Source organism: Arachis stenosperma, chromosome 8, assembly GCF_014773155.1.
Source record: "Arachis stenosperma cultivar V10309 chromosome 8, arast.V10309.gnm1.PFL2, whole genome shotgun sequence".
NCBI classification, from domain to species: Eukaryota; Viridiplantae; Streptophyta; class Magnoliopsida; order Fabales; family Fabaceae; genus Arachis; species Arachis stenosperma.
Window position 1 is genome coordinate 10,070,347 of NC_080384.1, and position 57,029 is coordinate 10,127,375.

Sequence of the window (57,029 nt, forward strand, 5' to 3'; positions counted from 1 at the left end):
TTTCTAAAACTATAATCACCTACATATAATTTTTTGATAGTTGACATATAGCTATCTTAACTTCACATGAAAATAACTGCACATGAAAATAACTGCACGTAAATTTTTAATTTTTTAAATTTATCAAATTAAAAAAAGTACTTAAAAACTTAAGGTCAGTTTAATTTATATTTTTATTTTCAGTGTTTTTTATTTTTTGAATTTTATAAAAAAAATAAAAATATGATGTGAAAATAAAAAATAAAATTTTATTATTTTTATTTTTTTTACAAAATTAAAAAATAAAAAATATTAAAAATAAAAAAATGAACCAAATTCACCCAATTATTTTAAAAAAGTATAAACACTTCTCTAAAAAACTATACGAACCCGTGGTGCCCACGCATTACCTGAAATCACCCGATATATTCCATGGTTTCTTAAATAATTTTAAAATGTTAACATTAAATACTACCTGCATCAAGTCATCCTAATGACCTCACTAAATTTATTATTTTAGTTTACAACTAAAAAGAAAGCGACGTTCCAGTGAAGCCCTTCCCCGGAATATCATCCGCCTGAACAACATTTTTAATTGATTGGAATCCACTCTAACATATTGAGACAGACTATAATGTTTGGGAGATGAAAGCCAAACAAATCTAAATTTATCCTATTTAGTATATATTAATTATTGTTAAATTAATAAATAATAAATAAAATAAATTTAAACTATTTTTTATCTTTATAGTATTATTGTCTTTATTTCTAGACTTTTCTTATATTCATCATTTAAATTCTTTTGTATTTATTATTAATTTATATTTATTATTTTAGGGTTAAGTATGATTTTGGTCTCCTAATGTAGAGGTTGAAAATTTTTTTAGCCTTGACTTTTTTTTTTGCTACAAAATGGTCTCGAAGATTTCAATTTGTTTTAAAATCGTCATTTTTATCAAATTTTTAATTTTTATTCTAAAAATACCCTTAATTAAAAAAATAAAAACAAAAACAAAAACAAAAACAACGTTGAATAAGGAAAAATGGGAAAGGGGGAAGGGATTCGCGGGGGAGGGGGTAAGGGGAAAGGATCTCGCCACTGCTCCTATGGACTCGGCGGAGGTGCTCGATGGTGGTGGGTTCTGGTTCGAGGCAAGAACAGAGAAAGGCTTCGGTGGTGAGCCGAGGGAGGAGAAGAGCTCGCGCTATGACGGTGGCGCTAGGGTAGTGCGAAGAGAGAAGAAGAAAAGGGTTGCGGCGCTTTGGTGGCAGATCGGCCCTTTGATGGCTGTGATGGCGGTTTCGGGTGGCTTGCCGGCATCTGCTTCTGCTTCCATTCTTCTTTTGCTTCGACTTCCATTCTACTTTTGCTTCTATTATGTTATTGATTTTTATTATTGTTGTTTCTGGTTGCTTCTGCTTCTAGTTGATTATATTGTTTCATTGTTGTTGTTGTTCTACTCCTACTTTTGTTTTTGTTTGATTCCATTGTTGATACATTGGTGATTCATTGTTATTGTTGTTGTTGTTGCCCTGCTCTTGTTTCTACTTGATTACATTGTTGATTCATTGTTTATGTTACTTCTGGTTCTGTTTCTGCTTGTGCTTGTGCTTCTGCTGGTGTTTCTGCTGGTTGGTGCTTGTGCTTGATTTTGGAGGAGAAGAATAAGAAGGGGCAGTTTAGTCTGAATGACGGTTTTGAAACAAGTTGAAATCTACGAGACCATTTTGTAGCAAAAAAAAAGGCCAAAGACAAAATAAATTTTCGACATCTACATTAGAAATCAAAATCATACTTAACCTATTATTTTATTTATCACTTTGAACACATCTTAACTATGATGTCTATACATCTATTCACTATTAAGCTGCATGGATATAAATAATATTTCACATTTACATAATGAGAAATTCTTCGCATACAAGCGATTAATGCTTGTAAGCCTTACAAGTCCAATTAAAACTAACGCTCAAAACGCGCTTCGAACCGTTCTTCTTCCTCTTCGTCTTCTCCTTCTTCTTTTCTTTCTTTTCTTGCTTTCTATTTCTCTTTTTTCTTTTTGCTGCACGTTCTTCTTCCTCTTACTCTTCTTCTACTCCTTTTCTTTCGTTTCTGCACGTTCTTCTTCCTCGTCTTCCTCTTCTTCTTCTTCATTTACGTGCTCTTATCTCTGTTTTCTCTTTTTTTTTTTCGATTTTTCATGGTAAAATCTTTTTTGAAGAAGAAGAAGCAGCAGAAGATGAGGAGGAGAAAGAGAAAGAGTTCTGAATTATGCATAAGATGTACTTCAACAAATTTTGGGTGTATTTTCTTAAATCCTTTGGGTGTAGTTTTGTAATCTTTTGGGTGTCTTTCTGTAATCCTTTGGGTGTATTCCTATAATCGTTTGGGTGAATTCCTGTAACCGTTTGGGTATATTTCTGTAATCCTTTAGGTGTATTTCTGTAATCATTTGGGTGTATTTCTATAATCATTTGGGTGTATTTCTGAAGTTCCATTATCTTCAAAAGGATTACAGAAATACATCCAAAGGATTACGAAAATACACCCAAAGGATTTAAGAAATACACCTAAAATTCGTTGCATAATTCAGAACTCTTTCTCTTTCTCCTCCTCATCTTCTGCTGCTTCTTCTTCTTCAAAACGATTTCAAAACTTGATTTTAGAAACCATGAAAATCGAAAAAAACGAGGAAGAGGAAGAGGAAGAGGAAGAGGAAGAGGAAGAGGAAAAACTTGATTTCAAAAACTATAAAAATCGAAAAAAAAAAACGAAGAAGAGAAAGAGGAAGAGGAATAGGAAGAGGAAGAAGAAGAGGAACCGTTCATAATATAGTGTAGCGCTTTGAAAACAGGAAACGGATGAATAACGCATTAAAAGGCCCGTTAGCAACTTGTAAGACTTGTAAGTCAAAAAGATTTGTATGTGTAGCAGGCCTCTTACATAATATCCACCACAGTTACCTCATCATATTTGATGGCAAAACAAAAGTTGCTTTCTGTGGTGCACCCCACTAATAGGTTCAATCATGCACCCATTTGCATTAAGGGAGGTGCATCCTACGGCTGAAACGCCACCACCCAAGTGCAGGTGCACCTAAGACAAAGTAATAATACCGAAAGAAGCTAAGGTTAACCCAAACCCCAAAACCCAATTAACTCCAAACATGAACTTTCCCATAATCCTCCTCCTTCTTTTCTTCTTCTCCTTGAAGCCTCCTCAAAAACACGTTATTGTGTCATCAACCACACAAGACACATGCTTGGATGCTGTTTGCAATCTAAGGGAGCCAGTAATTCGATTCCCTTTCCAAATAGAACCAAACTCATCATCATCATCATGTGGGTACCCAGGTTTCACAGTAACATGCAACAACCGTGGCCAAACACTCCTCAACCTACCTCATTCAGGAGGAGAGTTCAGCATCAAAGGGATAGACTACGACACTCAACAAGTGTGGGTAAACGACCCTGACAATTGCCTTCCAAAACGCATACTCTCTCTCAACCTCTCTTCATCCCCATTCGAAGCCGTTTACAACCAAGAATTCACGTTCTTCAACTGTTCCATGAACTTGGAGTATCTCAAGCATAGGTACAACCCCATAGCTTGTCTCAGTGATCCAAAGCACATGCTTTTTGCAACGTCTTCGTCAACCGTTGTTGTTTACTTGTCGTCGATTTGTAACGTGGTTAAGAGGGTGAAAGTGCCGGTTGGGGTGCCGTTTTACGAACATGTTGTGTCGTCTAACCTCAGCGATGATTTGAGGTTGTCGTGGGAATGGCCAGAGTGTGGGAGGTGTGAGTCACACGGTGGAAGATGTGGCTTTGAGAGCAACACCACTTCGCATGTTGTGTGTTTCAACGATTTCCCTTCAAAAGGTACCACACTGCCACACACACTCCATTAACTATTATGTTTGGTTTGAGTTTTTTTTTTCTCCTTTCCAATTTTAGAATTTTACAAAAAAATTAAATCAATAACATTGTTACGTAAAAAAATATGGATTTTGTTAGACAATAACTTTTGTGATGTGAACAATAAATTTTAGAATTATCTCAATAAAGTAAAAAAATACTTTATTCCCAAATTATTTTCTAAACCTCAATATTAGAATAGCCATATGCATATCTAATATATTGAACATTCAGCAATTTTAAACTATGCATGAGTAAATCGAATCAAAAGAAATAACCATCCAATTAAAAATAATGAATATAATCATTTGCATACCTATTCAATTGAACATTCGACATATATATTGTTCACATTGTTTAATATTCTCATTGTCTATCTATACTTCTCCAAAAAATATATACTAAATTAGACATTCGTATAATATATGTATTAATATATAAATATATATTAAAAATAAATTATATAATATATATTTACATATAAATCATAATCACTAATTTAATGGTTGATTTTCTAATGTTAATATAGTATTTTTGTGAAATCAAATAGGCCCTTAGAATCTAACTCATTTCATGCAAGCTTCAACATTTTAATGCATTTATTGCCTATGCTTAATTACAAGGAAAAGTCTAGGGGGCCAGCAGTTTTGTTGAATTTTGGCCAGCATGTAACCAGCAGAGAAAGGTGAGTCATTGGATGAAATCTCACACCAATCTCACACCATCAAATTATCATTGATGGCTAATTGATGGCTAACAATCACAAAAATTGCTGGCCCCTAGCATTGCTCTAATTACAATTTGATTTTCCTAGGTAAATTTTGAACTCATTTCCTCTTCTAGGAGATCTATAATTTAATTCGAGAAAATATTAGTATTTGTGTTTAAATAATTCATGGTTGGAAAAAAACTTGTGGTGGTGGGTGATTGGGTTAGTGGTCACGTCAAAGGGGTTAGAATAGAAGTATAATTTCTTTTTTCTTTGTAATGCCCATGTTATGAAAATATTATTATTGTGGTCATTATCAACATTAAACAATGGAGACGTGGACATGTAAACAAAAACAGATTAAATAATGCAAATAGAACGGTTCCACTCAGCTTATAAAATGTAAAAGGATAATAATATCTACAAAATGAAACATAAAGTATAATTAAACATGAATATTTACAAAATTTGCCACGGATTTTTCTCTCTTATCTATATATTTATTTTTTTGACAGGGTTTTCTCGTTGTGCACGATATGCAATAGCTATAGGCTTAGGAGTACCAGCATTATTGTGCTTCATTGGGATACTGAGTTGCCTGTGCAGCAAGCTCAAAATCTTAGCACACCGTTGGGTCTGGGACCGTCAAACTGTACCAGATTTCGAGCCCCTTATTAGCCCACAACCAACATTCATTTTGGGCCTAGATGGGCCAACTATTGAGTCGTACCCGAAAATGGTTGTGGGGGAGAGCCCAAATATTCTTCCGAAGCCCAATGACAACACATGCCCAATATGCTTGTCGGAGTACAAGCCCAAAGAGACAGTGAAAAGAATACCTGAATGTCTTCATTGCTTTCACGCTCAATGTATTGATGAGTGGCTTCCATTGAATGCTTCTTGCCCAATTTGCCGAACTTCTCCCAACAAGTTACCTGCAGCAGCTTAATCCATCATTAGACTCTCATACTTAATAGTTAATACTAGTTTACCAGTAATTAATACTTCTACCACTTCAATTCTTTGTCTCTCTCTACTCCCTAGTTTTTTTTCTTCAAATTTGTAGCATGTGTAATACTTTCTTTTTTGCTTTAAATAAAATGTTGAAACTAACCAACCCCTGAACTACCTAAACTATTCTAGTGTTTGTAATCAGCTGGAGATTGGAGAGCAAATTAGTATGAACAGATTTTAGAACAGTTTGAAAATTTTTTACATGTACACAAAAGATTAGTCACTAATCAGTTACGATGTATCTACATTGATTTAAATATTTTATATTGAGTTACATATTTTTTCAAGTAAATAATTAATTATCGAAATAATTAAACCTAATATAATAGAACACACATTTGCAGATCTTACTGCATGCAGGGGCCACGTGCAACGCGAGCCCAATATTACCATTTACTAATTATTTATTTTTAATATTTATAATTGATTATCTTTCATTTACATTTTCTGAAACAAAGCAGAATGCAAGAGATCGATCGCATTAATGACTGTGTAGAAGATCACTGATCCGCACTCATAAATCATAATTGAAGCATTCCCAATTCCGCACTAACACGATGGCCGTGTAAGTTAATCCACCACTTCTTCCCAACTTACCAACTAAACTTGGCTTAATTAAGTTTGTTTATTCACTAATGACAGGGTTGCATCTGCACCTGGGAAGGTGTTAATCACCGGTGGTTACCTGATTTTGGAGAGACCCAACGCAGGTCTCGTGCTTAGTACGAATGCTCGCTTTTACACCATCGTTAAGCCTCTTCACAACGAAATCCAACCTGATAGCTGGGCTTGGGTGCGTTTTAATTCCTTAATTTTAATTAAATTACTTAATTAAGTTAATTAATTAACTAATTAATTGGTTCTTTCTTCGTTCAGGCTTGGGCAGACGTCAGATTAACGTCTCCGCAGCTCGGCAGAGAAGGACACTACAAGCTCGCGCTCAAGAATCTCACTGTCCAAAGTGTTTCTTCCTCAAGGCACGTTTTTTATTATTATTATTTTTTTTGTTTCGCATTATTATATTTGTTTGATTAGTGGCTTCAGTGGAATAAGTAGTTTGGTGCTTAATTTGTTTTGTTTTTTCCAGTGAAGGGGGAAATCCTTTTGTGGAATATGCAGTGCAGTATTCTGTGGCTGCTGCTTATGCAACATTGGATAACAATAAAAAGGAAGTGTTGCACAAGCTTCTCTTACAAGGTAGTAACCAGTGCTGATTTTGTTAACTCTTTCAGTCAACTACTTCAGATTTCAATTTTTGTAACTGAATTGGTCTTGTAGGACTTGACATCACCATTTTGGGTTGTAATGATTTCTATTCATATAGAAATGAGGTAATTCACCCCTATCCAATTTTGTTTGTACGTAATTTCTACCATTAGATGTGTTTAACACTTGATTTAAGGATTGAATGATGTGTGCTAGCTTAGTGTACAAAGCAGAATGATCATGAGTGAAGTTTTGATGTTGCAAAACTTGTGCAGATTGAGAGACGTGGACTCCCTTTGACACCGGAGTCATTGGCGAGTATTCCTCCTTTTGCATCCATAACGTTCAATACTGATGATGGTAATGGAGATTGCAAGCCTGAAGTAGCTAAGACTGGTTTGGGCTCATCTGCTGCTATGACAACTGCTGTAGTTGGTGCTTTACTTCATTACCTTGGTGTCATAAAGCTTTCCTCTTCTAAAGATCAACAGGATAGGAAGGATTACACAGATATTGATTTGTTGCATAAAATAGCTCAAACTGCTCATTGTATTGCCCAAGGAAAAGTTGGCAGTGGGTTTGATGTCAGTTCAGCTGTGTATGGCAGTCAACGTTATGTGCGGTTTTCACCGGAAGTGATTTCCTCCGTACAGGTATTCAGCTCTTACCCTTTTAATGTGTCTTGTGTTTTAGGCAAAAAATGCTTTAATTATGTTGATTTCTGTTGCACACTTTTGTATATATATATATATATATATATATATGTGCATTTCAACTGGTCATGCTGGTATTGTGAATATTTATCGACTAAATATGTAACTGGTATGAATGACTCTCCTGATTTGTTTGGCCTAAATATACTCAATTAAAAGAACATTAGTTTTCCTTGATGTACAACAAAACTTGAGCTCTCTAATTCTTGCTACTAGCCCCGTCATTTTAGTTTGCCATTCCAGTTGCTAAACATGTTAGGATCTTCTATTGGTTATCTCTTACAGTGACTAGACATTGTTTTGCTGACATTGCAGGTTGCAGCACAAGCATTGCCTGTACCAGAACTTATCAGTGACATTCTGAATGGAAACTGGGACCATGAGAGGACTGAGTTCTCTTTACCACCTTTGATGACTCTGGTAAGCAATTTAAATCCCTTATACCCCCACATTTTCCTTTTACTTCAGGTTGAATGACTTTCTTATCAGAAGAATATGAAGTCTATTGGTTAATATTCTGACTATATATCGTTTTTTAGTTACTAGGAGAACCAGGAACTGGTGGTTCATCTACGCCATCAATGGTTGGTGCTGTAAAAAAATGGCAAAAGTCTGACCCTCAGAAATCCCTGGACACATGGAGAAGACTGTCAGAGGCGAATTCGCAGTTAGAAATTCAACTGAACTTTTTGAGTAAATTAGCAAAGGAACAATGGGATGCATATAAATCTGTGATTGATAGCTGCAGCAAGCTCAGATCAGAAAAGGTATTTCTTTCAAATCATTTGTGGTTGTTTAATTAATGGAAGTGACATCAAAATTAGAATTTTTACTCCTGTGGATGTAGAGTAAACTGATTGATAATGCTCACTGTTAAATAACTAGAACATTTTGGCCTTATAGTATGCCTTGCATTAGATTAAATTTCTACATTCCTGTTTATTAGTTATTTTAATGAGATAGGACATCTTTACTATTAGACTTATACAATTAAGTTGACTTTTGATGGGTTTGAAAGAGATTATATTTCCAACTTTATTGTTTGCCTGGTTTTCAGTTTCAAGTGGTGTGACTGAATTTCTAATGCACATATGTGATATCATGTTCTTGAGACTACACTTCAGGCTCTCATGTTCTTGCTTTTCTTCTTGTGTTGATGTTGAAAATGCAATTCTCACAGTGGATAGAGCAAGCTTCTGAACCCAACAAGGAAGCAGTTATTAAAGCATTGCTAGGTGCAAAAGAAGTTATGCTTGGGATTAGATATCGTATGCGCCTAATGGGTGAGGCTGCAGGTGTTCCTGTAAGTTCCTTTCATTGATTTGGCACTTATTATTAGGCTTCTTCTGTTTGAATGATGTTGATTATAAATTATATCTGCTGGTAGAATATCACTACTCTTTCCTTGCAATTCATGCAGATTGAACCAGAATCACAAACAAAACTTTTAGATGCTACACTGAACTTGGAAGGAGTGTTGTTGGCTGGAGTTCCAGGAGCAGGAGGATTTGATGCTGTCTTTGCTGTTACTTTGGGAGATTCAAGCAGCAATGTGACAAAAACATGGAGCTCACTCAATGTACTTGCCCTTCTGGTTAAAGAAGATCCTTGTGGCGTTTCTTTAGAAAGTGCTGACCCTAGAACAAATGAAATCACTTCAGCTGTATCTTCAATTCATATTGAATAATTTCATTTCCATCAATTAAATATTGTAAGTCACCATAAAATTATATCGTGTAATGTGTCTTATAGACTAGGCTTAGTTTCTTTTCAATTTCAGGCTGGGGGAAAAAATTTAGTGGACGATTTAAAATAATAAGGCTGTGTGTATTATTTTTCTTTTGGTTTCAGTGTGCGCCACCAATTTGTCTGTATTACTGAGTAGGAAATATTTTAAGCTTAAAATTTTCTACAGCCAGACGAAAATAAAAAGGATTATGAAGTCTCCAATTCATTGCTTATTAGAATGTTTCTATGTTTCTATATTGCTGGTTGAGAGCATATGTTAAATAACACTTTGTTCCTCGCTTTATTTGCAGATGAAATGGTTATTGCATCTCCCAAGATACAGATTCCCGTTGGTACCCAGAGGCCAGAGGCCAGAGGATTTGTTTCATTTGATAAATTTACCTAAACCGTAAATTGAGTTATCATTTTTGACAAGTGTTATGTGATGTAGTTGGCATTATTAAATTTTATGTAAAACGTAACTTGGCACATTAGTGTTTGTTATATTTTAAGGGAGCCATGAAAAGCTTAAAAAGTATAGTATTTATTTACCATAAGTACTATGACAAAGGCTTTTCATTCCTGACAATTCAGAAGATATTATATTTGATAAATAACGATTCACCATTGTGTAATAGAACTATACAATTAAGTACGCAAACAATGCTCATTAATATACACACCCTAAACGTCTTGTAGGAGCTCAGCAAAGGTAAGAAGAAGAGTAACGGGAGCAGCTTTGCAAAGATGAAGCAGCCATCTAAAGTTCTATCTCGGAACTCATCAAAGAGAATAAAGTGACTGTAAAAAAAATCCCTCACCATCAACTCATTCTGATAATTTAGTTGTCGTGAGCGTGGTACTTCTTTCATACTTGAGCTAGCATCTGATTCACACTGATTTTGGTGTTTTCTGCAAGGAACTGGACTCATGTTGGAAATGGCTGAGACCAAAACTGAGAATTGTGCTATCCACCCAGATTAGGATATTCATTGTCTATCCTAAAACTGACACACTCTGCCAGAGCTTTTGCATTCAGCTCTCTAGCATATCTCCAGACATAGTTCAGACCTACAAGAAGCTCAGTGATTGCTTCTTCTGTCTTCTCTTGATCCGCAAAGTAAAGGGTTTGTACGAGAAGCACGTTTGTCCGGGAAACAAAGCTCTGCTGTTCGAAACTTCTCTCGGACTGCCATCTTATCATATTATGAGCAAGTGGTGCCAGCCACTCCAATATGCTTGTCATTGCTTCATTCCATTCTTCAGCAAGACTTGTGTCATAGACCAATGATGATGCCGACATAGACTTGGTATACGGCTTTAACTTCGCTCTAAGTGCAGTTCTAACACGACCAGGGAGCATGCTGTATAGGTCATCTCTTGCATCAGGACCAATCAGGTTGGAAGAAGCTGCTAGCTTCTCAATCACAATGATAACATTTGCATAGTGCAACGCCAACGCAGCAGCACCAAGAGTTTCGGGTGGAGGCTTTAGTAGCTTGCATAAGGATTTGAAGACTGATTGACCATGATGAAATAGTCTTCCATGGAGAATATTTGAATGAGCCTCTTTGGGATTATTGGTTCCATAAAGAACACTCTTTGTGCTTGAGTGGCATTCGGAAACTGAACTGTCTGAAGCCATGCATCCTTTGAAAGGTCCTACTTGAGTCAGTCGACTTGGTCGTGAGTGACTTTCCTTCCCAGTTAAAGCCGCCGAGTGTCCATAAAACTTCCAAATCTTGCTCTTTTTAGTTTTTCCAGAAACTGGGGCTGATTGATTCAGATTCCTTCCAAGAGGACCTGAGTAAAAATTAACACTTGGATGCTTTGCTGAAATTGGCCCTGATTTTGTTGACGAGTCACCAAGAGGACCGGAACGGAAAATGCTCGTTTTGTTTGTTCCACCAATTGGACCTGATCTACCAATAGGACCTGATCTAGCAGTAAGAGCATGGAGATTAAGGGGCCCTGAAGAAAATCTTGGAATGCTGTTCTGCGATGGGTTGCCTGTAGATTGCAACAATGTAGAAACTGATTGACTTCTATAAATAAAATCTGAATTCAAGACACCTGAATTGTTGGTTCCATCAGCTTCTACCGCCTCTTGAATTCCAAACACCTGGTTGATCCGATGGAATATCGTGAACAAGGATCTTGCTAAAAGATTTATGGTGTAGTCATATGTCCTGTTCCATAAAGAAACCTCCCGTAACTCCTTTAACTCCTGCCTCTTCCACCCAACCTTCTTTTGAAACTCAATTAAAGTTATGGCATCTGACTCACCGCTCGCCTTCATTCTTGTAAGAGTTTGCTCAAGATCAGCAAGCACTTCCATTTCTTGATACAAACTTGCATTAGCTGATATGAACTTCTCCATCCTTTTGATCTTTTTTTCCATCTTCTTGAAAGAGAATTCCCACCCATATGGATCGAAACTCATAACGATGAAGTCATAAAAGGCATTCTCAAAACCTTTAAGTCTCGGATCACTGCATTTCTTACCAAGTCTAGACACAGATTCAGCCACATGTGCCATGTTCTCGAGTATCTCTGCACAGATCAAACGTTCAATGAAATGATCATCCTCAGAAACTAGCTTTCTTATGCCAACCGAATTTGTGATCTCCTCTCTCAACTTAGCAATCTGTTTATCACTCAAAGTCTGCCATAGATTAACCAGCTTGGACATCAAGCTTGCCACTTCAAATGCTAATACTTCAACCACAACCTTCTCAGCATTAGCATCATGCTTCCGAGGAACCTTCCAGAGAGTGCGAAACCATGATTCTGCAACCATTGTTTACGAAAGAATGGTAAAACAATGCACTCTTATGAAAAATCCTTCGTCATAGCTCTGTATTACATGGAAAATAAAATACAAAATGAAGATTGTTAAAATAGGCATTAAATATGCAATACATTTATCAGATAAATTTCAACGAGTATCAAATAATTTCATATTCTCAGTGCAAAAATCTCAAGAAAAAGAATACTAAAGAAGCACTTGCCTGCTACTCCAAGTGTTTTAGTGGGAAATAGTTTCACATTATTATTTGTATTATTGAAAGACTTGCATGTTTCAGGTACAAAACTAGATGATTTATTAAATCAAAAGCATGTGTTTCCTAGTCTTTACCATTCTAGTTCTATCTTTGCTTCCCCTTTTTTTATGTGGTTCATATTTATTCCCCATGTTATGCAAATAATGGATAGATGAAAAGAACAAAATATTTTAAGTTTGAAATGCATATATCACAGGGATTGATGAAGTGACAATTTATCAATTAGAATTTTTGTTTTAGGAATTAAACAGGATACAATGCACCAAAAGTTTTTTACTATGTGACATCAAATCTATCTTGGTTGATGAAAACTTCCGACTGAAAATACAACTAAAGAAAGCTTAACTTTATAAATTAAAAAAATAAGGGAAAAAAAAGAAAAAGAGACAAAAGTTTCATGTTTAACTGAATTTGTCAAAGAATATAATTCTAACAGATGTATTAATTCCTTGAATCAAATCTTCAAAATCAAACAAGCATAAGCTGGGTCCAGTGCCTCTGAAAAAACTACATATGAAAAGTAAAAAAATAATGTTTATATTCCCCCTCCTTCTTACTCTCTTTGGGGCTTATCCTAGCTCCTCTAATTTTCTGATGGATTGAAATGCTTAGTTGAGAAGCTAGACAAAAAGAGAATATGAATTTTCTTTTATGGTACACATTGCTGAAGAATATATACTGAGGAGAAAGAAAGCTACATGACATAAAAACCTAAATCTGGATCCTATTCTCTACTTACTCATTCAATAAATCAAGAATCAATATCAAATTTCAAAGTTGAAAGAGACTCCAATTTTTTCCCTTTCCTTCTCTTGGGGTCAGTTTAAAACTTTAAAAATAGTTTCATATCCATTCACACAACTAAAAGGAAAACGACATTTTAAACCAAATCAATCCTTAGCAAAACCCAGATTCCAAAATTATTTATTTCCTTGAAAAACACACAAATTTATAATCTTTTTGGCAAAATGACCACACTTTATATCACTTCACCAGCTTGTTTGCCTATTATATGGAGAAAAAAAATGCTTTTGCAATCAAAACTCAAATCCTAGCAGCATAAAGTGATTGTATTTAGAAAAATGGCACACAAAAAATACAATCAATAAAATCAAAGGAGGAGCATGATGAAGTGAATAGAGTTGCATACAGGGAGGCCCAAGGAAACTCACCAATCACAGAAGGCAGAACTATCCCAAGAATCTTTGAGCTGGGAACAACACAATGGAGCAAGAAGATGAGAGAGAGAGAGAGAGAGAGAGAGAGAGAGAGAGAGAGAGAGGTTAGATGGGAAGCTGCAGTGTAAGGAAATAAGGTGCACATGGAATGGAAACAAAGCATGAATTGGACAGACACATATGCAGAGAAAGCGAGTGAAAAACTAAGGACATCCTAAATAAATGTAACATAATTTTTAATTTTTTAACAAATTTTCATACCTCATTCTAAATAATATTAATATAAATATTTAATTTATATGTACCTTCTTGTGTAAAACAATTTAGACAGATTTTAATTATGAATTATTATAGCAGTATAAATATTTAACTCAAACATCTATTATAATTGTAAAACAATTAAATTAAATAATAGTGTATAAATATGATTAAATAAGGGTGTAATTATATAACGATTAGTAAACTCTTAATATAACAATAAATGTATCAACTCTTGTTTTTAAGTTGTTAACTTATTATTACTATATGTGGAAAACTTGGAAACCAATCCTGATTTGGATCCCCTAAGGATTTTAGTTAGTGAATACTAGAAGTCTAGAACTAGAAGATGGTCAATTGTTGTTGAAATTTGTCCTTTTAAGAACTAGGGAGTAAGAGTTGTTAGAATTGTAACTATTTTATGTTAATTATTTCTGAAGTTTTCAGTTCAATAGTGAATGAAATATCGGGCTACTAAAAAAAAAATGAGTGTGTTTTCTTTTTTCTTTTTTTCTGTTTCGGGTTATATGGTTGGTCTTTAATTTTTCATATTTTAACACATCTTTCTATGTGAAGGCTATGCAGCTTTAAATAAGAAAAATACAAACTGTATTATAGGATTTATAGGTACGTCAACCTAACCATTTACGTTGTATTTTCTAAAATCACTTTAATTATGCTGTTGCATTGATTCATCATTATATACATATTTATTTATGAAATTGTATAATTAAAAAGGAAGATGTTTAGCGTATGCATTTCAAGTTGTATAATTTAAAGCCATTTAATTCACATAAGGCTTTTGAAAGTTATTGTATTAAAAAAAATGACAAAAAGATGACATAGTTTCTTTTTTTTTTTCTTTTATGGAAACTGACATGTATTTTTTTCCCCTAAAATAATACACTAATGTAACGAAAAAATAAAAATTTAATTATTAAGTTAGTTTTTATAATTTTATTAAATTTTTAATTAAATTTATATATATATATATATTTTTAATTAAGTTCTTATACTATTTTTAGTTTTATAATTAAGTTATTTTCATGTTAAAAATATTAAAATTAATAGAATATTTCTTTTAAAATATATGCATTTAAAAATCTAATTAGATTTTTTATTATGAATATTTTAAATTTGTGAATAAATATTCAATTAACTCTAATATTTTTATATTAAAAAAATTTAATTATAAAATTAAAAATAATATAAAAATTTAATTTAAAAAAATATAAAAACCTAATTATAAATTTAATAAAGCTACATAAAGAAACAAAATAATTAAATAAAAAAAACAGTACTCTAATATAGTTCCGAAACATATCACCTGTCTATAACTTTCTATAGTAGCACATCATTTTCTTTTTCAGACCAACTTAGTGTTCTGGTAATCTTTCAAACGCCAAATTCAGAGTTTACTCTAAAAAAAAGGTTTTCAACAAATATATTGCTAACGAGAATTCTTATTTTCTTATACTCATTTGTTTTCCTTATTTATTATTATTTTTTAATAGGTTGGCCCTTCCACTAAAACAATTTACATCGGTTAATAAGTTGAATTTGATTATGAAGACGGTTCATAAGGCAAAATTATTCATCCCATTATTACATAATAAAGAAATTAAATACTTCTACTAAAATATTTTTTTAAGTTTTATCATTGACCTGCCTCGTTGAGTGAATTTGTATTTCTTGAGTTGGAAGTATTTTTCATGGAATTAAGAAGAAATCCTTGATATATATACATATAAAAGAAAACAGATACTTGGAAGTGAGCTGGTACCGCCTTTGTAAGAAACTTAGTTTTTAAGATTTTCATCCAACTATGATTTCAGAGAACACAATTTCCCTTCCTATTTGTCATTTTTTCCCCTTTCTTTTCTTTTTAGTGATATAATTTTCCTCCCCATTTTCATGGCTTTACCTATATGGCTTTATGATTTTTTATCCTTCGGAAAACATAAATAAGTAAGCAATGTTATCTATCATATTATATTTAGAATTTTAGTATATGTTTTAATTAAAAAAAGTTATTATAAAACAATGCATAAAATTTAATTTTAAAATTAATAATAAAAAATTATTTTTAAAAATTATAAAATATAATTTTAATAAAATAATTATATATTTATTAAAATAAAAAATTTAATTTAAGATACATGTTAGTTAAATCTAATATATTATTCATATATTGTCAACATAAATGCGATTGCAAAATTTAAATTATTTTTTTAATTATTTTTTAACTTTAAATAAAAAATTAAAATTTTTATTTTAAATATTTTTAAAAATAATATATATTTAACATTTTATTCTTTTAAATATTAAAAAAATAAATTAAAACTCTAAATCATCATTCTAATGATTTAACCAAAAAGGAGATCGGATTTGTTGGAAGATTTTCTTCAATTTAAGGACACATTCACCGAAAAGCCTTAAAGGATATCACACAACAAATGACATGAATTTTAAGGGCAGCAATTTGGTTCCTCAGCAATGGAGAGAGTCCCATCACAATCATTAATGCCAACCACGCGCAATTGCCCTCATTTACCAATATACCCTTTGATCTGCATTATTAACTCCGATCTAAAAACATTACAATAAAAATCTTCCAAAACGATTATACCCCACTACCCTCTAACACGGGCTTGGGAAGAAGAAAAAGTTGAGTGATTGATTGTGAAATTGTTATTAATAAGTGTACTAAAATATTAATAAAGTTGAATTGATGAATTGACCTAATAATTAATTCACTAATTCATTTAAATAAGTGTAGAATTTGAATTTTGTCTTGTGCATCTAATAATTTATTGGTCAATAATAAATTTTTAAATAAAATTTTGATTTTGACTAGTTAAATTAAAAAATATCATGAAAAATAAAAAAATATACTAAAATATTTATTTTAAAATTATTTAAGATATAAAATTTTAGAAATAAATGTATTTTTTAACAATGTTTTTATGTTAATCCACTTATTAACTACGTTGTGTTTTTTTAAGTCTAGCAAATTGGGTTTGATCTATTTATTTTGATTGACTCAAGAATCAACTAGGAGTTTGGATATGTTAGTTGATTTCTCACCCATGCTAAATACCTATGTGTTTACGACACATTTCTTATTCTTTAGTCTTTTTTATTTTATAATTTTTTTTAACCAATGTTTGTAATGATTAGCGTACAGCTGTTTGATGACAAGAATTTCATTAGCTTTGACTAAATTAGGTGGGTGTGAAAGCAGTCTTGGCATTTGCTTTGGCAATTTCCTTTACCCAAGTAAATAATAAATAAAAAGAATAAACAAATTACATTGTGCAATTACTAACATAGTAATGAAAATTATCTTTATACAGAGGTAAACATTTATCTAAAGAGTCTCCATGAGCTTATGCCATAAATAAGAGTCAAATTATTTTATAATCTATAAACATGATTCTTTTTCGTTCACTGTCTAATTCATTCAAACTCGTGCCTCATATTTCTAACACTTTTGGAGTCTGACACAATAGGGACAGAAAAACCCAACAAAAAGCTAACAAGCACAATATGCAAATTAACGATAAACTAAACCCCGGCATGATGATTACATAGTAAACAATGTTAGTAATGGAAACCTAACTGCAATTTCTACTTTAGCCAATACATAGTATGAACACTAAAAAACAAAGAAAGGCAAATAGGGTAAACCCCCCAGACCATAGGATTAGTCAAAGTGCCTCTGGAAAACGTAAATCAGGAGGGCCAGGGCCCAATATCCCTTTTTGTTCGCTAATCATGCCCAGCCCAAGAGTAGGAGGAGGAGGTGGTGGTGGAGGTGGTGGTGGTGGTGGTGGAGGTGGTGGCTCCATCTGTGCATTTATTTCATCATCTCTCCAACTTGTTCCCTGTAAAATAAAGGATGACTACCACTCTCCCTCCAAAGTATATTATTATTACAAATAAGAAAATGGATGCCAAATAATAATAATTTTTTAATTGCAAAATGAAATGAGTAATTTAATTAGAAGTCACATCTATGCAAATGAGAAGAAATTTCTTGTATGTCATTCTGAAAACGAAATAAGGTCAGTAGTTGCTTTCGGTGTGGAAAGTATTGGGATCATACATGAACATAGAATGTAGTTTAATAGCCTATGGGTCACAGCTTCAGTTGATTATTATTTATTTTATAATTTAGGTTGATGAAGAAATTACTTCTTAACTAACTTATCGCTCTTGGGAGGAAGCTATGCCACTTATTATTACCGACTTTAAGACTTTATGCTTTCTTTAATTATGTATTTATGTTGAAGTCAAAATAGTGTGACACCCACCAGGCCACTGGAACTTTATTTTACGTTTTCATTTTTGACATTTTATTATAGTTTGATTTATATAAATTTTTTGAAAGTTTAATTAATTTTTTCATGTTTCTTTAAGTTATGTTCCCACTTTCCAGCATGTACGACACGCCACAAAACATGCAGAAGAGGATTCATTAAAAGCAAAGGAATAATTCATGCACTTTTTTAAAAATATCGGTGTTAAAAAAAGAGTGAATACCCCACCCGACCCTGACAATTATCTCGAAAGGACAACGAGACCTAAAAAAAAACACGCATTTGGGACTGATTAGACTCTGTGCCAAAAAAAACATTGATTTTTTTTTTTGCACAGGGACTAATCAGTCCCACAAAAGTAAAGCTAGGGGCTGGGTTAGGTATTTTTTTGTCAAGGGCCTCGTTGTCTTTTGAAGTAATAGTCAGGAGCAGTTTTGGATTTTTCTCTTAAAAAGATGGAAACTTTTTACTGATACAAAAAAGGTTTTAAACTATGACCACAAAACATGTTCATTATAGGCTTTTTCCTTTAACCAGAAAAAAAGAATAAGGGGCCCCAAAAAAAAAAGAATAATATCTAAAGTCAGTTCTCAAGAAATTTTTAACAAAACATTTTAATCCTCTATGACTTTTGTTCATACCCTGGCCCAATAACAAAGGTCCGGGCCCAAATAAAAGGCCTAGTCCAAAGGATCAAGCCTTTCTAAGTACCGACCTTCACATAAAAAGTCGGTATCAACCACGACTTACTTTAAAGAAGTCGGACATGAGATTAGCTGGCAGATAAGCACTCATTCAAATGAGTAACCGCCCCTAAAATCTCTCTAACCGCTTCGTAAAGCCATATCTTAACCTCCCCAAGATAATGAGACGGTTAATATCCTAAAGATACGGCACTACTCCAACGGTGGTTATTGGCTCACCTCTATAAATACACTGACATCCTTCAGGTATCTCTAAGCCCAATACTCTCTAGACCTGCTCACACTCTCGCTAACTTAGGCATCGGAGTGTCTTTGCAGGTACCACCCCCCATTCACTTACGAGCACAAGTCGGACGGAGCCTCGCAAGTCGCGCACTCACGCTGAATCCTCCTCCTTCACATATTTGGGCCAGCCAACGCCATCCATTCATACAATCTCCGGTTACCCACCGTAACATTGGCGCCGTTGCCGGGGACCCGAGAGATCATCCATTGATGGCGGACAGATCCCACGAAGAAGGCCATGTGGAAACAGATTCCGAACAAGAGAATCTAGACACGGGTAATAACGATGTAGACCTGGCCCTACACCAGGAAGATAACAATCAACACAGAGAGGGTACCTCCGGGGTAAAAAACCCAAAGGTAAATTCCTCAGATGGGCGCGAATCAGAAAAAGGTGGACCATCCCACGTAGCTGAACTAATGGGATTAGTCCACAGCCGCCTGGAACAATTAGAGCAAGAGCGGGAGAAACAAAAGGAAACTGAAAAGTACCTTAAAGAGGAGATGGAGCGGTGACAAACCCCGTTTTGACGGTTTATCTTATATTGATTTTAAGAGATTTTATGACCTTTTACCCACATTTATCCATTGAAATAGCATGGTTTTGTATATTCTCCTTTAATTGTGCTTAAGAGTGAAAACATGCTTTTTAGGTCTTAAAGTAAATAAATTTAATTCACCTTGATTCCATTAGATGCCTTGATATGTTTGTTAAGTGATTTAAGGTTTAGGAGGCAAAGATTGGATCAAGGGAATGAAGAAAGAAGCATGAAAAGTTGGAGAACTCATGAAGAAATGAAAGAACCGGAAAGCTGTCAAGCCGACCTCTTCGCACTTAAACGACCATAACTTGAGCTACAGAGGTCCAAATGATGCAGTTCCAGTTGGGTTAGAAAGCTAACATCCGGGGCTTCGAAACGATATAAGATTTGCCATAGTTGCTACAAGTATGGTCGCGCGCACGCGCCGTTGCTGCTACCTAGTCCACTTGAAGCAAAACGTGGCCAGCGATTTTAGAAGCCTTGTGGGCCCAATCCAACTCATTTCTGATGCTATTTAACCCAAGGAGTGAAGAGGGAAACACAAGTTAGTTACCATTAGTCATAGTTTAGTTTTAGAAGTAGTTAGAACTAGTTTCTAGAGAGAGAAGCTCTCACTTCTCTCTAGAATTAGGATTAGGATTAGGTTTAGTTCTTAGATTTAGAGTTTAATTCATCTTCTTCTACTTCTATCTTCTCAATTCTTTGTTGCTACATTCATCTTCTTCTACTCTTTTGTTGTAATTCCCTTTATGTTGTTCTTATATTTTGTTGTAGATCTAGTATTGTTCCTTCTACTTTCTTTCCATTCAATTCAAGGTAATTCATAATAATTGTGTTTCTTTTGATTGTTGTTGTTAATTTCTTTCAATAATTGTTGTTAGATTCTCTTCTTGTTGTCAATTTGCTTTGTTTTCCTTTTGTGCCTTCCAAGTGTTTGATGAAATGCTTGGTAGGATTTTAGTGTAGCTTTTGTTCCTCTTGGCTTTGGTTGAGTAATTAGTGACTCTTGAGTTATCTAATCCTTTTGTTGATTGATAATTAGAAGTTGCTAATTGATTTGAATACCTCTAAAGCTAGTCTTTCCTTTAGGAGTTGATTAGGACTTGAGGAATCAAATTGATTCATCCACTTGACTTTCCTCCATGGTTAGAGGTTAACTAAGTGGGAGTAATGGATAATTTGTTATCACAATTGAGGAGGATAACTAGGATAGGACTTCTAGTTCTCATATCTTGCCAAGAGCTTTATTAGTTGTTAGGTTATTTCCCTTGCCATTTATAATTCTTGTCTATAATCTCAAAAAACCCCAAAACAACTCACAACCAATAACAAGACACTTTATTGTAAATCCTAGGGAGAACGACCCGAGGTTTAAATACTTCGGTTATTAATTTTAGGGGTTTGTACTTGTGACAAACAAATTTTTGTATGAAAGGATTATTGCTTGGTTTAGAAACTATACTTTACAACGAGATTTCATTAGTGAAATTCTAAACCGTCAAAAATCCATTCGTCAAGCGGCGAAAAGAGTTAGAAAGAAAACTCTTAAAGCTAGAATCTTTCCTCAAGAATCACAGCTCCCGCGACGAACAGGAAGAACAACTCTCGGGCGGAGAGGATCCTTTCAGCGAGGACATAATGAGGGCAAAAGTACCGAGAAACTTCAAAAGCCCGGACATGGACCTCTACGATAGAACCACGGATCCTAAGCATCATCTGAGCAACTTCAAAAGTCGGATGTACCTAGCTGATGCCTCCGACGCGACGCGATGCAAAGCTTTCCCGACCACTTTGTCGAAAGCAGCAATGAAGTGGTTCGATGGCCTTCCCCCGAGATCGATCACCAGCTTTGAAGACCTCTCAAGGAAGTTCTTGATGAGGTTCTCAATTCAGAAAGACAAGGTAAAACACGCACCGAGCCTCCTTGGAATAAAACAGGAGGTCGGAGAGTCTTTACGAGCATATATGGAAAGGTTCAACAAAGCATGTCTGGAGATCCAAGACTTGCCCACAGAGGCAGTTATAATGGGGTTAGTCAATGGACTTAGAGAAGGTCCCTTCTCACAGTCCATATCTAAAAGACACCCCGTTTCTCTAAGTGATGTACAAGAAAGGGCTGAAAAGTACATCAATATGGAAGAGAATGCCAGATTAAGGGACCCGAGTTGGCGACCTGGACCCCCTCCCTCAACTAAAAAGAGGGAAAGGGAAGCCAAGAAAAAGGAAGAACTCGGTCTCGAGAGGCCCAGAAAATACCACTCTTATACTCCTCTAAAAGCTTCTATAGTGGATGTATACAGAGAGATTTGCCACACTGAAAGACTGCCACCCTCTAGACCCATTAAAAATAAAAAAAGGGGGGAGCCGCAGCGATTATTGCGAGTACCATAAAATATATGGTCACTCCACTAACGACTGTTACGACCTCAAGAACGTGATAGAAAAGCTGGCTAGAGAAGGTCGGCTTGATAGATATCTCATGGAAAGGTCAGACAGTCACGGAAAGAGAAAGCGAGATGAAATGGATAGAAAAGACCCACCGCCGCAGACTCCAGAGAGACATATCCATATGATCTCAGGAGGATTTGCGGGAGGGGGGCTCACTAAATCCTCTCGCAAAAGACATCTCAAAAGAGTCTATCAAGTCGGGGAAGAGTCACCCGACCTCCCCACTATTTCGTTCACAAAAGAAGATGGGCAAGGGATAATCTCCAGGCACGACGATCCAGTGGTGATAACTATGATCCTAGCCAATGCCCATCTCCACAGAACCCTAGTAGACCAAGGAAGCTCGGCGGACATCCTTTTCAAGCCCGCTTTCGACAAGCTAGGGTTAGATGAAAAAGAGTTAAGAGCCTACCCCGATACCCTATACGGATTAGGGGACACGCCAATAAAACCACTGGGATTTTTGCCCCTTCACACCACTTTTGGAAAAGGGGAAAGATCAAAGACTCTGAGTATAGACTTCATAGTCATTGATGAAGGGTCAGCCTATAATGCCTTAATTGGTAGGACTACCCTTAATCGCCTCGGAGCAGTGGTATCCACTCCACACCTTTGCATGAAATTCTCGACCTCAGCGGGAATAGCAACGGTAAGAGGAGATCAAAAACTGGCAAGGAAATGCTACAATGAAAGCCTAAATCTGAGAGGAAAGGGCAAAGAAGTACACACCATAGAGCTCGGCGGCACAAGGGCCAAAGAAGAGCTACGACCACAACCGGGAGGAAAAACTGAAGAGATACAGATTGGTAAGGAGGAAGGAAAAAACACTTACATAGGAGCCAACCTAGGGAAAACTCTAAAACAAGGGCTGGCTGAACTCCTAAAAGATAATTCCGACCTCTTCGCCTGGAAGGCCTCCGACATGCCTGGGATTGATCCCGAGCTCATGTCCCACAGGCTCTCGATTTACCCAGGGTCCCGACCTGTACAACAAAGAAGACGCAAGCTCGGCACGAAACGGGCCCTAATAGTAGAAGAGCAAGTACAGGCGCTCCTGGAAGCCGGCTTTATTAGAGAGGTCAAGTACCCAACATGGCTAGCCAATGTAGTGCTAGTCAAAAAACAGAATGGTAAATGGAGAATGTGCGTCGACTATACCGACTTAAATAAGACATGTCCTAAGGACCCTTATCCCTTACCAAGTATTGATACCCTAGTGGACTCCAGCTCGGGGTACCAATACTTATCATTCATGGACGCCTACTCGGGATATAACCAAATCCCGATGTATGAGCCCGACAAGGAGAAAACATCATTCATCACACCCAGAGCCAACTATTGCTACGTGGTCACGCCATTCGGATTAAAGAATGCAGGAGCCACATATCAAAGATTGATGAATAAAGTGTTTTCCCCCAACCTGGGGAGCCTAATGGAAGTATACGTCAACGACATGCTAGTAAAAACCAAGGAAGAAGTCGACCTCTTATCCGACCTCTCACAAGTCTTTGACACCATAAGGTTGCATGGGATGAGACTAAATCCTGCAAAGTGCGCCTTCGCGGTTGAAGCAGGAAAATTTCTAGGATTTATGCTAACACAAAGAGGGATTGAGGCCAACCCCGATAAATGTAGAGCCATCCTAGAAATGAAAAGTCCGACTTGTTTGAGAGAGGTCCAGCAGCTCAATGGCCGACTTGCAGCCCTCTCCAGATTTTTGGCAGGGTCGGCACTAAAATCCCTTCCACCATTTTTCTTATTAAGAAAGGGATGCCCATTCGAATGGACTCCGGAATGCGAGGAGGCGTTCCAAGAGTTCAAAAAATTTTTAAGCCAACCTCCTATCCTATCCCGACCAGCACCAGGAAAAGACCTCGTTCTGTACTTATCCGTAGCAAACAGAGCTGTCTCGTCGGCCCTGATAAAGGAAGACGAGGTCGGACAACACCCAGTCTACTTCATCAGTAAGGTCCTGCAAGGCCCTGAACTAAGGTACCACAAACTAGAAAAGTTTGCCTACTCCTTAGTAATAGCCTCACGAAGGCTACGACCTTACTTGCAAGCTCACACAATCAGAGTCCGTACGAACCAACCCATGAAGCAAATCCTCCAAAAGACGAATGTTGCAGGGAGAATGGTTCAGTGGGCAATAGAGCTCTCCGAGTTCGATTTGAGATACGAAACTCGGACAGCAATTAAAGCCCAATGCCTTGCCGACTTCGTTGCAGAATATGCAGGGGATCAAGAGGACAAACCGACTACATGGAAACTCTATGTAGACGGATCCTCCAACAAAACAGGAAGCGGTGCAGGCATAACACTAGTAGATGAAAGAGGAACCCAGATAGAGATTTCCTTAAAATTTGAATTTCCGGCTTCAAATAATCAGGCAGAATATGAAGCCTTGATCGCCGGACTAAAGTTGGCAGAAGAAGTCGGTGCTACAAAAGTACTGATATACAGCGACTCGCAGGTGGTGACCTCCCAAATAAGCGGAGAATATCAGGCAAAGGACCCTAACATGAAGAAGTACTTAGAAAAAACTTTGGAGCACCTTGGACGCTTTGCAGAAATCGAGACTAAACACATAACTCGGGATCTAAACAGCAGAGCGGATGCCCTATCCAAATTAGCAAGTACCAAACCAGGAGGGAACAACAGAAGCCTGATTCAAGAAACCCTCTAAGAGCCCTCGATAGCAAAAACAAAAGATAAGCAAGAGGTACTTGAGGTAGTCGGTTTAAACCTCGGATGGATAAACCCCTTAGTCGAATACATGAAATTCGACATCCTCCCTACAGAGAAGAAAGAAGCCAAAAAGATCCGAAGAGAAGCACAACATTACACCTTGGTGAAAAATATCCTCTACAGAAGAGGGATATCAACGCCATTATTAAAGTGCGTACCGACCTCAAGAACCACCGAGGTATTGGAGGAAGTACATAGCGGGATCTGCGGAAATCATCTCGGAGCAAGATCTCTAGCCAGAAAAGTAATCCGAGCTGGATTCTACTGGCCGACCTTGCAAAAGGATGCCACAAAATTTGTGAAAAAGTGTCAACCGTGTCAGATGCATGCAAATTTCCACGTGGCTCCCCCAGAAGAGCTCATTAGTATCACTTCTCCATGGCCTTTTGAAAAATGGGGAATGGATTTGTTAGGTCCTTTTCCCCAAGCGCCAGGACAAGTCAAATACTTGATCGTGGGAATAGATTACTTCACAAAGTGGATAGAAGCAGAACCATTAGCCACCATCACCGCTCAAAGAAGTCGCAGGTTCCTCTACAAAAATATCATCACAAGGTATGGGATACCTTATTCCATTACTACGAATAATGGAACCCAATTCACCGACGCTACCTTCAGGAGCTTAATGGCCAGTATGAAAATCAAACATCAGTTCACCTCGGTGGAACACCCACAAGCCAATGGGCAAGCCGAGGCAGCCAACAAAATCATACTGGCAGGACTAAAGAAAAGACTACAGGAAGCAAAGGGAGCTTGGGCTGAAGAGCTCCCTCAGGTGTTATGGGCCTATAGGACAACCCCCCAATCCGCCACAGGAGAAACACCTTTCCGACTAGTCTATGGTGTAGAAGCCATGATTCCAATAGAAATCAATGAGCAAAGCCCAAGGGTAATTCTCCATGACGAGGTCGAAAATGTACGAAGACACAAAGAGGAGCTCGACCTGCTTTCCGAAGTCTGAGAAGATGCCCAGATAAGAGAAGCGGCATTGAAACAAAGGATGACTACCAGGTACAACAAGAAAGTCATTTGAAGAACATTTGCCCCTGATGACTTGGTCCTAATCAGAAACGATATTGGAGTCAACAAATCAGGAGAAGGAAAGCTCGCCGCAAATTGGAAGGGACCATACAAAATCAAGGAAGTTTTAGGAAAAGGCTATTATAAAGTAACCGACCTGAATGGCGCTGAGTTACCAAGGTCGTGGCATGCATGTAATATGAAAAGGTACTACAGTTGAAAGCGAACTCTACTCCCTGATGTACTCTTTTCCCAAACTTCACGATTTTTTTCCAAAAGGGTTTTTTCTGGAGAAGGGTTTTTAACGAGGCATCATAGTAGAGGTTAAGGGAAATAGGCTATCAAGACCCTTAGTAGCAAGAAGGTACCCCACAAATTAATAAAGATCTTTTTTCATTTATCTCTTATAATTTCCTTCTTTATTTTTCTAAGTCTTCCTACGAAACGCGCCGACTTAAGCTCGACAAAACGTGAAAATCCCATGAACCGACCTAGATGGTCGTCAGGATAAAACGACGAGGTACAAGTCGGCGTAAAGAGGTTGTATGAGTTGATCGTAAAAAACTCGGGAACAATTCGACTACTAAGTCGAAAGGAGAACCCGAGTAAAATAAACTCGGATATACTCCGGGTAGATGAAAAACGCATCACAAAAATAACCTAAGTCATAAAACTCACTGAAGCAAAGTTGAGTATAAAAGATAATAAAAAGAGATTGAAAAACCTAGGTTTAAAGGCTACATAAAAGCCCTTAAGCTAAAAGGCTCGACAAGCCAATAAAAAGGTTCTCAGAAAAAGATCAAAAGGGTTTTTGAAATATCAAAAGTAGAAAAGCATACACGCATAAGGTAACTTAAACCCTTATCCAAAAAAGGGTATTTACTTTGTTAACTTAAACCCTTATTTAAAAAAGGGCACTTATTGAAATATTTCGTTTACGGCCTTAAAAGGCCAAAAGAAATTGTTGAAATTGCACAAAATAAATAAAAGAGTTCAAAATGGGGGGACCACAAGCCGGACCCCCAATAGCCAAAAATCACTAGATCATTTTTTCATAGCAGAAGCAGACAAACCACCACCAGAGTCAGGAGGAGCACCGCCAGGAAGAGAAGCACCCACAGGAGAAAAAGAGGAAGTCGGAGGAATAACCGAAGTACTCGGAGCATCTTTGGAGCGAGGAGGAGACTCGATGATCCTCTGTCCCCGAGTCTTCAACTCTGATTCAGAAACAATTATGGGGACAGGAGGATCTACAATGGCGCCGTCGATGACAACTTTGTCAGGATGTAAAGGAGACAGATCCAAGTCAGGAGCAATAACTCTGACCTGCTCCAGGAAAATCTTCCAAGACTCCTCGGCGCCATCGGCAATGGAGTCCTCTAACTCCTCATACGCTTTCCGAGAATTAAACAGGTCAATTTTCACAGACACAAGATCCTTAAATAGGCTTTGATAGCTGGCCTGTGCCGTCTTCCTCAATTCCGTCTCCATGTTGCATTGGGCCTGCAAAGCCTTCCCTTTCTCCCGGAGGGTATCTCTTTCCTTCTTTAGCTTGGCAATTTCCTTCTTCAACTCTCCCTCGTGCTCTTCATATACGCGAAGCCTCCCTTCCAGCTCTTCGACCCTCAAGGTCGCCCCCAAAGAGCTGAGAGGAGCCCTATCAAAAATATCTAAGAGCTTGCCGCAGACCCCCGCCGCCTTAAGGCTCTCCTCGACCATAGTGGTAAGGTGGCCCCGAACAGACATATCATCCATGCCTATACGAGCATAAGGATAGATATTCTTTCGGACGAAAGCGAGAGCATCCGCCTTAACCTCCCCAGAAGAGCCAGACTCTAAGAGCTTGCGCTTCTTGGAATCGGGAGGAGGTCGGACGACGGAGGACGGCTGAGAGGGAGCTGAAGAGGAAATCACCATAGGATTGGAAAGAGTTCCAACATTACGAGGAGGAGGAGGAGGAGAGATAACCCTGGCGCCACCAGACCGAGCACGAGACTTAGCTTTAGCCTCCTGGACCCTCTGAAAAGATTCTTGAGCGTTTGTCTTTGCCATTTCTGAAAAAGAAAAAACAATAGCTAAAGATTCAAACAAGTCGGAATATGGGGTTAACAAATCGGAAGTTCAGCATACTAGTAAAAACTACCTAGCTGTGATTGGACAAAGGTCGGAGACCCTTGGAGAAATTTTTTAGTATCCAAATAGAGGGCCCTCCCCCACACTTCTCGGAGGAACCCCACGACGGCAGCCTCTACCTCATCCAGCTCATCCAAACCATATTTCTCGCAAGGGGAGGCCTCCAGCCAGTATAAAGGAAAGCGAGGAAAAGAATTATCATCCAGAAAAAAGGGATGATGACCCTCTACAGCTTGCACTTTGAAAAAGAAATTTTTAAAGTCATGAAAAGATTCATCAGAAAGGGTAAAAATCCTCCGACCTTGTATGGCTCGGAAAGAAACCCATTATTGTTTATTATTCAGCCCACTAAAAGGTTTGCTCATATGAAAAAGATGGAAAAAGATTTTCAAAGTAGTCGGAAAATCCAGAGCATGGCTAATAAATTGGTAGATTTTCAAGAAACCCCAGGAGTTGGGATGAAGCTGGGTAGGGGCAACACGACAATGCTGCAAAACAGACATCTCAAAATCTGAAAAGGGCAGAAAAACGCCCAGACGGGTAATCATGCACTCATACATGAAGAAGAAATGGGGAGCCGTTTCGTTGGCTCTCCCATGACAAACCCGGTCCTCTAAACCGAGAACAAACAACTCGTATTTAGGCTCATCTTCATCCGAAGTACAGAGCCGATGGTGGGTGCGAAGGTGAGTAATAAACTCCGCATCAACCAACGGCTCCTCCCCCAGAACAGTAACGTCAACCCAATCTACGGAGGCCATTTTTCTTTCTCTAAGGAAAATGAAGAAAACCTACAAAAGGAAAAAAGAAAAGGAAAAAATCAAAAAAAGTCTCTAGAAAGGAGAAAAGGAGCCGAGCAAAAAATCTACACAACTATTCCTCTACAAAATCAAGTCATGCAAAGAAGAAGAAAGAAACTAACCTCTTTCCGAAAATAAAGAAGCAGAAGTCTCTAGGAGCCCGAGAGTATAGTACGTATAAACACAGCACGAACAAAGAAAGAGGAAGTTTGAAAGATTGCAGAAACGGAAAAAGGAAAGAGAGAGAAAGTACTTATAAACATGCTAAGGGGCATAATGGTAAAAACGAAGCAGTCATTAATGAAAATGCACCGTTACCAAAGCCATTAATCCCCAAGTGCATCCCTAACGGACACGACATTTGAATTGACGTAACTGTCAGAAAACAAAAAGTCGCGAAAATCACGTCGGTTTAAAAACCCGTGAAAGTCGGCCACGAACCCGATCTAAATACTTGAACCCAAGCCCTAAAGAGATCTTGGGATCAAGTAGGGGCACTGTTCATACCCTGGCCCAATAACAAAGGTCCGGGCCCAAATAAAAGGCCTAGTCCAAAGGATCAAGCCTTTCTAAGTACCGACCTTCACATAAGAAGTCGGTATCAACCACGACTTACTTTAAAGAAGTCGGGCATGAGATTAGCTGGCAGATAAGCACTCATTCAAATGAGTAACCGCCCCTAAAATCTCTCTAACCGCTTCGTAAAGCCATATCTTAACCTCCCCAAGATAATGGGACGGTTAATATCCTAAAGATACGGCACTACTCCAACGGTGGTTATTGGCTCACCTCTATAAATACACTGACATCCCTCAGGTATCTCTAAGCCCAATACTCTCTAGACCTGCTCACACTCTCGCTAACTTAGGCATCGGAGTGTCTTTGCAGGTACCACCCCCCATTCACTTACGAGCACAAGTCGGACGGAGCCTCGCAAGTCGCGCACTCACGCTGAATCCTCCTCCTTCACATATTTGGACCAGCCAACGCCATCCATTCATACAATCTCCGGTTACCCACCGTAACAACTTTTAATCACCAAATCAGTCTCCAATCTTTTATTATGTTATACAAATCAATCTTTACATCAAATTTTGGTAAAAAGTTAAAAAATTCAGTCCCTATCATTATTTCATTATTTAATAAAGACATATCAGTTCCTAAAAACTTTTAAAATTCTCAAATTAGTCCCTCAGTATAAACAAAAAACCTAATGTGAAGGCTGATTTGTCAAACGTAATAAAGTTTGAGACTAATTTGATAATTAAAATTTGTAAAGTGTCCGACTAAATATTTCCAGGGACTAATTTAGGGTATTACTCAAAATAATAAACAAAACCTGCGTGACATATGCTGAAAAATAATATTAAAAACTATTGATAATTACCTCATCAAGATTATAAATTGGTTCTTGGATTAATGGACTGGCAATTGGAGGTGCAATATCTGGATCAGGCTTTTGAAATATAAATGTTGTATAGAGACCTGCATTTGAATGGAAACTCAGTTCTCCATTTAACTACAGGTGAAAGTGACCAAGACACTTTGTACTAGATAATTCATGGTCAAGAGAAACAATTAATGCATTACCTAGAGCATCGTATGATCGAGGAAGAAGTCTTCCCCTAGGATCCAATAGGTTTGGAACAAAGTTCATTAGCAACCCTGCCAATTGTGCTCTTTGAGCAATTAGAAAAATGAAGAAGGAAGTTAAATAAACAAAACAGTCTTAACTACAAAATTGCAAATAACACACTATGTATACTACAGTTGAAGGATTTGGAAAAATCATTATTCCTACATACAAGAATGCAAAACCAACCTGTTGTCATCATAAAACTCGGTTAGGTTTTGTATTTCCACATACTCAAGACCAGCTTCTCTGGCCAACCTGAGTTTCATAAGAACACAAGTCGAATCAGTCTAAAAGTGGAAATTGATTATATGAATGTAACAAGTACAAAAAATACTGAAGTCAATGCTGTTCCTTCATGAAAACAGGCTTGGTTGGTAGTTAGTATTAGAGATTGACATCAATATGGTGCATTGGCAGCAATCAATGCAACAACTCACAGAGTATCAATGTTAGGTTATTAAGTAAGATGAAACCTGATGAAGCTTGGAAAATGAACCAAGCAATGGGTTTCAGCAGAGGCATCACTGGCAAATTTCAGCTGGTATTTCTTCCCAAATAAGGGAAACCTGGAAAGATCGGACAGGTTACATGGCGAAAGAGAAGAATTGGTAACATAAAGTTGAACAATTGTGGAGATATATACTTTTCTTCTTCAACCTCAAAAGTGATCATGTAATTCTCTGTCCGAATGCAATTGGGAACAATATTTGGCTTCATGCTGCTGCCTTTGTTGTGATATGCTTCAACATTCTTCTGGTACTTGGCCCTATATGGCTACAATGTTACCAGAATCCAGCATATTTTGGTATAAAGACCTCATGCAGACTTCAATCAACGCTCAGAAATGTCATGCATGGATGGAAGTATGGAAGCACCATAAGAAAATAGACGGAAGCAACTACAAGTAGAAGAAAACACAAATGTCTCATAAATAAGATCATTCATTGTCTAAATCTGGACCTCTTCTGTACACTTCTCCTGGACACTAGATGATTCTTCTCCTTTTCTATTGGGCAGAGGGTTTTCATCATATGTATAAAGGCATAATAACATTAGAAGGAAGCAGCCATTTGAAAAATATATCCAAAGAATCCTGGCAGACTGTAAAGGGGCACACCCAGAAGTTGTTCATTAGTAAAACTAGTAATCTAAAGTCTAAACCATAGCTAAATCTGGAAATTAAGGTTGAAACTACTTGGAGCATTTATAAAGGCATAATAAAGAAGAAAGAAGGCTGAGATATCTAGGACATAATTGTCGCAACCAAAGACACGGTTTATAGACCTACTATTTATTGTCACTGATAAACAGGTACTCCAATGCTGCTACTAGGAAAATCAGGCCAAACAATCTAGGCGCAATTGCGCAAACATTAAACCAAAGACAAGGAAATATTAGTGTTCTCAGTAACAATCTAAGAGCAGATATGTCGGTGAAAACTTCATAGGTGTTTTGGCTTCACTTAATAACTACTTAACACATCAAATCACCAATCCAGTTCTCATATTGTGTGAATTTCATTTGCACAGCAGACCAAATAAAAAAATACAAAACAAGAAAGAGAGCACATGCAATTACATTCAAGAATATTAGACCTTTGACAAATAAGTCTCATACCATATGGTAGATGAGTCAGGAGTAATACCAAGAAAATAACCCCCTGGCTTCAGTAGAGATGACACATTATGCAGGAGCCTCCGTGCTTTCTCTTCAGTTTCAAAACACAGCTGCATTAGAGATATTAATCAGAAGTGGAGCAGCAACTAAATTTTAGTGGAATAACTAAAATAGAAATAGTGTAAGGACAAATGTTAGAAAATAAGATATCATCCATCAAGATCCAATCAGCAACTATAACTCACATGTACATTTTTTTTTTTGGAGAGAGAGAGAGAGAGAGAGAGAGAGAGAGAGAGAGAGAGAGATTATAATGCTTCAAACCATCATTTGGGAGTGAATATCAAACCTGCAAATGCTGCAAACAGCAGACAAAATCAGCCACAATGGTCTTCTCCAAATGCACTTCTAAATTCTCCTGTTAGAAAAGAAAATGCACAATATAAGATCAAAAAGACTAATGGATTTGGTTCATTTTTACTCCAACTTAAGGTGGTAAAATAAAGTATGAAACAACCTCAGGAAAAAGGCGTCGAAAAGCACATATCTCACACAATACAGATCTTAGCAACAATTAGCTTTTATTTGTCCTTTTAAATTCTGCCTAGTTTACACCCTTTAGAATCACAGTTGCCTCAGTGCACTCAACCACACTAGTTCAATTTTTTCCTTTGGCAATTTATCCCTGTGCTCTTCGCATAAAAGTTTGTAGTTTTGAAATCCTCATATATCATACATACTAAAACAAAGTTCCATTCTGCTTATACATTGACAACATTATCCTATAGAACCACAAAATTCCCCCCTAAAAGGGAAATAGGAATACGCAACACAAAAAATCTACTCTATGCAACAAAACAAAGATGAAAATCAAATTCAACGAAGAAGGTAAGAATACATGTTCCCCCTGGCTTCTCAGCTGAAAAAGGTTACTACAAAATTACTATGAGAAAGGAATAAACAGTGACAATTCCGTGTGCCCTAAATTCATGTACCATGTAAACAGCTCAAATGAAAGCTATGCTAAATAAGCGAGAATAAGAAACATACAAACATAACTGTGTAGAAGAAGAAGAAAGAAAGCTCACTGTGCAAGGGTCAAGGTCAAAGAACTCGGCAGTGAAGGATTTGCGGTGAGAGTCCCAGGCTTCCCGCAAATTGTCGAGAGAAGAGGAAGAGGCATCGATTCCAATGTAGTGGCCAATTTGTGCCTCCATCCATTTCTCAGAGTCGCCGCCTCCGCCGCAGTACAAGTCACAGACCTTCAACGAAGAGAGCGAGTGAGTGATGAGAGAAAGAGAATGATGAGAGAGCGAGTGAGAGAATGCTAACCGTGGCGTAGGGGTGAGCGAAGATCTTGATAAGAGCCATCTTCGCAAAATCGTAGAGGCGTTGCAGCGTCGACTCGCTCCTCGAAGACGTCATTCTTCATTCACCATGCAAAAGGAACCACCACTCTCTCCCCCACCAGTCCACCACCCTCCACCGCCAAGCACTTTCCGGTTACCGGTGTGTTTTGTGGTTTGTAGTCAAACACCTTCAAATATATTTACTTATTGTTTAGTGAATATAGGTAAACAGGTAATATTGAATCGGAAAAGTATAAGGAGCCAATGGTAACAATGTGTACAATGAAAGTTTAGGAAATATTAGAGATATGATCATTAGTGTTATATTGTCTTATCAGGTTATGTTTTTGAAATAAGTGGGTTTATAATATGGTATTAAAGCTTTAAATTCAAAATGTTAAAGATTCAATTCTTGGTGAATTCAGTTTATTTTGTTTTTTGTTTAATTTATTTCAGTAAAAAAAACTTGCACAATAAAAAATTCACTTTAAAAGTTTACCTCATGTTTTGACTTAACATCACCGTCGTAGTGAGACGTCCACGAAGCATATTATTTCCCAGAACAAAGCTAACAAAACTTCGAAATTTGATTGGCAACGAAGGAGGAGAAACCAGATGAGCTCGCACGAAGAAGAAACCTTAGTGGAAGCAGCGCTTCGAGTTCTGAACACTGCCGACCCTTTCGAGAAGGCTCGACTCGGCGACTCCGTCGCTTCACGGTGGCTCCACGGTGCCATCGCTCTTCCCTACCACCCTTCTCGAAACCTACCCGTCCCTGATCGCCCCGCAAGGCTATCCAATGTAAGGGTTCTCTCGTTCTTCTGTTTTTGGGGTGCCACTGCCATGTGTTTGATGAAATGCCTCACTCGTATTACGTCGCTGATTTTGTTTCTTTTGTTTGATTATTGTTGGCAGGTGAAGTTGGTGGCGCCGAGTCTGATGCCGAAGCTTGGCAAAGCCGGCAGCTTGCAGAGCAGGATAGCCATTGTGCATAGTCTTGCTCACACTGAAAGCTGGGCCATTGACCTCTCTTGGGTATTTTTCTCTAACTTCTTCCATTGCTTTACCTTTCTTTCATTTTAGAGTTTAATCTTGTTAACTTTCTATGTGGCAGAATATATATGTTCACGGTAGATAATATAAGTTATAAACTTCGTGACACTCAGTTTATGAATATTTTATATTTTACTAAAATGTGTTTCACCCTCCTTCCAAAGCATTTGTTATTGTGTTTTCTGGAAGACATTTGCTTTGAGTTTGCATGCAGCTGCGAAGAGAGATTGGTAAATATATATATATATATATATATATGATTTTTTGCAGGATATAATAGCTCGATTTGGCAAACAAGAAGCTATGCCTAGAGAATTCTTCACAGATTTTGTGAAGGTCGCACAAGATGAAGGGCGACACTTCACCCTTCTTGCTGCAAGGCTTGAGGAGCTAGGTTCTTATTATGGAGCATTGCCAGCTCATGATGGCCTTTGGGATTCTGCTACTGCTACTTCCAAGGATTTACTATCACGATTAGCAGTTGAACATTGTGTCCATGAGGTGTGTCTCACATTGAGCTGTGGCTTTTTATGGATATGTTTTATATTTGATGCTTGGATTTGTCATTCTAGAAACCAAGATTGAGTCAATAGGTTGCTTATGAATAATTTTGTTGGCAGGGGAGTGATGGAGTGCATGAGGAATCATCAGATTTATTTTATTTTATTGTATTTTTATTTTATTTTTCTAATTTTAGCAGCTCTGAATATATATATATTTTAATTAAGTTGGCATTTCAAATAGTTTGTTAATGCCTATAGTGATATGTAGGTTTGTCCTACTTCCTTTATTTATATCTCCCTCTCCCTTTCTATCTAAAATATAGTACCTTTGTGAGTTTGAACACAGGCCAGAGGACTTGATGTGCTGCCTACAACAATATCTCGTTTCCGCAATGGTGGGGATGACACTACAGCAGAGCTACTAGAAAGAGTAGTTTACCCAGAAGAGATTACACATTGTGCTGCTGGAGTGAAGTGGTTCAAGTATCTATGCCAGAGGTCCAGAAAGCTGGCCCCAGACACAGAAGAGCAAGAAGTTTGTTCATTACAAAATGAAATGACCACAGAGGAGAATGAAGTGATTCCAAAGTTTCATGAAATAGTGAGGACATATTTCAGAGGACCTTTAAAACCACCTTTTAATGAGACAGCAAGAAAAGCTGCTGGATTTGGTCCAGAATGGTATGAACCGCTTGCTGTTAAAGAGGCCAACCAATCATTGTAACCATTTTCTTACTGTTTATATTTGGCACGTAACTATAAATCTATAACACATAAGGTCATTTATGTGCTTTTCTTTTTCTATTTTTTTTATTTTTTTATTTTTATGTTGTGTTTTGAATTTGGGCTGATTGTGCCTTCTCTTTAACTTAAGTTTTTAATCCATAAAATTAGTTCGTGTGCTTCGCGATTGTGGAGTAGCTTCAAGAGTTTGGGTTAAACTCATACATCCATCATCTCCAGGATTTTTTCAGAGCTCCCTTCAATCTCTGGATAAGGTGGAATCTTTCATCTAATCTGGAAGCCCAAAAACAAGAATGCTGGCAATCCATCTTCGTCACAACCTATTGGTGGCTGTGGAAATGGAGAAATCAAGAAATTTTTAACCCGCCTGGAAAAAGGCCTCTAGACCCAACAAGTTTCATAAGAGAATATATAGAAAAGATGAAAGAAGCATTTCAGAATAGGGGAGGGAGGACTAAGATGAAAGAAACATTTCAGAATAGGGGAGGGAGGACTCTTACCCGAAACAAGAAAATGGAGGCACATATCACCTGGATCCCACCTCCGACTGGTTGGATTAAAGTCAATACAGATGGGGCAGCGATGGAAGGTGAAGGAGAAGCTGGCTGTGGAGGGGTGTGCAGAGACGAATTGGGCCGATGAGTAGCTGGTTTTCAAATGAATATCGGAAGATGCTCAGCATTCCAAGCTGAACTGTGGGGAGCTTTCCAAGGACTTCGAATTGCCTGGACTTTGGGGTTTAGATAAGTGATTTTAGAAATGGATTCCCAATCAGCTTTGGAGGTACTTCACAAAGGAGAAGGGAGGAAAGAGCATCCTAATCCTTTGATCAGAAGTATTGAGGAGTTAATGAGAAGAGTTTGGCAGTTATGATGTACCCACACATATAGAGAAGGAAATAGGGCTGCTGACTGGATGTGTAAACAGAATTTGAAGGCTGGCTTGGGATACAGTTTTGTTGATCAACCAGTTAGAGGATTAACTCAAATCTTGTATGATGATGCTAGAGGGTATGTTTCCCCGCAGAGTAGTTGTGTAATTGTTTTTGTTTTTCCTTTTTAGCCCCGTATAAGTACCAAAAAAATAAAATTAAAGGTCAAAGGATAAGTAAAATGTCATATCGGAATAAGAGTCAAATCTTAAAGTGGTCCATGAATTTGCTATTGAATTTTGAATTCATCCTTGAACTTAAAATCATCTCAAATTTATCTTTGAACTTAACACCAGTCGTCTTTAAAGCACTTTCTGCATCGTTTCATCATTTGTCTCATATTTTTGTTGTCGTTTGTATTTAATAAAAAAGATCCTAATGGCCGTTGAGGCCCCCTCTTCAACCCTATTCTCTCACACTCACATCACTAACCCTATTCTCACACGAACATATTTGCATATGAGCTTAAAAGACATTAAGACAAGGATGCTTAATGGGACATACCTAGAACGAGTCCAAGTTATGTAGATGTCATGTACAAAAGAGTGATAATGTGTGATTAGATTAATTAAAGTAGTTTCTAGGAAATTTCTGCAGCTGGGAGGTCTCATCACTCGCATTACAAAGTCTGGTCAAAACATGTGTGGCGACTTGAGACAGTGATAGTCAACACCTCCATGGAGCACATACGTTTCCGGAGACTTGATTGCAAGTCCTTGTGAATAAGTGGTGCTGCCATGTGAAGCAAGTGAATTCTTGTTATATGTGTTTTTAAATCTATATCTGTAGTCTCTTGTTATTGATGTGTATACCAAATTAAAGAAAATGTTATCCCTTTGTTCATTTTTGGTACCCCTTCTACTGCTGCTGGGGATCTCCTCATACGTTTTCAATAATATTTATGACTCCCGGTGGGATAGCGAGGTGGCAATTGATGCAAATAAAACAATGTGTTCATCCGGGTGGTGTGGGAGGCATGACATAAGGTACCCGTTCAGGCTGAATAATAGTAGTCCAAGCCACTGTGGTGAGCACAGGTACACCCTCTCTTGCGAGAATGATAACCAACTCTTTCTCTATCTCAAATCAATCAAGTTCCAAGTGCAATCAATTAACTACAACAACTACACAATTCGACTAGTAGATGCTAATGTTGCTTTGCATAGTCATGATATCTCTCACCCTCTTCCTTATTCTTTAACCCCCTCCAACTTCACCGGAGCCCAAGATGAACCATATCAATATCGGATCTATAAACAGCATTTTGATTTTATTAGATTGACAAAGCAGATGCTATATTTGAAGTGCCCACCGTATGGAGTAAAATCTTCTGCTACTGCTGCTGCAACAACCTGCATGAATGGATCTTATGCGCTTGGGAGTACATTCTATGTAAGTGATCTTGACAAGCGTCTCCAGGATTTGGCGTTCAGAGACTCATGTCATATAGATTGGATGTATTTGACTTCATGGCCTACTGAAATCAAGCAGATCAACATTTCATGCACAGACATCCATCATTTGCTGCTCTACGGGTTTGAACTTTCTTGGATGAAAGGATATTGCTATAATGACACAGACTCTGCCATTCTCGGTGATCATAACAACATCGTTTGTTATAACAATCATTACGAAAGGTCTCCATTTGATAATTGTAAGTGTGTACCTTACTAATTTAACTCGATATTACTTATTCTTATATGAGATTTGTTATTGTTTTCTTGTATCTTCTCTTTATGAAGGTACCTTTTAATTTAATCAATGTTTTAAAATTTGTTGTCAATTTTTTATAAAAAAAAAAATTTCAAGTAACTAATTTTAGTTAATAAGACACCTGCCAATTTCCCAATAACAGATTATCTGAATACTCATATTCTATAATCTTATAAAGTATCATAATAATTCCCTTTTTGTATAAGTTCTGTTTTGTGCTGTTGTTCAACATTGCCTTGTCTAATTTTCTTCTTCTACATTTCTAAGAAAATAAAAGACTTCCTATTCCTTAATGTACTAAACAGTTCACAAGTATGTTGATATAACGATGAAACGAAAGTGTAACTTTTGTTTTCGTATGTATTGTTTATTTATTGAAAAAGTAAACTAAAAAATATGAGAACAATGTGTTCCTTTTAAACTTAGTTTCTTAAACTAAATTATCCTTTTGACTCAGCTAGATAATTTTAACTAACACGTGATAAGGTATGTGTTTTTCATTATAAAAATAATTAGCCATTAAATTAGTGTTATTATGTAATTGTATATATTCACACAACTTTTTTAACTAAACAATCACCTACTAAATTAAGTATATAGTAGTATACTAAAAATTTTGTATAAAATACCAAATTTATATATTTATATAATAGTTAATTGATAATTATTTTTTTATGTACATTTACCATGATTGTTTATCTTTACCCTTTTTAAAGGATAAGTAAAATACTAAAATGTCAGTATCAGAATAACAAACATATTTGCGTATGAGCTTGAAACATAAGAATGCTTAATGGGACATACCTAGAATGAGTCCAAGTTATGTATATGTCATGTACAAAAGCGTGATATATATTGTGTGATTAGATTAATTAAAGTAGTTTCTAGGAAATTTCTGCAGCTGGAAGGTCTCATCAGTCACATTAAAAAATATGGTCAAAACAACATATGTATGATGACTTGTGAATGGAGTTGTGAGACAATGATGGTCAACTCCTCTATGGAGCACATACGTTTCCCAGAGACTTCGTTGTAAGTCCTTGTGAATAAGTGGTGCTGCGCTGCAAAGCAAGTGAATTCTTGTTATATATGTTTCTAAATCTATATCTGTAGTCTCTTGTTATTGATGTCTAGACCCAATTAAATAAAATAAAATGTTATCCCTTTGTTCATTTTTGGTACCCCTTCTACTGCTTCTGGGGATCTCCTTATACGTTTCCATTATTTATGACAACCGGTGGAATACCAAGGTGGCAACGGATTCAGACAAAAGAATGTGTTTATCTGGGTGGTGTGGGAGGCATGACATAAGGTATCCATCCTTTCAGGCTGAATAATAGTAGTCCAAGCCCCTGTGGTGAGCACAGGTACACCCTCTCTTGCGAGAATGATAACCAACTCTTTCTCTATCTCAAATCAATCAAGTTCCAAGTGCAATCAATTAACTACAACAACTACACAATTCGACTAGTAGATGCCAATGTTGCCCTACATAGCCATGATCACTCATACCTCCTTCCTTATTCTTTAGCCTCCTACAACTTCACCCGTGCCAAAGATGAACCATGTTGGTTCTATAAACAGCATAATGATGTTATTATATTGACAAAGCAGATGTTATATTTGAAGTGCCCACCATATGGAGTAAAATCTTCTGCTACTGCTGCTGCAACAACCTGCATGAATGGATCTTATGCGCTTGGGAGTACATTCTATGTCAGTGATATTGACAAACCTCTCCAGGATTTGGCATTTGGAGACTTGTGTCAGGTAGAGTGGATGTATCTGACTTCATGGCCTACTGAAATCAAACACACAAATATTTCATGCACAGACAACCATCATATGTTGCTCTACGGGTTTGAACTTTCTTGGTTGAAAGCATATTGCAAGAATGATGATCCAGGATATGCCATGCTCAGTGATCATAAAGTCATTTGTTATAAGCCTCCACTTATGCCGAAAATTTGTAAGTGAGTATCTATGAATTTAACTCGATATTTACCTATTCATATATGGGTTTGATGGTTTTAGTGGCTAAAAGGGGGTTGAATCTTAGCCCCTTTTTTGCTTGCTTACACTTTCTGAACTTAGAGGAGACTTTTCTCTTTTTAGCTCGTCCCTAGCCACGAGACTTTTTCATTTAGTCTCGTCACTTGGCATGAGACATTTTTGGATTTTGCTCCTGTGCAGTAGAAACAGAAATGGAGTAGGAGAGAAGGAAGATTACACCCAGATATATCCTGATTCAGCTGCTAAGTGCAGTGCAGCCTACATCCAGTCTCCATCACAACAATGATGGAATTTCACTATAATCAACTTTGATTACATACACCAATTCTCCCTAGGAACTACCCTTCCTATCTGGGACAAGTTCAGAATTCTAAACCCAATCCTAAACTTGACTTGGTCACTGCCAAGCTTTCAACTGTAAAGTGCTAACCCAACTTACAATGGGATTTCCACAGAATCATGAAACACAACACAGATGTACAAAGGAACTCTAAGGACATCTATGGCTTTTTCTTTTAATTTTGCACTCTCTGCCTTTTTCCGCTCTATGACTTTTTCATACAAACCTCACTGTTTGCCTTTTTCCATGAGACTCAAGACATGACAAAATTAAACAGAAAAATACTAAACAGAATACATTGAAGGAGAAGAGAAAACTGTTAGCTCAAGTAGCTCTGAGAACTCTGTGCCTTGCACTCTCAAATTTTTTCCTTGCTTCAAACAGTGGTTGTTCACTCTTTTTATAGAAGAGGGAAGCCTCCACACTTGAAGCCAACACCCAAGCCTAACTTCTTTTCCTTCAAGAAACAGATCCGGTTCGGCCATATAGAGAGAGAAGAGATAACCATGCAAAACCCAACATACAATTACCTCTAGTCCTTCCTTGGTCATCACTCTTCATCAATCCGAGCACTCCATCCTTAACTTCCTCTCCAAGATGGATTTCTGGCCCTTGATGCTTCATGATGATGATGACTTCATCTGCTTCAATCTCTGCCTCTTCCATCACTTCGCCACTCTAGCTACTTCCTGTGGTGGTTGAGCAGAATCAAAGACAAGCCATGCCTCTAAGAATCTCCTCCTTGCTGGCCGAATCTTCTTCTTCCTTTTTGAGCATGAAGAGCTCGAGATTACCTCACCAAATCTAACCATTCTTGGTGAAAATCTCAGCCACTACATACTTTATGTTTTCTTTTTCCTGACGCCATCATCATAATGGCCTCTTCTTTGCAACTAGCTTCTCTGTGATTTTTACCGATAGATTGCTTTATCCCTCCTTTTCTGCTAGACAAGACCGAGAGAGAGGAGAGAGAACAGAGAAAAACTTGCAATGTAATTAAAGAAGAAAATGAAAATGAGTTAGGTTTACATTACCCATGCCTAGCCTCTGCTTCCTTCTTCAAATTACTTGCTTCTACCATCTTCTTCTCTGACAGTGAGGTGACCGTATGCAAAGAGAAAGAAGAGAGAGTAGAAAGAAGAAAAGCAATGGAAGTAATGTGTGATATAGATTATAATCAATTAAAATCAAATTCTCATGCTTTTGCCTTGTAACGTACCCAACTCAATAAACCCAACTCAATAAATGCCATCAAATCAGATTTTCTCTTTCTAAGGCATTCATTAAATCCATTTAATTCAAAATTTGAATTCCAACTATGAAAGGAGTTGGTGTCCGTGGGAAGCATTCATCTTTTACTTTCTCTTTATTTTCAATTTTGGACCTAACCCTTGTTGGTCTTGCAAGGATTTTAATTGGGCTTGCTTTTTAAATTTTTGGCCCAATTATCATTTTAATAAATCAGCCACTTATATTAATATTTTACACAAAGGCTGATTATTTTTGTCAATTAAATTGGACTGCATGCATTCTTTTGTGTCCATTGATAAAATCTGCATATAACAAAATTATTAATTAATAAGTGTGGATTAAAAATCAAATTAATAATTTTGTAATTAATTGTTTTAATAATGTTTGATCATCATCAAATTAATTTGGAGTTTTCCAAACTCATTAGGGTTTCATTATCGAAACCTTACGCCTTCTTAAGGTACCTGTACTTTAGTTAATAAGGCGTCTGCCAATTTCTCAATAACACATTATGTGAATACTGGTATTCTATAATCTTATAAAATATCACAAGAATTCCCTCTTTCTTTAATCTTAATAATTTATAGAAAACTTAAGAATTTAGGTGTCATTAGCTTATACAATACTAATTTAATCTTTTCCCTGTTTGTTTTTTGCAGCCCTAGTTGCACTGATTGTTGGGTGTCTGGTGTATGGAACGAGTAAGCCTTGTCTTTCCTTTTGCGCTATGTACTTATTTTTTTCGGCATTGAAATCTAGGCATAGGTCTATGATGCCCTTATGGAGTTTACTAAGGAACACTACCATAGTTTAAAATTGGGTAAACAATGTAGGAAATAGTAATATTATGATGATGATGATGATGACATCATGGAATTTATGAAGGGAACACCATTAAAATTTAGCAGTAAAAATGAGAAACAACAACAATGAAACATAGCATAAATAAGTTTAAAAATTTTGTCATTCAACTCTAAAGTTGTTAAACTGAATAATTTTATGATTTCTCAACTATTTTCCCATCTTCTTTACAGTTTTATTTTTTCTTGGCAAATTTGGACTTGGAGTTCTATTCATCGTTATTTTCTGCATATGTAAATGGAGACGAAGACATTTATCCATATACGATAGTATTGAAGATTTTCTGCGAAGTGACAACAACATCATGCCAATTAGATACTCCTACAAAGAAATCAAGAACATAACTGGAAAGTTCAAGACTAAACTGGGAAATGGAGGCTATGGCTCTGTCTTCCAAGGAAAACTTCGAAGCGGTCGTCTTGTAGCTGTTAAGGTATTGAATAAGGCCAAATCCAATGGCCAGGAGTTCATAAATGAAGTTGCTACTATTGGAAGAATTCATCATGTTAATGTGGTCCAACTCATTGGTTTCTGTGTGGAGGGATCAAAGCGTTGTTTGGTGTATGAGTTAATGCAAAATGGCTCCTTAGAAAAATACATATTTTCACCTCAAGAGAGTGCTTCAAATTCCTTAAGTTGTGAAAAACTGTACAATATTTCTCTTGGAGTGGCACGTGGTATTGAGTATCTGCATAATGGTTGTGACATTAAAATTTTGCACTTTGACATTAAGCCTCATAACATTCTTTTGGATGAGAAATTCAATCCAAAAGTCTCTGATTTTGGACTTGCAAGGCTTTATCCCACTGATAAAAGCATTGTGTCTCTGACCGCAGCAAGAGGAACCATAGGGTACATGGCTCCTGAGCTCTTCTATAGAAACGTTGGCACAATCTCATACAAAGCAGATGTTTATAGCTTTGGGATGTTGTTGATGGAAATGGCTAGTAGAAGGAAGAATTTGAATGCTTTGACTGAAAATTCCAGCCAAATTTATTTTCCTTTCTGGGTTTATGATCAATTACAAGATGGAAGGGAAATAACAATAGAAAATGACACAGATGAAGAGACGAAGTTGGCAAAGAAAATGATGATTGTGGCATTGTGGTGTATACAAACAAAGCCTACTGATCGTCCTTCGATGAAGAGAGTTGTGGAGATGCTAGAACAAGATGAAGACTTACTAGAAATGCCTCCTAAGCCTTACTTCTATCCACTTGATGAACCTGAAGGCGAAGTTGGAAAAGATAGCAGTTCAAGGGTATCCTCTGATATGTCATCAGTTAGTGGTTCCAAAGAATAGAAGTGTTCTGTTTGGACTCTGATCTGATATAAATTTGCAAGATCTGCATCCAGCTTTTTTCCTTGGCTATGTCATATATATGTGTATTTCTGAGGTATATGATAGAGTCAATTGATTTGATTAATATATGTTGAATATGATAGAATCAATTGTTCAAGAGCTTTGTGTTTGTCTCAGATTCTTGTAACAAAAACACTCATTCTACTTACTAGAGATCAAGCACAAAATTCAATATTAAGATTCCCAGTTCCAATAAATGTATTTTCCTTTGGATTCAATGCTTCTAGATTAGGATTTTCTTTTTGGTTTTTGCTAGCTAGGCTACCAGCGGAGTTAGTAGAAGTGGTAGTTTACACAGAAGAAATTACAATTTTTGTTGTTGGATTAAAGTGGTTCAAGTATCCATTTCAAAGTTTCATGCAATTTCGATACCAAATTTCGGAGAACTTCTAAAACCCCTTTTTAATGAGGTAGCAAGAAAAGTTGCTGGATTTGGTTCAGAATGATAAGAAAACATGTATTCATAAGAATTAAGATGGTGACTTGCTGCTAGTTTTGCTTTAACAAATATTCTATTGGAAAAATTACAAAAAGCACTGCTCGTGAATATATATATATATAATCCCATTATTGAATAAAAAGAATTACAAATTTTATAGAGGAATATAACCCTCTAATATTTGCTAAGGGGAATACACAATTTTTTTAGAATTACTAACTGATGATACATCAGAGAATAGCATTGAAGTGCTAAAATCTCCAACATCTTGTGCAGGTATATCATGTGAATATATGTAAGGCTTAGGAGATATTTCCAATTCTTCATCATCTTGTTCAAGCATCTCCACAACTCTCTTCATTGAAGGACGATCACTAGGCTTTGTTTGTATACACCATAATGCCACAATCATCATCTTTTTGGCCAACTTCCTCTCCTCATCTGTGTCATTTTCAATAACAATTTCACTTCCATCATGTAACTGATTATAAACCCAGAAAGGGAAATAAATTTGGCTAGAATTTTTAGCCGATGCATTCAGATTCTTTTTCCTACTTGCCATCTCCATTAACAACATTCCAAAACTATAGACATCAGCTTTATCGGAAATTGTTCCAATGTTTCTGTAGAAAAGCTCAGGAGCCATGTATCCTATGGTCCCTCTTGCTGCAGTCAAAGACACTTTGCTATCACTAGTGGGACATAGCTTTGCAAGTCCGAAATCAGAGACTTTCGGATTGAAATTCTCATCAAGAAGAATGTTTTGAGGCTTGATATCAAAATGCAGAATCTTCATGTCACAACCATTATGCATGAACTCGATGCCACGTGCCACTCCAAGAGAAATTTTGTACAATTTTTCACAAGTTAAGAAAACACCTTTTTCATGTGAAAATATGTACTTTTCTAGAGACCCATTTTCCATTAACTCATATATAAGAGCACGTGTTAGTCCTTCCACACAGAAACCAATGAGTTGCACTACATTGACATGGTAAATTCTACCAATAGTAGCAACTTCACTGATAAATTCTTCTTCATTAGATCTGGTGTTAGTGTTATTCAAAACTTTGACAGCTACAAGACGACCACTTGGAAGTTTTCCTTGAAAGACAGAGCCATAGCCTCCATTTCCCAGTTTTGTTTTGAATCCTTTGCTTATGTTCTTGATGTCTTTGTAAGAGTATCTAAATGGCAAGATTTCATTGTTATTTCGCAGAAAATCTTCAATGGTGTAATACGTGCCTAAATTCTTCTGTCGCCATTCGCAGAAGATGACGAATGCAATTCCAAGCATGAATTTGCCAACCAAGAAAACTAGAAATTAAAGGAAATGCAACAAGAGAAAACCAATCATAAGGAATTTAATTGTATTTGGAATTTAATTGACTGAGATGAAATAAAAGAAAAACTGGTTACATTTTAGATTTTAAAATCAAATCTAACAATAGGTTACACTCATTATAACTTTTTTGGTACGTATTAAATTTAAAATTAAATAAGTTCGACACTAGTCATTTCGTCAAGATTGGAGGATACGACACTTGAGATTTTTTTTTTTCTTTTTCAAGGTTAGCTTCTTCTCTGTTCATGCATTTAGTATGAGATGATTCTAGTATTCCAATGCACTCACAAATCCAAAGTTAAACAAACAATTATAGATACATAAAAGAGAAAGACAAGGACTTACATATTATATAGTATATCCAGTCTCCAATGACTTCAACTGCAAGAAACATACAAGCAACAAGAAAATTGTTAAATAATAACATTAATGTATGCACACACATAATAAGAGCATATATTGTGGTTGAAATTATACTAAGAGCAAGGTGGAAACTCTCTTCATGTAAAGTTGATAATTGAATATCGTTAGATGACAATTTAGTCCAACATGCCAAATTGTCTGATAATTTTTAACTATCAACTTTATATGAGTTTGCCTCTGCATCTGAGTCTCTGCCTAAGAACAAACCTAAAGGAGTGCGTGAGTGTTGACTTAAACAACGAAGGTTGTTCTTTTGATCATCGAAGACAGCATCTTGGCAAAAACACAAGACCCAGGGAATTTCAAACCCGTAAAGCAGCATTGTATGGATATCTACGCAAGAGATGTTTCCACCGTCGATTTCACCCGGCCACGAACTTGGATACATCCACTCTATGCGACACGTGTCTTGCAGTCCCAACTCTTGCAAAGTCTTGTTACCATCATAGACATGGAAGCTGCTACTTCCACGCGCATAAGAACCGTTGACGCAAGTTGCAGCAGCAGGGTCATCAACTTCGGATCCCACCGCGTTTGGACACGTCACGTATAGAATCTGCTTGTGATGGTGTTGATATGATTTGTAAGAGTTGAAATTATAGGAGGCCAGAAAATAAGAAGAGTTGTTAATAATGGTGGAATCTACTAATCGGAGTGTGGAGTTGTTGTAATTAATAGACTGAACATAGAATTTTCGTGATTTGAAGTAAAGAAAGAGTTGGTTATGATTGTCGCAAGAGAGCGTGTTGTTGAAGGTGGGATCACCGCAGTTAGGTGGAGTGTTAGTTAGTGTGAATGGATAGCTTATGTTATGCGTTCCGCACCACTGACTGGAACACGTAACAGAATCCGTTACTCTGCTGTAAACGTTTCCACAAGATAGGAGTAAGGCCAACACCAACACCCACACCACCATGACAGGTTTCATTTCTTCCTTGGTTACAATAAACAATAGAGTAAGTGGAAATGATGAAGATTGTTATGTAAGTTTCTCCACATATACTTATAGGGAAAATATGAGGAGTCAATGGAATATTTATACAATGTGAATAATAGAAGTTTATGGAGTATTAGAGATATAATCATTAGTGTTACTTTTTTCTATCAATTGAAGTTTTTGGGATGAGTGGTATCATGACATGGTATTAGAGCGCTAGATTTAAAAGGGAAAAATATTTATTATCCTAGTACTCGGATGGTTATTCTAGATAGTATGTGGGATGTTCATTTTGTAACTCAATAACCTATTGTACCCATTGTACACATTGTATAAATAGTCTATTGTCCATTGTACAAATAGTCCATTATCTCACTAGCGGAATCCCTCCTTATATATTAGGCTAATTATTATTTCAAATAATGAAAAAATGTGCGAAACTGACTTTGAAAGTAGCCAGTCAAACATATAAAACATATGGACCACAGCGGCACTTGTAACAGTGAATGTATATCACGTTCTTCTTTAGTTTCTTTATCATGGAATCTCTCGTTCCCCGAAATAGACGTTGCAACTTGCAGCACCATTGTCGAACTTTGAAGGATAGTGCGAGTTTGCTACATATCACCAATAAAATTATATATATATATATATATATATATATATGTGTGTGTGTGTGTGAGAGAGAGAGAGAGAGAGAGTGAGAGAGAAACTGAGAAGAATCACGATTAAACGTGTAGTGGAGTCAACATCATGGTCATGAATCTTATTGGTTTTCTATGAATATGTACTATCGGACTGTCAAATTCATAAGTCAAAGTCAGCCACAGTCAGCTTCTTTATTTATTTAATTTTGATCATATACCAACTTCTTTAGAACTTAGATCATGTTCTTAGAGAATTATTACAGAACTTCATTCTGAGAAGCTTCTTAATACAATTTTTCCACATTTTATAGCCATGACTAACGAATTTTGGACCCAAAAAAGGTAAAACCAAACAAGAAAACGGAATCATAAATATTCTCACTCGGTCACACCTTTAACATTATATTGTTTATCACTTTATCCACGAAAATTCCAAATCAATCTTCAAACTTTTTTGAGCGACTCTTTTTATAGTTTGATTCTATCTTTTTTATTTGAAAAAGTTTTACTCTCCTTTTTTTGAGAAATATTAAAATAGTACTTCTCTTATTTTTATTTATAAAATATATATTTTTCTCTTTTATTTATTAGTAGTATCTAAATTTTTAACTTGTGAAATAATTGAGTTCTCAATAAATTTATAAAAAGAATGATCAAACTTATTACTAAAAAAAAGTTTGAGAACAATAACTAATAAATATTAGTATTTTTTATTAGTATTTGATCAATAATAATTTATATATATATATATATATATATTATACATAAAAAATATATAATTTATATCTATATTTATTAGAATTTGTACAAATAAATTAATACAGTTTTTATTCATATTTTTTAAAATTTATACATATAAATTAATAAATTTTATTTGTTAAAAATAATTTAATATTTATACTGATTAAATAATAACAAAAAATATTAAAAATTACTGACCTATATCCATGAGTTTTTAAGAGGTTAATATGTCTTATAATGTAAAAATTTTGGAACTAACAGCTAATCAACAAAAATTAGAGACTCATTCAGAGAAAAATTTGGGTGGTGTTGTAAAATAAATAAATAACTAATGAAGATATAATATATAAAATAAATAAGTATAAATAGAAGACTCTAGCTTTGATATGCACTAATATAATTATCATAATATAATAATATTAGAAACTTATATATTTATTACTATTATATATTAGTAGCATATGAAAGAGGGAGGAGAAAAATTTAATATAAAGAGAGAGAAAGTATTAGCAACATAAAGAAAGAGAGAGAAGTGATTTGTTTATTGTTTTTGTGTATTTCCATTCAGAGGCTTAAGCCTCTATTTATAATGAAACATTTTCAAATTACATTTAATAGAGTCATCCTTTGGTAAATAGAATTTCATTGGAAATGGGCATCCACATCAGAACTTATCACAACACTCCCCCTTGGATGCCCATTTAGGATTATTGCCTCGTTAAAACCTTACTAAAGAAAATCCTGTGGGAAAAACCTTAGTGAAGGAAAAAGAGTACAATATCCTTTGTGATGGGGACTGCCTCATTAAAAACCTTGTCAAGAAAAACCCAATGGGAAAAAAAACCTGACCAAGGAAAAAAGAGTACAGTCTCCCCCTCTTGCCGACATCATTTAACGTCTCGAAATCGGCGCATCCCAATCTCATGTACCAATCTTTCAAAGGAGGATTTTGGGAGTGACTTTGTAAATAAATCTGCCAGATTGTCACTTGAACGGATCTGTTGGATATCAATTGTCCCTTGATTCTGAAGATCATGAGTGAAGAAGAATTTGGGAGAAATGTGCTTTGTTCTATCGCCTTTAATGTATCCGCCTTTAAGTTGAGCAATGCATGCTGTATTATCTTCAAACAGGACGGTTGGAGCTATCTTATGATCAATCAGTCCACATGATGACAGAATATATTGAATCAGACTTCTCAGCCAAAAACACTCGCGACTAGCTTCATGAATCGCCAGTATTTCAGCATGATTAGAGGATGTTGCAGCAATCGTCTGTTTCGTGGACCTCCAAGATATAGCTGTACCACCATATGTGAACAGGTATCCTGTTTGAGATCTCCCTTTATGTGGATCAGACAAGTATCCGGCATCTGCATAGCCAACTAGTTGTGACTTGGATCCGTAGGGATAAAACAATCCCGTATCAACCGTTCCATGAAGATATCGAAAAATTTGTTTGATTCCACTCCAATGTCTTCTGGTTGGAGAGGAACTATACCTTGCTAGTAAATTCACCGCGAATGATATGTCAGGTCGCGTATTATTAGCAAGATACATTAGCGCTCCAATGGCACTAAGATATGGTACTTCAGGACCAAGGATATCTTCATTTTCTTCTTTAGGACGAAATTGATCCTTTTTCACATCCAAAGATCTTACGATCATTGGTGTACTTAATGGATGTGACTTATCCATATAAAATCTTTTCAAGATCTTTTCTGTGTATGTTGTTTGATGAATAAAGATCCCGTCTTTTATATGCTCGATCTGCAGGCCGAGACAAAATTTAGTCTTTCCAAGATCTTTCATCTCAAACTCTTCTTTTAGAGTTTTTATAATTGTTGGAATCTCTTCAGGAGTCCCAATGATATTTAAATCATCAACGTATACAGCAATTATAACGAATCCAGATGCAGATTTCTTTATGAAAACACATGGGCAGATATCATCATTCTTGAATCCGTTTTTGGCCAGGTACTCAGTAAGACGATTATACCACATTCGTCCAGATTGCTTTAGACCATATAAAGATCTTTGCAATTTGACTGAGTATGACCCTTGCGAATATTCATTGGATGGTTTAGATATCTTTAATCCTTCAGGGACTTTCATATAGATATCCCGATCTAATGAGCCGTATAAATAGGCTGTTACCACATCCATTAAATGCATATGCAGTTTATGATATGCAGATAGACTGACCAAATAACGCAATGTTATCGCATCCACTACAGGGGAATACGTTTCTTCATAATCTATACCGGGCCTTTGTGAAAAACCTTGTGCCACAAGTCGGGCTTTATAGCGCACAACTTCATTTTTCTCATTTCGTTTTCTCACAAATACCCACTTATATCCAACAGGTTTTACATCTTCAGGTGTACGGACTACAGGTCCGAAGACTTCACGTTTTGCAAGTGAGTCTAATTCAGCCTTCATGGCTGCTTCCCATTTTGGCCAATCATTTCTTTGTCGACATTCTTCAACTGATCTTGGCTCAAGATCCTTACTTTCATGCATGATATCTAATGCCACATTATATGCAAATATTTCATTGACAATTGTCTTATTTCGGTCCCATTTCTCTCCTGTAAAGACATAATTTATCGAGATCTCGTCATTTTCACAATTTTCAGGTACCTGAACGTCTTCTGGCGTTATATCAGAATTTTGGACAACTGCCGGTGTCTTTACTATGTCTTTTTCAACAGGAATCGTATTTACCTCTTTTCTCTTTCGAGGATTTTTATCTTTGGAACCGACAGGCCTGCCACGCTTCTGGCGTGTATTTGCTTCCGTGGCTATTTGTCCTACTGGGACATCAATTCGAATTGGGGCATTTTCCGCCCTGCCACGCTTCTGGCGTGAATTTGCTTCAGTGGCTACTTGTCCTACTGGGACGTCAATTCGAATTGAGGCATTTTCCGCTGGTATATAAGATTTGGTTATCCTCTTTGTATCAGAAAATGCATCAGGCAATTCATTTGCTATTCTTTGCAAATGTATAATCTTTTGAACTTCTAGTTCACATTGCCCTGATCGAGGATCTAAATGCATCAACGATGATGCATTCCAATTAAGTTCCTTTTCAGGAAGCTTATTCTCTCCCCCTAATGTTGGAAATTTTGATTCATCAAAATGACAATCCGCAAACCTGGCTTTAAATACATCTCCAGTTTGTATCTCAAGATACCTCACTATAGAGGGAGAATCATATCCAACATATATTCCCAATTTTCTTTGGGGTCCCATTTTGGTGCGATTAGGTGGCGCAATGGGAACATATATCGCACACCCAAATATTCTTAAATGGGAAACATTTGGCTGCTGGCCAAAAGCTAATTGTATAGGAGAGAATTGATGATAACTCGTTGGCCTCAAACGAATAAGTGCCGCGGCATGTAAAATAGCATGCCCCCAAACCGAGGTTGGGAGATTTGTTCTCATAAGCAAGGGTCTAGCAATTAATTGGAGGCGCTTAATAAGTGATTCTGCTAACCCATTTTGTGTGTGAACATAAGCTACTGGATGTTCAACACTTATTCCATTAGCCATACAATAAGCATCAAAAGCTTGGGAAGTAAATTCACCAGCATTATCAAGACGAATTGCTTTGATTGGATTTTCTGAAAATTGTGCTTTTAATCGAATGATTTGAGCCAATAATCTCGCAAACGCCAGGTTGCGAGAAGATAATAAGCACACATGTGACCATCTCGAAGATGCGTCTATCAGGACCATAAAATATCTAAAAGATCCACATGGTGGATGAATAGGTCCACATATATCACCTTGAATCCTTTCTAGGAATTCAGGGGACTCAAATCCAATCTTTACTGGTGATGGCCTTAAAATTAACTTTCCCTGAGAACATGCAGCACAACAAAATTCACTAGTTTTAAGAATCTTCTGGTTCTTTAGTGAATGTCCATGAGAGTTTTCAATAATTCTTCTCATCATGGTTGTTCCCGGATGACCCAATCGGTCGTGCCAAGTTATGAATTCATTTGGGCTAGTAAACTTCTGGTTTACAGTGGCATGTGATTCAATTGCACTAATCTTGGTATAATACAACCCAGATGAAAGTGAGGGTAATTTTTCTAATATAACTTTCTTATTTGAATCATGAGTTGTGATACATAAATACTCATGATTTCCCTCATTCATAGTCTCAATATGATATCCATTTCGGCGAATATCTTTAAAACTCAACAAGTTTCTTTGAGACTTGGTAGATAACAGTGCATTATTTATTATAAATTTTGTTCCTCCAGGAAACAAAATTATAGCTCTTCCGGAGCCTTCTATCACATTGTCTGAGCCAATAATAGTATTAACATATTCCTCTTTTGGCACAAGATGGGTAAAATATATATCACTTTTGAGAATAGTGTGCGAACTTGCACTATCCGCAAGGCATACATCTTCATTATATATCCTTACCATTCTCTTCAAAAATAAATAATAATAAAATAAGTAGTATGCACAGTTAAATTGAATACTTGATCAAAATCATTTTCCTAAAAAACACTGTACATAAAATTATGTCATATACTGAAATTTTATTTTAAAATTTGACACATTTAATAATTTCAAAATTCATAAACATTATTATTTCATTATTTATGTACATCACATTTGAAACTTAAATACATAGAAAATAAAGCTTAACAATAAGTTCTTTACATTATTTATTTACATATATACTTCACAATCCCACATATTAAACTATTCCATCATTGATCAAATGACCAATATTTCCTTCAGGATCCTCAAAGAAATCAGATACATCATAATGAGTGGTGGAGTTCTCAGCATCATTTGAAACAAAATTTGTTTCCTTTCCTTTGTCGTTCTTTTTCAAAGATGCCTGATAAAGATCAACTAGGTGCCTTGGGGTACGACAGGTACGAGACCAATGGCCCTTTCCACCACAACGGAAACACTTCTCCTCTGTTGATTTATTCTGCCCGATATTCTTTTCTTTGTCCCACTTCTGGTGAGATCCTCTCTTTTGAACATAATTCTTTTTCCTTCCATAATTTTTCTTGTTATTAAAAGCTTGCCATTTACCTCTTCTGGGGTAATGATTTGCCGCATTTACTTCAGGAAATGGGGCGGCGCCAGCTGGGCGCGCTTCATGATTTTTTAATAACAACTCATTGTTGCGTTCGGCAACAAGAAGGCAAGAAATTAACTCAGAATATTTTTTAAACCCTTTTTCTCGATACTGCTGCTGCAGGAGCACATTCGAGGCATGGAAGGTTGAGAAAGTTTTCTCCAACATATCATGATCAGTTATTTTTTCCCCACACAATTTCATTCGTGAGGTGATTCGAAACATTGCAGAATTATATTCATTTATAGATTTAAAATCTTGTAAACGCAAATGCGTCCATTCATACCGGGCTTGAGGAAGTATCACCGTTTTCTGATGATTGTACCTTTCTTCAAGGTCTTTCCAAAGATCTGCAGGATCTTTTAATGTGAGATATTCATTTTTCAATCCTTCGTCAAGATGACGACGGAGAAAAATCATGGCTTTAGCTTTATCCTTCTGGGATGCATTATTCTCAGCTTTAATGGTATCTCCAAGATCCATTGAATCAAGATGGATTTCAGCATCTAATATCCATGATAAATAATTGTTTCCAGATATATCAAGAGCATTGAATTCAAGATGAGAGAGCTTCGACATAATTAAAATATTACCTGAGTCTTCCTAAATATTTGATCAGAGTCTCGTGCTGATAACGTGTTGTAAAATAAATAAATAACTAATGAAGATATAATATATAAAATAAATAAGTATAAATAGAAGACTCTAGCTTTGATATGCACTAATATAATTATCATAATATAATAATATTAGAAACTTATATATTTATTACTATTATATATTAGTAGCATATGAAAGAGGGAGGAGAAAAATTTAATATAAAGAGAGAGAAAGTATTAGCAACATAAAGAAAGAGAGAGAAGTGATTTGTTTATTGTTTTTGTGTATTTCCATTCAGAGGCTTAAGCCTCTATTTATAATGAAACATTTTCAAATTACATTTAATAGAGTCATTCTTTGGTAAATAGAATTTCATTGGAAATGGGCATCCACATCAGAACTTATCACAACAGGTGGGGACCAAATTATTGAAGTTTTATTCTTTATTAGTTTATTTTTAAATAGAAGCATGAAGAATTCCTTTTTTTGTGTAATTAATCTCCTTTAACATTCTTTTGATTAATCTCACACGGTCACACCTATTATTTTTACAATATTATTTGTTCACACCCTGATTATTAAACTATTTTAACAATTGAAAAAACTACCATCCTAGATTAATTAGTTATTACCATGCTATGACTGAGTGAGAAATGGTCTTCATTTTATTAGTTTCTTGACCTCGACCTGAGTGACAATAATGTTTGCAGAAAAACAAAAGAAAACAAAAAATATGACCTTTTAACGCACATCTGTAAAAAAATAATACAGTATTTGAGTTGCATATCAAACCCCAAATATGGTTTTTGAAAAATGATGAATAATTAACATTAGAAATAAATTTATTTTCCTCGTAAATAAAGTATTCTGAATATCCTTTTGGTTATTATTTTACTGTTGAAAATAATTATTAATGGGATAAAAAAATTAAAAAAAAATTATGGATCTAAGAAATATCTTTTTATCTATTAATTATATTTAAATATAATAATATAAAAATATTTATTTATTTATTATATAAAAATATCTTTTTCTAATAAAAAATATAAATTATAGTTTTTTAAAAGTTTTTTTTATTTTTCTAATATTTTTACTTTTTACATTTTACATTATAATGATGCAAAGGTAAGAATGCTTAATGGGACATACCTAAATACCTAAATGAGTGTGAGTATTACTTGGGTATCTTGATGTGTATGTCACTATGTGTGTGTATGTGATTCTCAAAAGAGTGATAATGTTGGGTGAACAAATTAATGGTGATGACTAGTGAATGGTCTTGTGTGATAGTGATAGTCAACCCCTCTTGTTATATGTGTTTATTTATTGGGTCACACTAGTGTAAAGATTCACTATATACAGATTTTGTATAGATATATTTTATAATTAAAATTAGTGATATGTGTCCTTTTTTTTCTATTAGACTAAATTCTAATGCAAATGCGAAGGCTGTAATTATAGTACAGTACAAATATTTGCAGATTGTTAAATGTTAACTACTAACTCCTTTTAAAAATAGTTGAGGCAGTTAAAATCGTTACTAATTACACTTCCTTTTTCGTAATACAACGATTATGACTTTCTCTGTTTGGATTATCGACTCAAGTTTATTTTCTTTAATTTTTTCTTTTCCTAATGTAATAATATACTAGTAGATAAAATGATTTATAGCTAATAGCGATAAAATAATATGTATATTTTTTTTGAAAGAAAGAAGCTCAACACAACAAGTGGAGCGAAACATGAGAAAGTACTTGCGTAAACCATAAAGTAAAACTCCTAATAAGTAGCTATCCATCTCAAACACCACTATTTAATCCTTTGTCATCTCCGGCATTGCCATCAACAACAAAAAGGATCTACACCTGACCACTCCTTATAGTGCATGAAAGACATATGGATAATATCATCAACCCCTTTTTCTTTATTCTGAAAAATTCTTCTGTTCCTTTCTAGCCAGATGTTCCAAATGATCGCACAAAAACAGCTCATCCACCTCTTGTGCTCCTCTTTACTAGCTGATATCTCAGTCCAACTTATAAAATGTTCCTTCAATGTCTCCGGGCATGACCATGGCCTCTCGACAAATGATAACCAGGCACACCAGACCTGCCATGAAAAATCACAACCAAGGAATAAATGATGACCATATTCAACACTTTTGTTGCATAAGACACATGCAACATCTTCCTGGTTAATAACTCGTAACCGGCTCAGCCTCTCCTTCGTATTGACCCTATCAATCAAAGTAAACCATACAAAAAGTTCAACTCTTGGTGGGACAAGACCTTTCCAAATTGTCCTTGTAAAGCTGTAACTTGTTATATCCTCCGGGATTATGTCCTCCTGCAATACCTGCATAAAAGTGTTAGTAGAAAAGACTCCTTGTTTATCAAATTTCCATACAACTCTATCCTCTCTGTTATGATCCAGTTTGACCAGCCTTAATGTTTCATGCAACTGGTTCACTAAATCCAACTCCCATTGGAATAGCTCTCGCCTCCATTGGAAGTTCCATATCCACTCAGCCCCATCCCAAAACCCACAATCCCCTATAATAGATCCTCTTTGGTTTGAAACTGAGAAAAGCCTCGGAAACTGATCTTTTAGAGCACCACCACGCAGCCAAGCA

General features: G+C 36.2%; 7 protein-coding genes across 9 annotated transcripts; 4 read left to right on the forward strand and 3 right to left on the reverse strand.

The window, feature by feature from the left end:
- Nucleotides 1-3,033: 3,033 nt before the first annotated feature.
- On the forward strand, nt 3,034-5,884 carry LOC130944411 (putative RING-H2 finger protein ATL21B). The gene is made up of 2 exons (XM_057872729.1): nt 3,034-3,861; nt 5,122-5,884. Exons 1-2 carry the CDS (start codon nt 3,147-3,149, stop codon nt 5,553-5,555), a joined length of 1,149 nt encoding a protein of 382 aa, XP_057728712.1. The 5' UTR covers nt 3,034-3,146; the 3' UTR covers nt 5,556-5,884.
- On the forward strand, nt 5,531-9,801 carry LOC130944410 (phosphomevalonate kinase, peroxisomal). Of its 2 annotated transcripts, XM_057872728.1 has the most exons (12): nt 5,531-5,600; nt 6,082-6,185; nt 6,263-6,413; nt 6,497-6,597; nt 6,708-6,817; nt 6,899-6,951; nt 7,102-7,479; nt 7,855-7,959; nt 8,079-8,306; nt 8,720-8,842; nt 8,960-9,250; nt 9,579-9,801. In XM_057872728.1, the coding sequence occupies exons 2-11, from the start codon at nt 6,178-6,180 to the stop codon at nt 9,224-9,226; spliced, it is 1,524 nt and encodes a 507-aa protein (XP_057728711.1). In that variant the 5' UTR covers nt 5,531-5,600; nt 6,082-6,177; the 3' UTR covers nt 9,227-9,250; nt 9,579-9,801. The 2 variants fall into 2 exon arrangements, with proteins under 2 accessions (XP_057728711.1, XP_057728710.1); XM_057872727.1 differs by lacking the exons at nt 5,531-5,600; nt 9,579-9,801 and having other exon boundaries at nt 6,076-6,185; nt 8,960-9,498.
- A 66-nt stretch (nt 9,802-9,867) lies between these two features.
- On the reverse strand, nt 9,868-13,689 carry LOC130944409 (uncharacterized). The gene is made up of 2 exons (XM_057872726.1): nt 13,505-13,689; nt 9,868-12,124 (listed from the first exon to the last, which is right to left on the reverse strand). Exon 2 carries the CDS (start codon nt 12,065-12,067, stop codon nt 10,235-10,237), a length of 1,833 nt encoding a protein of 610 aa, XP_057728709.1. The 5' UTR covers nt 12,068-12,124; nt 13,505-13,689; the 3' UTR covers nt 9,868-10,234.
- Nucleotides 13,690-17,110: 3,421 nt separating this feature from the next.
- Nucleotides 17,111-34,092, reverse strand: LOC130943456 (mRNA cap guanine-N7 methyltransferase 2). Its single transcript, XM_057871335.1, has 11 exons — nt 33,872-34,092; nt 33,356-33,560; nt 33,112-33,285; nt 32,373-32,441; nt 32,024-32,133; nt 31,050-31,172; nt 30,880-30,972; nt 30,593-30,661; nt 30,361-30,449; nt 30,158-30,255; nt 17,111-17,655 (listed from the first exon to the last, which is right to left on the reverse strand). The coding sequence occupies exons 2-11, from the start codon at nt 33,446-33,448 to the stop codon at nt 17,479-17,481; spliced, it is 1,095 nt and encodes a 364-aa protein (XP_057727318.1). The 5' UTR covers nt 33,449-33,560; nt 33,872-34,092; the 3' UTR covers nt 17,111-17,478.
- On the forward strand, nt 33,943-35,652 carry LOC130943457 (uncharacterized). The gene is made up of 4 exons (XM_057871336.1): nt 33,943-34,173; nt 34,288-34,407; nt 34,696-34,926; nt 35,275-35,652. Exons 1-4 carry the CDS (start codon nt 33,988-33,990, stop codon nt 35,650-35,652), a joined length of 915 nt encoding a protein of 304 aa, XP_057727319.1. The 5' UTR covers nt 33,943-33,987.
- A 1,586-nt stretch (nt 35,653-37,238) lies between these two features.
- Nucleotides 37,239-44,526, forward strand: LOC130944218 (rust resistance kinase Lr10-like). 2 transcript variants are annotated; one of them, XM_057872429.1, is made up of 3 exons: nt 37,239-38,257; nt 42,580-42,621; nt 42,955-44,524. In XM_057872429.1, exons 1-3 carry the CDS (start codon nt 37,429-37,431, stop codon nt 44,082-44,084), a joined length of 2,001 nt encoding a protein of 666 aa, XP_057728412.1. In that variant the 5' UTR covers nt 37,239-37,428; the 3' UTR covers nt 44,085-44,524. The 2 variants fall into 2 exon arrangements, with proteins under 2 accessions (XP_057728412.1, XP_057728414.1); XM_057872431.1 differs by lacking the exon at nt 37,239-38,257 and adding an exon at nt 39,632-40,285 and having other exon boundaries at nt 42,955-44,526.
- An 87-nt stretch (nt 44,527-44,613) lies between these two features.
- On the reverse strand, nt 44,614-47,331 carry LOC130944220 (rust resistance kinase Lr10-like). The gene is made up of 3 exons (XM_057872434.1): nt 46,559-47,331; nt 46,274-46,309; nt 44,614-45,900 (listed from the first exon to the last, which is right to left on the reverse strand). The coding sequence occupies exons 1-3, from the start codon at nt 47,277-47,279 to the stop codon at nt 44,768-44,770; spliced, it is 1,890 nt and encodes a 629-aa protein (XP_057728417.1). The 5' UTR covers nt 47,280-47,331; the 3' UTR covers nt 44,614-44,767.
- Nucleotides 47,332-57,029: the final 9,698 nt, after the last annotated feature.

Excerpts from the sequence above, each read along its gene's own strand:
- LOC130944411 (XM_057872729.1), top strand. The coding sequence starts at position 3,147 with ATGAACTTTCCCATAATCCTCCTCCTTCTTTTCTTCTTCTCCTTGAAG. Across the intron at positions 3,862-5,121 it reads CAACGATTTCCCTTCAAAAG|GGTTTTCTCGTTGTGCACGA; the intron begins GTACCACACTGC and ends TTTTTTTGACAG.
- LOC130944410 (XM_057872728.1), top strand. Across the intron at positions 6,952-7,101 it reads TCTATTCATATAGAAATGAG|ATTGAGAGACGTGGACTCCC; the intron begins GTAATTCACCCC and ends AAACTTGTGCAG. Across the intron at positions 8,307-8,719 it reads GCAAGCTCAGATCAGAAAAG|TGGATAGAGCAAGCTTCTGA; the intron begins GTATTTCTTTCA and ends CAATTCTCACAG.
- LOC130944409 (XM_057872726.1), bottom strand. The coding sequence starts at position 12,067 with ATGGTTGCAGAATCATGGTTTCGCACTCTCTGGAAGGTTCCTCGGAAG.
- LOC130943456 (XM_057871335.1), bottom strand. The coding sequence starts at position 33,448 with ATGACGTCTTCGAGGAGCGAGTCGACGCTGCAACGCCTCTACGATTTT. Across the intron at positions 32,442-33,111 it reads TTGACCTTGACCCTTGCACA|GAGAATTTAGAAGTGCATTT; the intron begins GTGAGCTTTCTT and ends CTTTTCTAACAG. Across the intron at positions 32,134-32,372 it reads GCTGTTTGCAGCATTTGCAG|CTGTGTTTTGAAACTGAAGA; the intron begins GTTTGATATTCA and ends TCTCTAATGCAG.
- LOC130943457 (XM_057871336.1), top strand. The coding sequence starts at position 33,988 with ATGAGCTCGCACGAAGAAGAAACCTTAGTGGAAGCAGCGCTTCGAGTT. Across the intron at positions 34,408-34,695 it reads GGGCCATTGACCTCTCTTGG|GATATAATAGCTCGATTTGG; the intron begins GTATTTTTCTCT and ends GATTTTTTGCAG. Across the intron at positions 34,927-35,274 it reads TTGAACATTGTGTCCATGAG|GCCAGAGGACTTGATGTGCT; the intron begins GTGTGTCTCACA and ends GTTTGAACACAG.
- LOC130944218 (XM_057872429.1), top strand. The coding sequence starts at position 37,429 with ATGTTATCCCTTTGTTCATTTTTGGTACCCCTTCTACTGCTGCTGGGG. Across the intron at positions 38,258-42,579 it reads AAGGTCTCCATTTGATAATT|CCCTAGTTGCACTGATTGTT; the intron begins GTAAGTGTGTAC and ends TGTTTTTTGCAG. Across the intron at positions 42,622-42,954 it reads GTGTCTGGTGTATGGAACGA|TTTTATTTTTTCTTGGCAAA; the intron begins GTAAGCCTTGTC and ends TCTTCTTTACAG.
- LOC130944220 (XM_057872434.1), bottom strand. The coding sequence starts at position 47,279 with ATGAAACCTGTCATGGTGGTGTGGGTGTTGGTGTTGGCCTTACTCCTA. Across the intron at positions 46,310-46,558 it reads ACACTCACGCACTCCTTTAG|TTGAAGTCATTGGAGACTGG; the intron begins GTTTGTTCTTAG and ends TGTTTCTTGCAG. Across the intron at positions 45,901-46,273 it reads CTGGATATACTATATAATAT|TTTTCTTGGTTGGCAAATTC; the intron begins GTAAGTCCTTGT and ends TTTAATTTCTAG.